This window comes from Tinamus guttatus, unplaced genomic scaffold (genome assembly GCF_059628265.1).
Source record: "Tinamus guttatus ecotype Peru unplaced genomic scaffold, ASM5962826v1 Tinamus_guttatus_pri_ptg000098l, whole genome shotgun sequence".
In the NCBI taxonomy this organism is placed as follows: Eukaryota; Metazoa; Chordata; class Aves; order Tinamiformes; family Tinamidae; genus Tinamus; species Tinamus guttatus.
The window spans coordinates 1,099,245-1,168,318 of NW_028288632.1; the positions used below are offsets into that span (position 1 = coordinate 1,099,245).

The 69,074-nt window shown below is 46.2% G+C and overlaps 4 protein-coding genes across 7 annotated transcripts; 2 read left to right on the plus strand and 2 right to left on the minus strand.

The window, feature by feature from the left end:
* Window positions 1–2,450: 2,450 nt before the first annotated feature.
* Window positions 2,451–4,149, minus strand: RBP5 (retinol binding protein 5). The gene is made up of 4 exons (XM_010212354.2): window positions 4,049–4,149; window positions 3,567–3,745; window positions 3,007–3,108; window positions 2,451–2,608 (listed from the first exon to the last, which is right to left on the minus strand). The coding sequence occupies exons 1-4, from the start codon at window positions 4,119–4,121 to the stop codon at window positions 2,555–2,557; spliced, it is 408 nt and encodes a 135-aa protein (XP_010210656.1). The 5' UTR covers window positions 4,122–4,149; the 3' UTR covers window positions 2,451–2,554.
* Window positions 4,150–4,817: 668 nt separating this feature from the next.
* CLSTN3 (calsyntenin 3) lies at window positions 4,818–19,274 on the plus strand. Its single transcript, XM_088520804.1, has 18 exons — window positions 4,818–4,948; window positions 7,600–7,722; window positions 8,744–8,939; window positions 9,437–9,645; window positions 9,953–10,102; window positions 10,755–10,940; window positions 11,392–11,661; window positions 11,958–12,070; window positions 12,150–12,312; window positions 12,958–13,014; window positions 13,708–13,865; window positions 14,035–14,183; window positions 14,637–14,863; window positions 15,979–16,149; window positions 16,727–16,872; window positions 17,004–17,139; window positions 18,265–18,482; window positions 18,558–19,274. The coding sequence occupies exons 1-18, from the start codon at window positions 4,864–4,866 to the stop codon at window positions 18,726–18,728; spliced, it is 2,928 nt and encodes a 975-aa protein (XP_088376930.1). The 5' UTR covers window positions 4,818–4,863; the 3' UTR covers window positions 18,729–19,274.
* A 944-nt stretch (window positions 19,275–20,218) lies between these two features.
* On the minus strand, window positions 20,219–27,661 carry LOC104565673 (solute carrier family 25 member 33). Its single transcript, XM_088520819.1, has 7 exons — window positions 27,621–27,661; window positions 23,018–23,194; window positions 22,453–22,530; window positions 22,048–22,148; window positions 21,334–21,400; window positions 20,853–21,136; window positions 20,219–20,752 (listed from the first exon to the last, which is right to left on the minus strand). Exons 1-7 carry the CDS (start codon window positions 27,659–27,661, stop codon window positions 20,553–20,555), a joined length of 948 nt encoding a protein of 315 aa, XP_088376945.1. The 3' UTR covers window positions 20,219–20,552.
* A 4,576-nt stretch (window positions 27,662–32,237) lies between these two features.
* On the plus strand, window positions 32,238–40,226 carry PEX5 (peroxisomal biogenesis factor 5). 4 transcript variants are annotated; one of them, XM_088520805.1, is made up of 16 exons: window positions 32,238–32,327; window positions 32,752–32,929; window positions 33,115–33,150; window positions 33,325–33,457; window positions 34,067–34,201; window positions 34,755–34,860; window positions 35,902–35,992; window positions 36,343–36,459; window positions 36,839–36,931; window positions 37,104–37,223; window positions 37,675–37,818; window positions 38,082–38,152; window positions 38,315–38,530; window positions 38,669–38,834; window positions 39,026–39,183; window positions 39,571–40,226. In XM_088520805.1, exons 2-16 carry the CDS (start codon window positions 32,786–32,788, stop codon window positions 39,770–39,772), a joined length of 1,932 nt encoding a protein of 643 aa, XP_088376931.1. In that variant the 5' UTR covers window positions 32,238–32,327; window positions 32,752–32,785; the 3' UTR covers window positions 39,773–40,226. The 4 variants fall into 4 exon arrangements, with proteins under 4 accessions (XP_088376931.1, XP_088376932.1, XP_088376933.1 ...); XM_088520806.1 differs by lacking the exon at window positions 36,839–36,931; XM_088520807.1 differs by lacking the exon at window positions 36,343–36,459.
* Window positions 40,227–69,074: the final 28,848 nt, after the last annotated feature.

Below are 69,074 nucleotides of genomic sequence, written 5' to 3' on the forward strand. Positions count from 1 at the left end.
TTCACTGACTTTCTGGGACACTCCACCACTACTCTCAAGGCCTGAGCTTCACACAGACAGGCTTGTGCCATCCAGTCGCTTATCACTTTTCCCGATGAAACATGCCACTCCTGCAGCTTATGCTGCTGTGGAGAAAGACAGGGACTTCCTTGGAAACCTGCTCCAAAAGAAGGCTCAGGACTATAATAGGACGACTTTCCCCTAGCAGCAAAAACACCTTGGCAGTCTGTTTCTGTGACTTGTAAATCCCAGGGCAGAGAAGAGGGAATACCCTTGAAGGAATATAGTTTCACAGCACTAGCCATTCTGTGAGGGGAAAGAGCAAAGAGCATACTCTGAATATCAGACCTCATCCCCAGTCTTCCCCTATCATCCTCATCTCCCATAGGTCACTATATCATTTTATCTAAATGATACAGTGTAGATGTACAGTCACCATTTGGCTTTGGCATGGACCAAGCATTATATCTAAAGCACTGCTAGAGAAGAAAAAAAAAAGTTACTAGCAATGGTAGTTACTACTGAAACTCTGGAAAGCATTGGAATACTGTCCTTTACGATTACTATGACTATGGGCCACTTCAAGTGGATATGTTTTCTATCTGTTTTCCTGTTTATGGTTCTAGCATACCTGGATTGCTTCCTGAATGCAAGATGCTGTCATGGATATAATGGTTGTCAACCTCTCAGAAACAAATCACTCTATATCATCTCACAGGCTTCCATGACAATTATGTGGATGATTAAACTCTGGCATGGTTAAAGGCAATGTCCATCGATAATCAAACCAAAAAAAAAAAAAAAAAGTTTTTACAAGATCCTGGTACGATATGTTTCACACTTTGAAATTAGTTGATTAAGTTGTTGTTTGCACAGTTCGGAGGATACCAGTTTGGACATGGTGAAGGGAGCTTGATGTTGGTGATTAGAAGCAGCTCAGAAGGCCTCTCATTGTACAGATGACTGACAGGAGGATAGCAGCTTAACTAGGTTTTGACTAATATCTGTCAAAGCTCTGGCTCTTAGTATTATAAGGGTAAGGTAGAGGGTCCTGATGATGGACAGGGTCATGGAGATATCTATGGAGCAGATAAATGAGGTGTGAGACAGATGCTAGCTGACCTGCCTATGATTCTTCATGGACCTTGATTGTGTTGCACACAGCGGCACCTGTCAATATGAACAGGGTGTTGCAACCTGTGCTGTCTTCAGAGACAGCCTTCAGGAGCATGAAATCAATACTTGCAGGTACAGCTGCAGTTCTCCTATCCTTTGCTTTTCATGTCTTCTGAAGCGCTTTTCATGACTCTCATTTTCTCCTCTGCCTGAAAAGAAGCTCTTTGGAGAATATCATTTTCTAGATAGCTTCTGGAGGAAGAATATATTTTCTCAGCTCTAACAGGGGCTCATATTTTCAATATCTGTCTAGCTTTTGACTTTTTGTGATGTTGGTAGCTGCATATTTCTGAGTAGCCAACTCTTCAAAATTCGTTGGGGAGACAAGCCCAAGTTTCCTTCAGAAACAACTCTCCACAGGCTTGTCAACATCCCTTTGGATGTCATCGTGGAAGAATACTCTGTCTTTGGCACTGGTGCCTCTTTTCAGGAGAAAACAAAACAAAACCCCCAAAATAACTCCTTTAGGTCTGTTCCTTGGTCTCTGATTGTAGAGAGCAACTGCGAGCCAGGGGAGCTCTGACAGTCATGGGGAGATAGCACAAGAAAAGCTAGATGTGCTGGGAACAAAGGCACCAGTCTTGGTTTCTTGTACTAGTGGTAAGATGACCGCCTGAGCCTTCCTCACCTTCAGGACATGCTCATGAGTTCAATGAACATGTAGCCTCAATCCTCAGGTTTCACACAATTACATGAAAATCCTTAACTTTGGGGAGCATTTCTTGTTTCTAACCACCCTGCACAAGGCCAGGATCTTCAGAAAAACATGAAACAAGAGTTGGTGGTTTGTATACATGGCTGAAGGGCAATCTCAGCCATTCTTGCTGACTTGGGCTGGCAAGTTCTGCTTTTCAGGGGGAGCTCAAGAGCTGCGCTTCAGGGAAGACGTTTCATTAGGGGACCCTGGAGGCCACTCCACAGAGCAGCCAGAGGTGAGGGCAGGAGCTCAGGGAGCAACGCCAGGCTCGCTCAGCTCCTGACCAGCTCTTATTGTGAAAGGAGCCCCAGCGCAACCCAAGCCGCATCTTCCTCCCGCCTAGGCCCACCCTTGCTGCCTGTCTCCCCGCCCTGCTCAGAGCCTGGCCCCACCAAGACCTCCTCGCTTCCCCTCCCCTGCCCGGGGGAGGTCCCAAGGCCCTCGGCCAGCACTGCCTGCTGCCGCCCAGCAACGGCGGCCTCCCCTGGCTGCCTTCCCGCGGCAGGCCGGGCTGCTGCCAGCCGAGCGAAACGCGAGGCGGAAAGAAAAAACACAGTGCTACAGGGGTCTCAGCCCATTCGCATCTTGCTTGTTTTTTAATCCACAGGGAGTTTGTTCTTGAAAGCGAAGATCCAGCTTGGGTTGTTCCTGCTGATGGTGGGGCCGGGCCTGGGGAAGCCATCACTTCACTTTCTGAAAGACCTGCACACAAACCTCGTCCTCAGCTGTCATGCGCTGGGGTACAGGCAGGGATGAAAGCAGAGTTTAGGCTGGATCCTGCCTGTCTCTTGTCCCTGCCTTTGTCCCCTCTTGGCCCCAGGCTGCTGTGCTCCAAGGCGAAGCTGTGTTTGCTCACTGCAGTTGCCTGCCCTTGCGGCTCCTGCTGAGCCTCCCCTCACAGAGCCCCAGCTGACCGTACTGCACAGTGGGAAAAGGACATCAGATCCACTGAGCTGAGTTAACTTTTAAGTTGGAGAGGCGGATGTTTGTGTAAAGTGGCCATTGCCCCTGAGCAGCTGGGGCAGGCACCTCAGAGAAGCTGAAGGGAAGCTGCACAGGCTCATTCCCAGCTCCCACAGGGTGTCTCCCCCCATTCTCTGGGATTTAGCATGCTGCACCAGACCCCTCCTCACCAGATGCAGCTGGTCCCCCTCCAGCCAGTGCCTCCAGCCTCTGTTCCTCTTCTCTCCTAGCTGCTCACACACCAGCTGATCACCTTCCCAGGAGACAGTTGTCTGAAAAAGAAGAGGGGGGAGACATAGGCCCAGGAAAAGAAAATCCTAGCAATACTGATTTTCAGAGCTGACATTCACTGTTCCTTTCAGACACATATTAAAATGCAGCCCTTGATCAGGCATTTCTTTTGTGGCTCCTAGGGACTCTTTGTGGTGGGTGAATGACCCCATGGCTCTGCAACTGAACACTGGTAAGCACTCTTGAGCTTCTAGATTTACAGAGCTTTGCTACAGAGGACAGTATCCCCTGTGTTCCCAAAGTGCTGTTTTTCTAGCACTCTGGTTTGTATCCCTCTGCTGTGGGGTATTTGCTCATTGAATCACTTCCTCCTGGACCTCCTGAATAAGGCCAGCTCTGAGCTGGGCTTTCTGGTGGCTCATGCATCAGAATCTGGGCAAGTCCCTAAATTTCTAATCCAGTCAATCCACTGACACACCACCCTGCTTGAGCTTCTCACCTGGCACTTGCGTCCATCTACAGGTCCCAGATCTTCTTCAAACTGGACTCCCACGTCAAAATCCATCACATAGTCCCGCAGGGACGTGATTGTACGGATGATCATGTGATCTCCTGTGTGGATGATCTCTTTATCGGGCTTCAGGAGGCAAACCAGTTTCCGCAGGACCACATTGATATCTGCAGAATGAGAGTGTAGGGGCAAGGCCTGTGGGCTACCTGTGTGCTTCTTGCAGAGCTCCTGCACCCCTTATCAGCTGGGGAGCTGACATCCCTGACAACACATGATACGAGGCCATGCTATCCCCCTTTCCCTTGCCACCTCGTGGGGCTATGACAGGAATAAAAGTTGAGAGTCACAGACAGAAGGATCAGAGAGCACCCAAATCTTTTCCTCCTCTTGCCTTATTCTTCAGGCTGGCATGTTTGGAGATGGAGAGAGGAAAAGGGGAGGAAGGCGCGAGAGGAGAAGAGTGGAGTTACCTAAAGCCCGCAGGTAATTGTCCATGTTCTCCTGGGAGACGAAGCGGTAATAGCCGGTGAGGTTGGGCGGCATCCCCGGGGAGAGGGCCCGGCCAGGCGCGGCGCAGCGGATGGGGCGGGCGGCGCTGCTCGGGCAGGGCGCGGGGAGCGGAGCGCTTCGCGGCGCGGCGGGGCGCGGGCAGCCCCGCGCGGGCTCCTCGCCGCGGTAAGAGTCCCCGCGCCGGCACGGCCGCTGTCCCCGCGCCGGCTCGCGAGGGCGGGAGGGCAGCGGGGGCTTCCTCGTCCTCCTCGGCGGCTGCCTTTGTTAAGCTGCCGGCTGCCGAGCAGCGAAGCCCCGCGGGCGCCCCGCGCCGGAACGCCGGTGGCTGCGAGCTTCCTCGGAGCAGTGCCCCGAGCCTCGCTGCGCGCGGCCAAGCCCGTCTAAGGCGTCGAGGAGGCGCTGGGGCGGGTCGGCAGCTCCGCCCTGCCCCCGCCGCGCGCGGGCGGCGGCTCTGCAGGGGCCGCGCAGACCCCGCGCGGCGCGGCCGGGCGCTCCGCATCCGGGAGCGGCGGAGAGCGACCCCGGCCCGTGGGGCACCCCGCGGCGGGCGGCGGCGGGGACACACCGCGGCGCCCCCGCGGCCCGCCCCCTGCAGCACCTGCCCGGCGGGCGCCGCGCATTGGCTGCCGGCCCCCGTCCATCACCGCCGCGCCGTGACGTCATGCTGCAGTGGCGGGGCGGCGCCGGGGCGTGGGGCTGCCGGCCGAGGCGCCGTTCCGTGCCCGCGCGCGACGCCGCAGCCGCCGCCGGGGCGTGGGCCGGGGCCGGTGCCGCCATGGGCAGCCGCGGGCCCCGCGCCGCCCTCCTGCTGCCGCTCCTCTGCCTCTGCGCGCTGCCGCCCGGCGGCTCCTGCAACAAAGGTGAGCGGCGGCCCCGGGCGCGGTGCCCGTCGGGCAGGGGCTGCGGCGCCGGGCCGGGAGCGCCCTCCGCGGCGGTGCCTCCGTGGGCAGCAGCAGCGCAGCGCCGCGCCGCCCCTCGCCCGCCCGCCTGCGGCTCTCACGTTTCTGTCCCCGCCGGCTCCCGCACCTCGGGCGTGCGCTGCCGTCTCGGGCGCTCTCATCCCAGCATCTCATCGCTTCTCTCTCTTCAGCTATTCGCTCCATCTCTTTCCACTCTTTTTCTAAAGTCTTTGCTGCCGGTGTTCCCTTCTCCTTTTCCTTTCTTCTTCTTTTTCTTCTTCTTCTTTTTTTCCAACCACTTGTTTTGCTTTTGTTTCAGTTCTTGCTCCTTGGGTTTAGCTCTTCCTCCCGTCCCCTCGTTATTATGCTCATAGAGAGTGTATTGCCTCTCCACAGAGCCCTCCAGTTCTCTGAAACCCGTTCCCTACATCCATCTTTCCAGCTCAGTTCAATGCAGCTGGAATCTGCCTATAGGAATTATCATACAGTTGTGTGCTAACTATGCAAGGTGCTTACATAAAACTGTATTTTATTTGCTAAATAATAATAAAAAATCACCCTAATGCTGCTGCTCTAACATTCTCAATGCAGATGTTCCGCGATGTTTCTCCATCAAGTGATGGAGAAAGATGCAGGTTTCTAGTGGAGTGGCTGCGGGCACGGACACAAGAAGCCCATGCCAGGGGAGTCAGTGAAGCAACCAGACAGAGTGGGGGACCCTCAGTACGTGCAAGGCACTCAAGGGTCATCAGGGGATGTGATGTTTTAAGGTGCTTTCTGTGCTTCAGCAGAGGCAGGGCTAGGTCTGGCCACAGACAGCGGGTGCAACACAGAGCCTTGTGTGTTGGCAGGGGTATTTATTTGTATCACTCCAGTGCTGCGTGGGCCAGTTGCAAGGCGATGCCCTTAATGCCCCGCTTTTTTTTCTCTATTCTTTGTGAATTTACACTCTATGAAACATCTGACTGCCTTTGGCAAATGGTTTTAGTCAGGTGCTAGGAGCCTGTTTTTCTAATCCCCAGAAACTTGCTTCCTAAAAAAACAGGCTGGTGATTCCCAAGTTGCAGGTGGATGCAGCAAAGGCTTTATCCTTCTACTACCCGCTTGTTGCCCCAGCAACAGGGCATTTTTGGCATTTGTAGCTATGCATCCACCTCAGTGGTGCGGTGCACGAACTGGAGCCGTCACGGCTAGGAAGCCAGCGGGGGCAGCGGAGGAGTGCGGGGAAACGTGGGCATTTGCACACAGGAAGAATTCAGCCTGCATGCTGAGCAGGATGGATGTTTCTCTGGGTTTCCTACGCAGTGCTTTATAATCTTGATCACTATGACGAGAGAGAAACCCAAACGTGCAGCCTTCACTGATGTGCCAAGCTGTGGTTGCTAGCTCTGCCCTGCTGGTGCATCCCCACTCTGACCCATGGTCCTGCCTGCTGACCCACCGCCCTGCTGCAGCCGTGTCCCTTGGTCGTGGTGTGCAAAGTGACCGTGGCTGAGTTCGTAATGGATGTCGTCCCCTTTGAGTCAATACTTAACTCCATCAGTGTGGTGCTCTAGGGTACTTGGCTGCAGAGAATGGATTCACATATTGGAAGTAGTGCCCTTGAGGGGAAAGGCTGTGTATTTTACTCTCCACCTACTCTGAGCCATGCTGTGCTCAAAGAATTGACTGGTTGTAATAAATCTTGGTCTCCACGGGGTGGGAGAGGGGGGGATTATCTGGGAATGAGGGTTGTAACTAGGCCATGTACTATAATCTCTGAGGCCCATTTGGCAGGGAGTGGGCATGGGGGAGGGGTTAATTTGTAATGTTTTTTCTTCTCTCTTTCCTCCCTTCCCCCCACCCATCTATTTCTCCCTTTCCTGGAGCCTATGTGATAAAGATTAATTTGCTATTTCTGGCCTGTGACATTTTTTTGGAGCCTCCTGCTGGTTGCTGCCTCAGTGCCAAACCTGGCTGGGCTCCAGTCAACGGAATAAGCAAGGAGGGGCCAAGGGAATATGGTGCTCTCCATGGAGTGAAGAAGGAAGGAGCAAGGAACTAAGGAGCAAGGGATGCTGAAACTGGATTGTTATATGCATAGGAAGCCTGGCTGAGAGTGGGCCAGGGTTTGCATTTGCAGATCCTGCACTTTAGCCTAGAGGATGGGAGACAGGAGGCTGCATACAAGATTGTGCCCTGAGGACAACCCAAGGGAAGACGTGTCGTGGATCCTTTAATTATGATCCAAAGGGTTTAGCATTTGGAGTCTGGCCTCAGAACCAAGCTACTTTTGCCTTTTTGCCTCTTTTTTTTTTTTTCTTCCCTCTAATCTCTTCAGTCTTCCTGGCCCCCTAAATGCTTTTCCACAGATGTCTAACTAGATAGTAGTGAGGAGGCCAGAAGGAACACAGTATTTCTGATGAGGTCTCCCAAGTGCGAGGTAAGGTAGAACGGAAGAAAGATAACTCCTTCTCCCAACGTATTTTTAGCCCTCTTTATTGTCAGAGAAGAAGGTGGGGAGGGGTGATTGTCACCTGCCAGCGGATGACGTCCTGCTCCTTCTCTGCTAAGCCTGTCATTTGTGGTTAACGCATCCCTGTGCTCTATCCCTTCCCCCAAATCTATCTCAGCAAATAAGCACAAGCCCTGGATTGAAGCCGAGTATCAGGGCATCGTCATGGAGAATGATAACACGGTCCTGCTCAATCCACCACTGTTTGCACTGGACAAGGATGCACCACTGCGCTATGCAGGTAGGAGGGTAACAGCTCTGGGAAGGGTGGGAGACAGGTGGAGACCTCCAAACAGACAGAAACAAGGTCAAATACATCCTTGTGCCAGATTCTAAATCTGTTCAGGAAATGACCACCTCCAGACCTTATTCTGGAGGAGGTCCCCAGAGAAGTCTAAAAACAATTTTGAATACACGTTGATTCAGGATCCTGTGAGTTGTTTCCGTCTGGGAGAGAAACGAGGGTAGAGCCAGCTACTTTTTGACGCAGTTCTGCTATTTACAAAGATCATGTGCACAGTCCTGTTTCTGTGAGCAGTGAAGAAACCTGGTAGGGCACAATTTGGTTGCAAGTCCGCAACCCTCACAGCAGGCACAAATCTCTGAAAATCCAGACAATGCTTTTTTTTTGAGATTTCTTTTAACCCCGGTGCTTGCTTAGGCTGTACCTGGAACTGCTTCTTGCTTTCTCAGCCTCTGGAGAGGAAAGGTTGTGCCTGAGAACTGCACTTTAGGATTTGGATGACCCTATTTGTGATTCCCTGAAGGACTGGGCACATTCTGTATAAGGGTGGGTGAGACATCATGGATTTATATGCTTTAGCTTCCAGTCTGCGAAAAATGGCCTATCTGGCCTCACTAGTGAGGTAAGGGGGGAGAAATAGTGATTGCAATGTGGTCCCCCAGTGCTGTGCCTATATAACCTTAATACAGCCTTGTAATCTCTAGTCTTTGCTGATGCTGGTTGTCTTCTTGCCGTGGGAATAGCCTCCAGTAGAGGGCAATCTATACCGTAAATGCCTGCAATAGGTGGTAGAAGGAACTCCTAGGGAACAAGCAATTGTACCAGAAAGACAGGTGATAGTGAGGGGGAAAGGAGACTGTCAATTATGAAGAAACTATAGGAGAGGGAAGCGAGGCACCATACTGCAAGGATACACATGCTCAGTGAAAGGAGAACAGGGAAAATGTCACAAGGAGTGGAAAATCACTGCTCTCCTCAAGCCTTTCCTTTCTCCCCTTCCTCTTTCTCTGGGTACCAGGTGAAATCTGTGGCTTCCGGATTCATGGAGCAGGGGTGCCCTTTGAAGCTGTGATCTTGGACAAAGCTACTGGTGAGGGGCTGATCCGGGCTAAGGAACCAGTGGATTGTGAAGCACACAAGGAACACACATTCACCATCCAGGCTTATGACTGTGGAGAGGGACCTGATGGGGCCAATACCAAAAAATCACACAAGTAAGTCCGTGTGGTGCTTCCTGCATATTACAAATTACAGTCTGTTGCAGAAGTAGAGTTGAAAAATGCTGTGGGAGCTGCTCCTGTAGCCAAAAAGATTTTTCTCCAGCTTTGATAATGGTTAATAGTACTCAGAGAGAAATATGATGGTCCCCTCGCTGACTCTGTGAGCCATATGAGTGTATACACTAGAAATGAGGAGTGTTTCACAGTTGTGCCTGAGGATATTGTCATATGTTGCTGCATGTGCAGGAGGTCCAGATTTTATTTTCAGTCTTTTTTTTCTCTTTCTTTGGGATTGGAAACCTTTCCCCAAACTCCTGTGGGCTGACACTGCTGTGCTGAAACCCAGGTCCTTTTCCTTTCCTTGCCTCTGATGGTTGGAACTGGAACTACTGCACTTCTCCCTTTCCTCTTGCACTGATCTGCAAGGAATTTTAGGTGGTGTTTCATTCCTCATCAGCCGATTAATTCTTGCTTGTGTTTCTCTGCACCAGGGCCACTGTGCATGTTCGAGTAAATGATGTGAATGAGTTTGCTCCTGTCTTTGTGGAAAAGTTGTATCGTGTGGCGGTGACTGAGGGAAAGCTGTATGATCGCATCTTGCGTGTGGAGGCCATTGATGGAGACTGCTCACCACAGTATAGCCAGATCTGCTACTATGAGATCTTGACCCCTAACATTCCCTTTCTGATTGATAACGATGGTAAGAATCTGGGCTGACCATGACCATGTCACACTCCCTTTCTGCCTCATTCTCTCTCTGCCAGTCCCTCTTGTTGGCAGATGTGTGCTGCATGAACTGTGATTCCTCTAGCATTCTTATCCTTCTATTCCTATTCTATCCTTTTGCAGAGGGGCAGCAGCCATTTCATGAGATGCTGTAGCATGTTACAGAGACAGTCCTTTTGGCTGTTTTTGTAGTTGACCAAATGTAAGAGTGGTTTCTAGAAGGAACATCTTTGAGGAGGCTGTCTTTCTTCTCTTTGACCTCTCTTTTTTTTGTTAACCAGGGAACATTGAGAACACTGAGAAGCTGCAGTACAGTGGAGAACGTCTCTACAAATTCACAGTAACGGCCTATGACTGTGGAAAGAAGCGGGCTTCTGATGATGCTGAAGTGGAAATACAAGTGAAACCCACCTGCAAGCCCAGCTGGCAGGGTATGAAACCTTCACATAAGTCATGTCTTCTCTTCAAATCTACTGAACTACTTAGTCCTACTGAATGGGGATTTTTATATAAACATATATAACCTCATGTGCACGGCTAAATTCTGGCACCCACCCACCCACCCATCCATCCCATCTAAGGTCACTGTACTGCAAAACTACCAGAAGGCAATTCTGGTAGGCAATTCTAACATGGGGAAATGTTTCCTTGTATTACACGGAACTACTGTGCACTTGGTAAGGCCCATAGACTGTATTCAGTACAGATTGATTTCTTTGCTCTGCTCGTCTTGAGAATCTAGGCTATTCCAGTTGTTTTATGTGTCTGTAGATTCAGCCAAGTCAATAGAAATAAGGGTTAATCAGCAGATAAATCAACTTTGCCTGATAAGAGAAGAGGGGTTAAAGTTGAAGGGGCTAGCTGTAGAAGATGAGAATTTGGACTCTGCTTCAGGGGTCCCTTTGCCATATAAGTGATTCTAGCCATATAAGGTTGAATGGGTTGATTTTTCAATGCAGAAAGGGACAAAAATCTCTGGTTTTGGCTCAATTCTAGATGTCATTTGTGTGAACCAAAATGCTCTGACCTTGAATCCTTGTCAGGACCTAACTCCTTTTTTTTCCTCTCACTCTCCTTTGCTAGGCTGGAACAAGAGGATTGAGTACACACCGGGTGCAGGCAGCCTTGCCCTCTTTCCAAGCATTCACCTGGAGACCTGCGATGAGCCCCTGTGGAATATCCAGGCCACGGTGGAGCTGCAGACAAACCATGTGGCTAAGGGCTGTGACCGGGATAACTACTCTGAGAAATCACTACGCAAGCTCTGTGGTGAATGATTCTTTCCTGAGCCAAGAGCAGTTCTGACTAAACACCCTGCCCTTTTCCCTAGAGGGAGGCATAGTAATACTGCCACAGCTCACACAGGAGAGCTGCTGAGGTGCAATCCTTGTATCTGTTGTGGTCAGCAATGCCATGAAGACACCTAGCTCACCTAATGCACTGAGAGCAATGAGGACCCTGCCTGTATTACTAAGGGATTCCCAATGCTCTGCATTTAGAAAGTTGGAGATTTGTGTTCACTGCCCTGATAGGCAGACCCTGTGGGACTTTCGTCAGCACACATGGAAAGTCACCGTTTCGCTCCACATGTGGCCCACAGGCAGCTCCTCCCCTTGCGCTCTAGGAAGTTATATTGGGCCCTCCAGCACCCTTCTGTGCCCCAGTTCCCAGGCTCCTCAGTCTGCTCTTGTGATATTCCTGACTATTTCCTTCCTGATAGGTGCTGCCCCAGGAGAAATTGACCTGTTGCCTGTGCCTAGCCCAACAGCAAACTGGACTGCGCGGCTCTCAGTGCACTACAGCCAGGACAGCAGCCTCATCTACTGGTTCAATGGCAGCCAGGCTGCCCAGGTGCCTGTGGTGAATGGGCCGAATGCCCGTGAGGGGCTAAGTGACCACTTCACCCTGTCTGTATGGATGAAACATGCTGTGGTGCCTAGCAAAGGCAGGAGGGAAGAGGAGACGGTCATCTGCAGTACAGTGCAGAATGGTGAGACACTTTTCCTGAGAGCTGACACTTCTGCCCACTTCTAACTCATTAGAAGGGATTGTCCTTGTAGGTGGAAAACTCTTTATTCCAGAATGGGACCTGGGAACGGGTCTATCCTTAGGAATGTATCTTGTCCAGCCTGTCAGCTCCTGTCACAATTCTGGGGAACAGTCAAGCCTGCTTTGAGCGCATGGTAATGAGTGCCAATCGTGCAGGCTAGCATATGTTTCTGGGCTTTGGCTAGTGGCACTGCCTTAAGCAGTGATATATGACCCCCTGTGCTTGCCTTCTTGCAGAGGATGGCTACTCACATTACTCTCTGGCTGTGCATGGCTGCCGAATTTCTTTCCAATATTGGCCATTGCTGGAGAGTGCAAGACCTGTGAAGTTCCTTTGGAAGCTGGAGCAGGTGAAAAAGTGTTTGACTTCTCTTCTTGTTCTTTTTCCTTCTTGCTCTTGCTAATCCCTCCTTATGCTGTCTGCTATAGGTCTGTGATGATGAGTGGCACCATTATGCTCTCAACCTTGAGTTCCCCACTGTCACACTGTATGTGGATGGGGTCTCTTACGACCCTGCTCTCATCCATGACAATGGCCTCATTCATCCTCCACGGCAGGAACCCTCCCTCATGATTGGAGCCTGCTGGACCGGTGAGTGCCCACTTTCTGGCTTACGCTCTTCCCGTAGAGGGAGAGCCGGAGGAGGTGGAAGAAACACTAACACTGAGACCAGGTTGGGGGCCTAGTCAGGGCACTATCAGATTAAAAACAGTGCTGTGGAGATGAAAGGCTTTCTTTCAAAAGTCTTTCAGTTCTCCTAAAAGAATGGAGCAGGACAAAGCCAAAGGATTTTGGTTAATTCGTGCTATCACTCCAGCAGGTCAGACCGTTCTTGTAGTCCTGCTTCTGCATGGTCAGGGATATTAATCAGATTGGTACACTCTCCTGGGACCATCTGAGTTTTAAAGAGTGACAAAAGTGGCTTTGTTGGGAATATGGCTAGGATCAGTGATAAATGAGAAACACTTTATTCCTAGAATAGGTGTCATTATTAAAGGAGGGAAAAAAAAAAGCTTTCTTTTATTAGCAAGTCATTTATAGTCTCACCATCACCTTCATGAGAGGGACCATGCCATCTCTCTTTCAGGATGTACTGTCTGTAGGATTGAAGGGTGCACTGTGTGGCACATGATTCCAGAGCTGTTCTTTTGCAATATGTGATACCAAAGCTTGCTTGGTCCTGAGTCCACCCTCTTCCAAGGCCTAATTGCTTGTCTCAATGCTCTCATTTTGCAGAGGAGAAAAACAAAGAGAAAATCAGAGGAAATGAGAGCCCCACAGATACTGTACAAGGTAGGGCAAAAAATAAGGTATCTCTCTTCTTCTCTTCACCATGCATGACTATCATTTCTTGCATTGTCTTTCTTGTACAACTTCCCTGCCCTGTCCCAGTCCTGCCACCTCCCGTCGTCTCAGGAGGAAACCCCCTAATATCTGACAAACTGATCCTTGACATCTTGATCTCTGTGAAGCATGAAAAGGCCAATGGGAGGACTACAGCCTGTTCTGAGAGACCGAGTTTGTTTTTCATGTGGAGAATTAAACAGTCCTCATGCCTGGTCATTGAAGTTGGTTTGTGAAAAACACAACAGATCTTTAAGACATCAGGAGATGTCACCTCATCCCTAACTGTCTATAGAGCATATCATTTTTTTAAAAAAGGCCTCACAGAAACCAGAGTGAGAAGGGGAGAAGAAATTGTTTCCATATGGTATTCAGTGGTTTGGCAGAAACTTCTCTACACTACCCACTGTTCACTGCCCTAGTCTTTCTGTCAGTCTGTTTTTCTTGCTCTTCCCTCTGTCTCCTAACTTTAACAAACCTGTCTTTGTTGTCCTTGTTCTTCCCTCTTCTATCCACTCCAATGTTTCTCTCTCTTCCCCCCCCCCCCCGCCCTGACGTTTATATGACCCTCATTGTTGCTTTTGTCTTCTCTCTCTTCCTCTCCTTGTCTCTCACACCCCTCACCTCCCATGGTTCCCTCAGGAGATCCTCTGCCGATACACCACTACTTTCATGGTTACTTGGCTGGCTTCACTGTGCGGCCTGGCAGCTTGGAAAGCCGGGAGGTTATTGAATGCCTCTATGCCTGCCGTGAGGGCCTTGATTACAGTGACTTCGACAGTCTGGGCAAAGGGATGAAGGTATGCTCATCTCCGCAGCCTGCATGGCTCTCCTCCACTCTCCTTCCTGCTTTACTTCCTAGGACTTTGCCTGCTCCCTCACCACAGACAGATCCCTAACTTTCTCCTTTGCATCTCTCTCAACCTAGATTTTGCCATTCAGTATTACACGCTTTTCTTCAACCTGTAGGTTCATGTGAACCCCTCTCAGTCCCTGCTCACGTTGGAGGGTGACGATGTGGAAACCTTCAACCATGCAATCCAGCACGTGGCTTACCTGAACTCGCTGCGCTTTGCTACTCCTGGAGTCCGGCCGCTCAGGCTCACCACTACTGTCAAGTGAGTGGACAAAGCAGCACCTCTGACTAAGCTCAGTAGGAAGATAACCTCTCTTTTGGCTAAAATTTGCTCCCACACCTTGTACTGTACTTATGATTGATGCCCCTGCCTAGTTAGGAATTTTTCAAGAAAATAAGCATTAAAATATCTAGATTCTTGCCTGGGGTTCATTCAGGTGTAGGAGAACTTCTGCATTTACTCATGATGTTCCAGGCATGTGGACTGGTTTTAATTTTTCTCTGCAGTATGTGCATGTCACCAAGTCACCTGAAATATAGTGATATAATTCCCAGCACCTCTCTCTCTCTTGCACAGCAGGCTATAGGGAAGCTTTTGGAAGACTACCAGGAAAAAAATAATCCCTTCGCTGGCAGTAATGGGCGGGAGATGCCCTTTGGCAATGGGGTAGGTAGAATCTAGGGCCAACTCCTGCATTGTCCTTTTCTCCTTCAGGTGTTTCAGTGAAGAGTCCTGTGTCTCCATTCCTGATGTGGAAGGCTATGTTGTGGTGCTACAGCCTGATGCTCCCCAGATCCTGCTGAGTGGCAATGCTCACTTTGCTCACCCTGTGTCAGACTTCGAGGCTCCTGATGGGGTTGCCCTGTTCCCCAACCTCCAGATCACCTGCTCTATTTCTCACCAGGTGGAGGCCAAGAAGGATGAGAGTTGGCATGATACTGGTGAGTGGAATACTGGGAGAGGTATAAGACAAATCAGAGAGATGAGCAAGTGATGCTGTTCTTAACAGAAAATACAGCCCCTCATGATGCCCAAAACAGGAGAGAGCTTACAAATACAGAAGCAATATATGTAGGGTAATCAGTTCTTATCCCTTTCTGTTCCTCCTGGTACTTTTTTTATCTTCACAGTTCCTTTCCTCACTCCCTCCTCCTCCTTTCATGGCTGCTGCTTCCTAAACCCTTTCACATTTTGTCTACATTTTCCCTTACTGAATCTAGCATTGGATTTTATTCCTCTTCTCTCCACTCACGCACTTCCTCAATCTCTTCCTACTCTCATCTCTCCTGCTACCCACATTTCTTTGCCCTCCAGACCCTTCCTGCACCACTTATTCCTAAAAAATCTCCAGTTAGTTTCCTCGCACCCTGTAATACCTTGTCTCCTATTTTCCCTCCATTGCACACCGATTCCTCCTCTGAACTTTCACCTCTTGTCTCTCTTCTACTAATCAGATTTTTTGCTCATAGTTTTCTTTTTACTAGAGATATGGCTACCTTTCCTGCAGATGCTCTGGATGTGCTTCCCTTTTTGCCTAAGTTAGTTCTTAGTAGATCTCTTCCCTGGGGCCAGCTTTGCCTTGCTTATACAATGACAAGTGTCTTGACTTAGGCCAGGTAGGCTTTAGCCCTGCTGAAAGCAAATAGTTGTTGGTTGCCATTTTGAGTAAGACAGAATCTCAGAGTTACCAGCAATTTGAGATACAGGAAAGTTTTCAAAAGCATTCAGTGTCTGGGAATGTGTGATATAGCTGTTGCTAATTTGCATTATCAGCACACTTTTTCTAGCCAAGATGTATTGTCATGAACCAATCCTATAATGGTATGTTGTTTCAAAATAGAGGGATTTTATTATTATGTGCATAAATAATACCATTAGAAGAAGGGGGACTCCTGCAACAAATAATTGGACAGTGATTTTGCTCAAGATTAGTGCAAGCAGAGAAAGAGAAGTCATTATTTATGATGTGGGCATTTCTAAGTAAGTGGGTGCCATTATAACTCCTGCCTTGATTCACGTCTGTCTGCCTTTCTGGTCGTCTCTTCTTTCCTGTCAGTGACAGACACACGAATGTCAGATGAGATTGTGCACAACCTGGATGGCTGTGAGATCTCACTGGTGGGAGATGACCTGGATCCAGAGAGGGAATATCTGCTGCTGGATGGGGCAGCTTTGCAGCAGCGGGGCCTTGAGCTTGTTAACACCTCTGCCTACCTCACCATCACAGGTTTGTCTTTTCCTTGGCCACAGTTGTCTTTTTATGCCTCTTTCACTGCCTGTAAAGCATCACTGGGAGAAGCACTTAACCCACTGTTAATGGGGCACTGGGAGAAGCACTTAACCCACTGAGATGCTCTGATGTATTTTGCAAGGCTCTGAGAAGTAGCTGTTTTCTGAATTGCTAGCTTTTGAAGTCCCAGACCATTTCCTTGGAGAAAGGCTTCTCCTGCAGCACACAGTGTCTGAGATCTTACTCAGCCTTGCATCATTCCTCATGACTTTCTCCTGTTGCCCTTGAGGTTTGACGTTCTCAGATGTCAACAGCACTGGTGCAATGCTTGTGCCCTCTCCAGAACTTGACAGGACTGTTGCTCTAGGCATTTTATTCCCTTTGACATCTTCTAGCAATGCAAGCAAGGATTTCAATAGATCCTTTGCAGCCGGTTCCAAAACTACTCCCTTCCATGAACTTCGTATTGCCTAAGATTTCTCCATAGTTCTTAGATTCTATGGGAGTGTTACGCTAGGTAACATAGAAGCAAGAGCTTCCCCATCCCGCAGCAATTCCCTCTTCTTTTTCTCAGGGGTGGAGAGCATTGCAGTATACGAGGAGATACTACGCCAGGTCTCATACCACATCATCCATGGTGCTGCTCTTTATGAAAGGAAATTTCACCTGTCCTGCACTGAGATGAATGGGCGCTACTCCAGCAATGAGTTTACTGTTGAGGTACAGGATCAATGTGTGCATTCTGTGTGCTTAAAGAGGAAGTGGTGTGCAAGAGTGCATGGCTATGTTGGTGGGATCACAGTGAACACAGGGCTATGTCTCATTGTACCTCCCTCTGGTCTTTTTTGTAGGTGAATGTCCTCCACAACATGAACCGAGCTGCTCATCCTAACCATATTCTGAGTTCCCAGCTGTTCATGCACCAAGGCCATCACTTACCCCCAGAGCTATCTGGGCACAGTTTGGCAAGCACCCATAGTGACTCTAGTATGTAACTCTTTATCTTTTGGTTCTATTCTATTGGATCATATCCTGCTAGAATCTATAGCACAGACTTCATTTCAGGAAGTTCTAGGAATTTTAAGTATAATGTCGTGTCCCACTCTTCATTAGCAAGTGGACTGAAGTCTAGATCAAATTGTGTTTTAGAGCTTGGTGTGTCAGTTATTCCCCCTTTTTTGTGTTGCTTTTCTGGTGTGTGTAGAAGTTGAGACCTTCACCTGAGAAGGACTAAAAAGGTAACCATGAGCTGATACTATTCCATTTGTGCATCTTGCAAATGTGCTATGTAGGGCTGGGTGAAAGTGAAGAGAATCAAGACTGGCACTGCTCTCAGAGTAGATAGAACTAGATGGTGATCAGTAAGGCAAAAAATACAAGAGACAGGACCTTGAAGACAGGAGGCCAAGAGGAAAATTCTTGCCTACAGAACAGAGAGAAAGGAGGATTGAAACCCAGACCAGAAATCATACTTGTTGGTTTGATCTGGTAGCTCTCTGCCACAAGCATGAAAGCAGCCTAACTGATTCCTCCTGGTTGTGAAAGCTCAATGCCTGTTATGGAAGAGCCTGTGTCATCTTTGGCCTCCTCCTTTTGGGAGTGTGGATGCTATCTACGCCTTTGATTCTTCTTGCAGCAGCCAATTCAAGGCTGATGCAGTCTGCAGCTGGAACTGAACTGCAGGGATAGCATATGTGCTGGGAGAGCCCACGAGGTCTGCCTTTGGCCCTCCCTGCCCCAGCTCTCCCTGACGACTGCAGACAGGAAAAGTTGTCCCTGGCTGTACAGAATCACCTAAAGCTAATCCCAAGAACTACTATGAGACAAATTCCGGTTACCTCAAAACTGGACTGAAGTCATGCAGCTCCTACAGTGAGACATGATGTTAGAGCAATCTGGGAAAATGTGCAGGCATTGAGTGAGAATGCAGCGGCAGAAAGCTGAAACTGCCTGTGTCCAGGTGGCAGTGGAAGAGTTTAGGACATCATCTCACCTAAACCAAGAATGCAAACCCTGCTCAACAACCCTGGTTTTCATAGGTTAGGAGTGAGTTAGGTTGAAAATCCAGGTTTATGTGACAGATTCTGACTACTTCTCCTTTTCTCTCTGCAGTGGTCCCCAGCACAGCCACCATCATCATCGTGGTGTGTGTGGGCTTCCTGGCACTCATGGTAATCCTGGGCATCCTGCGTATCCACTCGCTTCACCGCCGGGAAGCAGGGCAAGAGGCCCACAGGGCTGCTGCAGGAGGGCACACAGGCACCAGCAGCAAGGATGGTGACATGTTCTGGGATGACTCAGCCCTCACCATCATAGTTAACCCCATGGAGGTGAGAAGCAATTACAGCAGGCTGGGCTGGGGGCTTCCTACGCCTTTTGTCTCACCCACTGTCTCGTCTTCACAGTCCTACCAGAGCTGCCAGGAGAGGGCAGCAGAAAGCAGCGAGGGCAGAGCTAGCCAAGGCCTGGAGGAAGACGATGACAGCAGTGACTCGGAGACACCTGACTCTCTAGACAGCAACGATGTGGACGACCGACACATCCTGGGCAAAAGAGATGGCTCTCACCACTACTAGGAGCCTTAAAAAATCATTCCAGTGGATCCCCACACTATGTGACTGGAAGGAGAGGGTGTCTTATTTTAATCTTCTCTTTCCCCTACCTTGTAGACATGCTCTCCTCCCTCATTTCTGCCTTCCATGTTACTTCCTCTTCTGTCATTCTCATTGTGGACATTCCCCACATTACTGACCTCCCCCTTTGGCTCTCTAGAAACATATATTAGAGCACTTGCATCTGACAGTGGCACAGTTTACACTATGATGAGGAAGGAGGGGCTTGGAAAGAAAAGAAAACTGGAAGAAGAGCCGACTGTAGGGTTCAGAGTGGGGTCTCTTACAACCCCTCTCCACTCCCCAGATATTATATATATATATTGTATATTTTTTCAATGTTGTCGTTTGAGGTTTATTCTTGTTTCATGCAAAAACAAAAACAAAAAAACAAAACACTGCAGCTTGTGTCGCTTTGTAAAGTTGTTGATACTCCTAAAATAAACAAAGGAAGGAAAGAAGAATGAGGAAAATGAAATGGATTTTAAAATAAATGGATTTAAAACAAAACATTCAGGGCTTCGGTGGCTTTTCACTATGAGCAGGCAAAGAACCATCCATTGTCATCTTTGGTGTAAGACTGGAACTTGTTCAGCAATATTTACTTAAATAATTGCCATAGGCCTGTGAAAGATTGTTTGTGTGCATGTGTTAAAACAGGAAAAACACATCACCCCTGTCCTTTTAGAGAGCCAAAATCCTCTCTTTGCAAACACAATGTTGCTTCCCAAGGACATGAGGTCTAGGAAGCCCCAGAGGAACAGAAGGCATACCAGGCTGTGGCAGACAAATTTTAACACTTTTTTTTAAAAAAAGTATTCCTTGATTACAGAATAAAACAATGCTCATTCCATACAGGCAGTGTGTTATCAGTACAAACAAGTCCAATCCTCTCTTTTGTCCACTTTTTTTTTCTTTTCATTCTAGATCCACTTCCTTTACCAGGATAAAAATGTATTTCACACAGGGTATTCCAAGCTGCAGCATAACAGCCCTAGCACTTCTGAGGGAAGTGTTGTCCTCTTCTTTCCATTGCTCCGTTAAGGGGGTGCAAGAACAGTAGATTGAAGCAACACAAGGCTACGTAGCATGAACTATGAGGGTGGTGCTTCACTGCAGGTCGTGCTTCTTCCCTTCATCTACTCGGTCCAGTTCCTCAGAGCTAAAGGAAGCCAAGGGCCAAAGGCTATGTTGTGCTGAGAACCTGAAGGAAGACTCTGCAATTAGACCTCTGCTGGCAGCCAAGGTGGAAGAATCCTCTTCAGGAGGAGGGGACAATACAGTAGGCAAGAGTGTAAGAATCCCGCCGTGGGCATGAACAGTCTCTCAAGATCTTGCCTTATCTCACCACATCTCTCACAGATGTCTCCATTCTAGTCCCATTCTTGAAGTGAAACTCTGCCCCTGCGTAGGGGTTTCTGGCTCCAAACAAAGTGAAGACTCCGAGGCTCAGATACCTATACACTTTCCCCTCTGCCTCCCTTCCCCATCCTCCAGTTCCATACTTTTGCTTTGTACTAGGAGCTAACAGTTGGCACTGTCAAACCAATAAAGTGACACCTTGAAACACTGGAAGAGTTCAAACCTCTGGAAAGAAGGGCTACATTATGCATCCTGGAGCTGGAAGTTTCACACAAAATAAATTCCTGAGAATGCTATGCCTGATGAAGGCTACCCAGACCAACTGTGCACAGGAAAGCACTGCCTCTCAGAACACAGACAAGGACCAAACCTCAGGTGCATGAGGCCCCTCAAACCCACCAGCCTCAGCCTGGTGCTGCAGTGTGCTTACAAGGTGGAGGAGGCCAGGTGAACAATGAGTTCGTAAGTAGCCATCATGATAGCTGTGTTGGGAATCTGGCGGATCAAATGGGCCAGAAGCCCCCGATATAAAGCCAGGGGGCCCTCTTCATGGACCACAAGCTGCAGAGTCTGTATAAAGGCACGGTACCGGGAGCCTTCCTCTCGCAACCGTGTCCGAATGACCTCTGAAGAGACAAAGGAGGAAAGCAGTATTAGCAGACTGTTTCTACAAGCAATGGATCACATAGCAAGGGAAAAAGGAGCAAGGAGAGTGGCCCCACTCACCATGTGGATATGCAATGCATGAGGCACATGTTTTGGAGACAGCAGCAGCTCCCATTAGTCCAAAGAAATCATGGTTGTTGGGTGGAAGCCCAAGTGGTGGGGACAGGGAATGATAGCCGCTCTTCAGCTGCTGTTTCAGTGCTTCATATATGACAAAGTGTATGATGGTCTCTGACACTCCAGCATAGGAAGCAGTGATTCCTCGGTAAAAGCCCCGCAGGCCCTCAGTGCGGTACACGCGCACGGCACACTGGAGGGCATTACTGCCCAGCTCCCCCTTCACCCTGCAGGGGAAAGAGAAGGGGGGGGGGGGCAGGAGCTGCGCATCGCTTCACTGACTTCAAACGTTGCTGTGAAAACAACTACATCTGCAAGCATGCCCTGAAGACAGGTTCTGCAGGTAGGTCACAGACCCGTCCCCAACCCTATCCCCCAAAGGAGCCTTAATTTGCCACAGTGCGGCTCTAATTGCTTGCCTTACCTGGCTTCCAGTTGCATTCTCGTTTTCACCAACCAGATAGGGTTAGTGAGTGTGGAAGAGGTAACTCCTGGAGAACAGAAGAGAAAGATGTCAGTGAACACCAGAATCACACTGACATTCTGTGGACAGTTCCTGATCTATCAGCTCTATGAATGCTGCTTGGCATGCTGCAGGTGTCCGCAATTTGAGAAAGACCTTGAGTTTAGTTGAGTTTAGGCCCCCCTGAGAGAGGAGACATTTAGAGCAAATTGTTTGATCCTCTGCCCTGTCACATCCCACCCTTTGCCTGGTGGCTCCTAAAATCCTCTACCTCCCACTCATAACCCTACTATAGGCCCAGCTGTGACAGAGGCAGGAAACGACAGACCAAACTTGTGAGGACTGAAAATTCTGTACAGCACTGCGAAATATCCAGAGATATAATTCTGTGAATGGTCTAAATTATACATTGCCTTTTTCTCCCCTCACGCCTGAATGGAGCTCTTTTCCTGACAGTGGCTAAAGGGCTAAAGACTAAATCCAAGACTTCAAGTGAGGACTCTAAAGAAGAATGAATAACAAAACATCTCCTTACCAAAGAAACTGCTGCATGTGGGGAGGGAGAAAGGTTCAGAAGAGGGAGCAGGACTGAAGGAAATGGCAAAGGGGAGAGATGAAACCTCTCACACAGACAAAAGGACCTCTTGGTTCTCGTTTGGGACAGAAGAGGCTCACCTGCGCAGGCTGCCGACAGCATGTGCACTTTCTTGGACTCTGGTACAAGAACAGCATTGAGCCTCTCCTTAGCACCAGAATAGGCAGCAAAATAGATAGCCCTGGTTGAAAAGAAATGCAGTGAGGTTACAGCTCACAAAGAGCAAGAAAAACAGTGCTGTGGGGCCTCACTCCAACTTTGCTTGTTCTCCGCATGGGTTTGTCTAATGTGATCTCAGATATCGCCTGCTCTTGGCCTGCCACCATCATCTTCCACTTCAGCTGTGATCAGGTTTAAAAAGCAACTGGGTGAAAGGGTCCTGGGGCACAATGAACTCAGGACCTTGGCTGCTTTCCAAAGGTAAGGAGGTACGTTAGAAACATGCACATGTAAGGCATCGGCTATCCTTAGGGAGAGGCACTTACCGAGAAGGAGCGACCCCAACAAGATTTGGGCCCAGGCCTCGGAACAGGGATCGCACGCCTTCTTTCTCAAGGATGGCCCTGTAGAAGTAGATGAACAGAGAAATCAGGAGAAGACCTAAACTGAAAGCTTTCCTGTTCCTTCTTCCTCTTCCTTTTCTATAGGTCCCTTCCAATCTGAACCATTCTGTGATTCCTTCAGTATTTCAGGCTCTTCTCTTCATCTTCAGTGCTCTCCTTTTTTTTCCTGCCCTACTCCCATTTTCTCTCCAGTCACTCCTCCGCTCTCCTTCAGTCATTTCTTCCTATTCTTGCCGATAGCATCATGCTGGGTGTGATGAAACTACTAGCCGTGAAATTTCTCCCAGCCCCAGCAGCTGCCTTGCAGGCTCAGAATTCAGGCACAGATCAACTGTGACAAGTTGTGTCTGTGCTCATTATGAAACTTCTCACCACAGCTACAGATTGCAGAGGCTCAATTCAACCCCCGCTTCCATTTCTCTCTCCATCTGTTGGTCAAGCTTTCATATCCCTGCCACTAACATGCACATGACCCCATCCTCCTCACCTCAGCAGCTTGAGCACTCCAGGGGATGGTGGGGCTGGGTGCATCAGCCGCACACTCATGCTCGGCAGCTGTATCTCAGGGAGGCACACGGGCCGCAACGCCAGTTGGGATGACTGCAGTCGTGTCTTCACCACCTCCAGGGGGCAGGTCAGGATGGCTCCAGCCGTGCCGCCACATCTAGAGCGTAAAGAGTGAAACCGCATACGTAAGGATGACACATGCGCAGGGAAAGGCAGCAATCCTGACCCTCCTCTTTGTCTGCCTCTGCCCTGCAGTGCTTTTAGGTCCCCCAGTCTGCGTCACATCTGACCTCTTGCTCTGACATTGATTAACGTAATAACGGCCAAGCTTGGGACACCTCCTGGCAGCCTCCCTCAGAAACCAGCATTCGAGACAAACAGTCCCAAGTCCATAGGAATTCAGCAGTCCCTCAGCTCAAAGCTACTGGTCTTTGCATTTAGGATTTCCCAGAGCAAACGATTCTTCTGCCCAGTCTCGCTGTAACGCCTTCTGCTGAGATCACAGGGCACAGGACCACACACTTCCCCAGAGAAACACTGGCTCCAGAGGCAGCATAGATTCTCCCTACCCTATCCCACCTGCTTCTTTCAATCTGTAACCTATTCAGTCCCATATTTGCAAGACCAACAGCTAGGCTCACACCCCCAAACTTGCCTAATGAAAGAGGACCCTGACCTTCAGCAGACAGAAGGTATTTTTGGAACTCATGAATCATTAGTCAGCTTAGTCATACTTAAAAAATACTGAGAGGACACAATTCAAGACAATTACATGTAAAGGTACAGGACAGAGTGCTGAAAAATTAAGTTTGAAACAATCTTTACAGCTCTAAGCACATACATCAAGCAGCTCATATATGCCTTTACTTTGGGTACTTCATTTATTGCTGCTTACAGGTTAGGAGAAAAAAAAAAAGCCTTGGTTCCTCTTAGAAAAAAGTCCAAGAGGTGACGTTCTAGCAGCTAAGCAAGTCTAAAAACAGACGGCGATACCAGCAACTACTTATACTACTTCCCTGCTCTCCTGCTGCTTTCTCAGGCCTTTTGCAGATCCAACTAAGCAACCCGGCTCAGGTCCTCTGGATAAGCAAGCAGCTCAATACAGAATCCCAGGCAGCCTATTTAACCACAGAGCAGTTAGGTGAGGCAGGCCTTCCCCAAGAGACTTCTCCAGGTGGCTAACAGTTTTTACCATGGTTTCTACAGATTTGCCTGGCACAGACTCCAGACTTACATGCCTGGTGTTTTCTGGATCAGAAGTGTAGTTTCCAGCTTAGGAAAGAACTGAGTGCAGAGGTGACAGATCAAGGAGTCTCAGAAGCCTGAATAAATGCTACTATAAGAACGGTTTCAACTTCTTATCTAAAAACTCGGCAAAAGGTACAACAGGATGACACTTACAGAAACAATTGCTTAGTACCCTAAAGATTTCTCCCTGGAACTGTGCATGAGGAGACACAACTTCTTGTAACATCTGTGTTAACTTCAAGAAGCCCCTGGAAAGAGCACACTGTGGTCTGCACTGAAGCAGCCCCGAGCCCCTGCCTCCGCATGGTGAGGATATGGATTAGAACCCATCACCCAAATGTGTATGGAAGTTTCCTGAGTTCAACTCGCTTAAACTACCAAAAGGTGCAGCTAATTTGGAAGAATTTTAAAAGTGGGAGTAAGAAATTGTTGTTAAAGAAATTGTTGCTCCTTAACATGGTGGTTGTTTAATCAACACTTAGAAAGTCCAAGGAAAAGGAGGAATTTCTAAGCCAGTATGGCTAAATGGCAAGACTAAGGAGAATTTTTCAGGGAGTAGAGAACCCTGACTAAACTAAACCTATGGACACAAAGTGTCCCACTTGTTATAAATAAATAAATAAAGTACAGTAATAAAAAACAGTACTGCCCTCAGCATATGAAAGGTGTATGTCTTCAAAATTCTTTGGTTTCAGGAGAAACAAAAGACAACATATTCTCTTCACAAAGAGAGGAACTCCTTTTTGATCCAATATTAATGAAGGCAAAATGGAATGAAATCTAGTAGAAAGAAACATTTTTTAAAATCGGCAAGCATGAAAAAACTGTGGACAAGGACACTAAAAAGAGCTGATTGAGGACACTTCTTGCGTACATATTTAAATGCTTAATAAATCTTAAATCACTGGGAAAATCTACTAACCCAGAAGAGTGATAATTACTTAAAAAAAAGTGTATTTTTAATGTTTTAGGCTGCTAAGGACTATAAAAATTGCCAGATGAGAATGATAGAATCAAATCACTAAAGAATTAAGATCCTTTGTATTGGCCACTGTGGGTAGAGGTGTCATATTTTTTTTTTTATGAGAACTTAATACATTTTTTTTGTAAACAGTAGCCTTGGTATCTCATAAAACTGCACTTATAGGTTTAGCACACTATAGCATAGAGTCTAAATAGATTAAAACTGGACCACAAAGAGATCCTTTTTAAATAAATAAATAAAATAAACAAACAAACAAACAAAAATTTCTCCCTCACCAAAAAAGAATTATAAGGAATCAAATAGCAGTCTGGCTCAAGCAAGAGTCCAGGAAAACTTGTTCTAGACTGAATAACTTCCTGCCTGTTCATGGAAATACTGAAAATTATTAGGTTTTAAACTATTTTTCCTAGATTCTTAATTGAGCAGTGATTTGTGAGCAGCCACAAAGGAGCATTATGCTGGGCTTACACAGATTGCTTTAATAAAGCCAAAATTCTGAAGTTGTAAATCTAGAATTGGGCCTAAAGGCAATTCATGCAAACTAGCAGAGAGAGCAGCAGCAGTCAGGATTATAATGTGCTCCCAGGACAAAGTAATGGCAAAAAGGGTATGTAAGGAAAAAGCAGATAATTTTATCTTATAAAATACTGCCTCTACATCCTGCTTTCACATCTTAAAAAGAAAAGTTTGAGGTAGCAGAAAAGAGTGCAAGAAATCTGAGTGCTGGAGAAAAGGAAAAAAACACCATTAACATTGTTTGATGATCTGAAAAGGCTATGCACTGAGGTAACAAGTTTATTAGCAATTTAGTTTTTTTTATGCTAGTCAAAAATGCAGATGACTTGAGAATCTTGCTTTAGGAATAGCAGTACTAGGTCAGACCCATCTCCATTTAACCCAGGATTCTGTCTAAGGCACAGGCAACAGTTTTCTGCAGAGCAGCAGGAGCGGAGAGTAACACACACCTCCTCCCCACAGGTTGCTCCCACCTTCCTGAAAATTCCATCGCAGAGATTTGCTCAGTCAGACAGGCTGCGCTATTTAATATATTTTAATTTACTTTTCTTCATTAATCTGTCTAAATGCTTTTTGGACATCTGTAAAAATCCTTTACAGTCTAAATCTAAAAGACCTTTTAAAAATCTTTTGCCGTGACCAGGAGCTCCTCAGTTTAACTGCATGCTGTGTTAACAGCTACTTTTGAGCTACAAAGAGTTAGTTTTGAGCAAACCTCTCACTGCTCCTTCATCAACAAGATCTGTTTAATTAGGTGAAGCAATAATATTAACTAAGCAATGCAGCAATAATCCATACTTCTTACTTATCTTTTGGGTTTAACTCAAATGTCATTTGACAGTTATTGCTCAATGGGCAGAACTCAAAGCAAGATACAAAGCTAATGCATGGCCCGCCACTTGCCAAACTTTTGCATAGTTTTTTTTAAGAATCACAGTGGAAAATGAAGATGAGGGAAAACTTAAAGAAATCTCCTTATGGAAAAAAAAAGTCTACGGTTCAGAGGTAAAACAGGAGAAGATTTATAAATAACACAGGCAACAGAGAAAGCAAATATATATTGACTGAGCACAACAATTCTACGAACTGCAGAAAACTGTAAATTAACCAATTAAAATTAAATGATATGTTTATTATGTTACACTGTGGAACTCATTGTAATATGGACTCCAACAGGTTGGTAAAATTCAGAAAGGGATTAGGCATTTGTTTGGGATCAGACATTGAATTAGGCAGTTAACTCGGAGAAGCCTGGAGGGCCTGAGTATCTCTGCTTTAGAACTTCATAAACCTAAAGTCTCTTATTGTTTTGAGGCTTAACGATAGCTGCTTCTCCGAGAGGGGCGGAATGCAGCGCGCAGCAGCGCAGGGCTTTGCTCTAGGGCGACTGCAGAGGCACGGCTGGGGTCAGTGCTCTGAATGTCTGACTCACCACAATCGGCTGCGCCATTCAAAGCCAGAAAAGGCAGGCGGCAGTCGGAGCCGTGCAGCCCCCGAGCGCTGGCCTCCGGCCCAAAGGCCAAGATGTTCCTGCTCTGCTCTGCTCTAGTCGCCTTGCAGCGGCTCTTGCTCTCCAAACCCGCTCCCTTCCCCACCCCGCAGCGGGGCTCGGGCTCAATGAAAAATCACCCTGAGGCCGCGGCCGCCCGGAGTTCTCGGGCGGCTGCAACGGGCCGCACAGCCACCAGCCCGTAAGGCACCAGGCGGCGCGGCCCGGCTCGGCTCGGCTCGGCGGGAAGGGGACGGGCCTCGCCGCCCCGAACGGGGGATGCGCAGCCCGGGCAGCAACCGCGGGGCTCCGCGCTCTGCTTCCCCGCCGCGCGGCGCCACTCACCCTCCGGCGACTAAGTGTAGCAGGGTGCTGTGCTGCAGCATGGCCCCACACTCTGCCCGCCGCCACCCGCTCTACCGCCCCTGCGCGGCCCTCGCCCGCCCGCCTTGCCGCCCGCTCCGCCATTGGCTGCCGCGGCGCTGGCGGGAGGCGCCGCGGCGGGGCCCGGCCTGGCTGGGCCGCGAAGCCGCGTGTGGAGGCCGAGCGCCCCGCGACCCTCCGCCGCCCTGCGGCCTGGGCCCTTAGGTAGCGCGGGGCGCCCAGAGCAGGGCCGCGGGGAAGCCGAGGGGCCAAGAGGAGAGCGGAGTCACTTGCCACTCTCATCCCGGCCCAACGGGCACCGCAAATACTTCTTGGGGTGCTTTATGTGAAAGCAGCTCAAGGTGATCAAGAGAGAAAATGGAACAAATTAGACCCAGAATTTAGGTTTTTAAAGGGTCAGTATGCCAAAAAGGGGGAGTATTCAGCACCTAAAGGCCCTCAGACTGCTTCAACAAGCATCATGTAAAGGTTCATGGGATGCCATGAATACCATCTCCACTGGAAAAAAAGCAGCACATACATCAGCAGTGCAGTGCTTTGCCAAAAAGGCACTCATAATATCAGTAAGCATAGACTGAAAGATGTAAGATGAAATAAGCTTTCAGCTCTTCTTTGTACTTGTTTAATGTTGACAAGAATTGAGTGTCTAGTTTGTGTACCACACTGTACGAAGCAGGCAAATATTGGGGAGGGCTGGAAGAGCAGAACAGGTAGTCTAGTCCAAGTAGGAGGATCTAAGTAGGATGGAGTAGTAGTCCATCTAAGTAGGAGGACTGAAACCAAAGTGATGTTTAGTCTAGAAAAGAGAAGAATCAAGGGAGACATGGCAACTGACCTCAAGTACGTATCTGGATAGTTCTAAGAGAAAAGAAGCAATTATTGTAAATGTAGTGGGGAAAAAAAAAAAAAGAGGAGAAGGAATATGCTTAAATTGCAGCATGGCGGTTTGACTTAGATAACTAATATAGCTTAGGAAAACTTCTTAATGCTAAGAAATCCTGGGAAAGTCTGTAGGATCTCTGTTGTTGGGAGTTAACATCCAGACAAATACCTGTTAAGCAGGAAACAGTTAAGCTTGACCAGGGGATCAGGGCAGGGAAATGATCTAGAAGGACTTTTCAGTCTTCCATTACAATCATATTGAGGGTGGTGGACCTCGTAATTGCAAGGGTTTCATAAGAGGTTTTTATTTCTTATTTCCTTCCAATCTTGGTAATGACCGAGTTAATACCAGCACAGTTGCAGCTGCCAGGGCACAAAGCAAGCTATAATAAGTCAGAGACATAAAGTAGCAAGACCATTACAGCAATGCATAGGCACTATGGGGAAGACAGTAAAAGGATGGGCCTTCTGTTCAGGGAAAAGGAAAAAACTGTCTACCAGTGATACCAAGAAGTCACAAAATGTTTGTCACTTACTTGTGACTAGAACTAATGGGAAGTGGGTACAATGTCATTCTGAAGAATGAAAATATTAGGTCTCTAAGTCCTTAGTTGAATGCTTTCGGACCAGGTGGCCAGATGAAATTCATCCTATAATGGTTGGAAAACTAGCCAAAGCAATCTCAGAATAACTAGCACTTGTTTTTGAGAATCTGCAGAAAATGGAGAGGTTCAGAAGACTGGAAAAGGGCAAACATATTGACTTTTTTTTTTTAAAAAAAAAACAAGTATCTGAGGGATTACTGGCCAGTCAGCTCTACCAAAATAAAAAGCAAATAGACAACTGAGAATTATCAAAAAACAAAACAAAACAAGGAAAATAGGTAATAGATCTACTGGAAATACTGTTAGGAGAATCTGATGCTTAATAGAAAACCTTAATATAAGATTGGTTTTCAATGATACATTGTCTAACAGGAGCAATGTATCAATAAGAAGTTCTGCACAGATCTGTCCTCGGTGGTACTACTTAGTAGAGCTTTTTTTTTTTTCAGTGATTTTTACAGTGGAGTAGAAAGTGTTTCTATTAAATTTTCAGTTAAGACGAGCCTGTGAAGGGCTGCATTGAATTTTGAAAGCAAAATTGTTATTCAGCGGACTTCATAAGTGGGATACATGGCCTGAAAGAGTAGAACACAGTTTAATGAGGCAAATGTAAAGGTCTACAATTGGAAAAGGAAAATGAGTTTGCAGAATGGGGAAATGGCTGGGCAGAGGCCTTCATCCTACATGAGTAACAGGGAAATGGCTAGCCAGCGACCTCCATTCTATCAGTAGGCTCTAGCAGGCCTAGGGATTTCATGAGGGTACCAGCTACCTTCAGACTGACAATGGTGGAGGGATTAAGGACCCAGAATAGCCTTTGAAGTTTGAAGCCTGTTTTTCTCTCCTCTCCAAGAGTTACTGAGGTTGTTTGATATTTGAGTTTTCCCTGCCAAAATAATTTCACTTTGCATGCAAGTACTCTGCTACTCTGCTGACTTTATAGAATCACAGAATAGTTCGAGTTTGAAAGAACTTCTGTAAATCATCTGGTCCAATCCCTGTGCTTGTGGAGGGTCAGCTAGAGTAGGTTTCTTAGCACAGAAAGGGATAAATTAATATCTGACTTTTGCTCCTCGTTCTTTTGCTCTGGTATTAAGACCCATAAAGCCTCACCCTGCAAAGTCTCTCCCCTATTCTTTCTGGTGGGGGGACAGCCGCACCTTGCACTGTCATTAGGACTATGGCTAAGTGTGGTGGAGACTCAAGCTGTGGAAGATGCTTCTTCAGGGCCTCCTGTAGACTATCTTCAGATTATTGCAAATGGTACCATCACATTTTCAGCAGATCAAAGATTGCTTAATGCTGGAACTGTTTAGTGTTGTGCAGAGTCATAGTGTTGCTCTGCAAGAGCCTTGGATTACCTGATAGGAGCCAAGATGCAGGTGGAAGGAAATGAGGCTGGGTGCATTCCCTGTGGTGCCTGTTCTTGCTCTCCAGACTGAGGAAGGGATGCTGCTGTGGGGCCATTCTCACATGGTATGTCTTTGAGTCTCCCTGTCCTAAACCAGTAAGACAAGCTGAACTGGTGCCATAAAAGGGAGCAAGATTACGGCACAAATATTAATGAGACAAAGTTGCTTCACCTGCAGTTATTAACTGCTTCCTATCTCGGTCCAGCCTCTGTCTGCTTTTGGACTTTGCCCATGCCTTATGATCTCACTGCCTACACTCTCCTTATCCATGTCTTTGTGCAGTCTACTGTTTTTCCTAGGGCCAGCACCATCTTCATCTGTTCTTCTCAAATAGAAGAACAGAATAGAATTAGCATTTTTTCATAGTTGGTGAGTCTTGTTTTTCATTCCTGGGGCTTCCTGGTGCAAGAGGTAGGTTGGACCTAGGTTGACTACAACTTGCAGGCAAGTAGTGAGCACTATCCGAAGGCAGAAATCTAGAAGAATGAAATGTATTTCACATGCAGGCTAGGGGTATATGTGTAAGAGTGGTCATGTCAATGGCTTTTCAAATGTCGACATGTAAGGCACTTCCACATTAGTGTCTGAATCAATATCAGAAATGCGCTTAAAGTGAATCTTCCAGTCATCCTCACTTGCTGTGTTTTGCTCCACACTGCAGGACGGTCTCAGGGTGTGCAAACTAGACTCCTCTCAGAGGAAACTAAGCTGACAGATGTGCCCAAAGAACATACCTAATGCACTGCAAGCACTAAGTGGTGCTTAGTCTACGGGGTCAAAGAAGAGAGAATCTCAATAAACCCCTCAAACATGTTCAGTGTAGATCTTGAATCTCCAATCCCACCTGTTGTTGTTTGGTTTTTTGTTCCTTTTGAGCCATGTTACTTGCTAACATGGATCTGGCCATAGATGCCATGTGAATTTCAAAGTTGTGAGGGGAGCAGTCACTGCTAAGGAGGACAGTGTGTAAACCAGCACCAGACATCAGCTTTTGGTCAGATGAACTGCATCTGTGAAGCATGGCAGGGAAGCTGCAGAGGAACATACTCCTTTCGAGAAGGAGGAGACAGGAGCTGATTATTTAAATTATTTTTTAAGCACCCTCATGTTACATGAGTCAGGGTACATCATGCAAACCCCTCTTTCTGCTTCTCCCTTTCTTTTTGAAGCTATGATTTTATCAGCTCTGATTTCCCAGGTGGTTTGTGCTTCCTTTGGAATTACTCATGTAGCAAGAGGACTGAAAACTTAAGGAGTTTACATCTATCATCTATTTAAAGCCATTGCATACTTTTCAGCTAAATGCTGACAGTTTTTACCCACTACCAGAAGCTGTAATATTTTAGTGGTCCAAGAGCAATACAGCCCATGGAACACATAAACATGTGCTGCACTACAGGAAACTCATGTCCTTCACATGCAGTTACAACAGCTCTGCACTCACACTAACAAGGTCACCTCCTGTAGAGCAAACTGTTGTCACAAAAAAAAAACGCTTACCCACACCTGCAGCTCAACCAAGATCTGCGGATAGAGCACACAGCCATGTGTGGCTGCAACATATGCAAAGACTCGAAGGAGCCCGCACTACGCGGGGCCTGGCGGTGCCCAGCGGGATGCAGCACCCGCACCCCGCATCGCTACCACCCACGGCGCTGCCGGGCGCCGGGGCGCGGCCCCTTTAAGGCGCTCCGCCGCTGCCTGCCCCTTTAAGGCGCGGCCCCGCCCCGCGGTGCCCCGCGCGCGTCGCGAGCCCCGGCGGAGCCGCGGTGAGAGCGGCGCGGGGTGGGGGGGAAGCAGCTCTCGGGCCGCACCAGCCTGGGCCGGGGCGGGGAGGTCCCGCCGCCCGCGCCGGGGCTGCGGGGCGGCGCACGGGCGCTGCGGCCCTGCGCCCTGGCGGGGGTGGGGGGCCCTCTGCCGCGGCGGGGCCGGCGGTGGGGCAACCCCCAGCGCGCGGGGCGCTCCTCCCCGCGGGGCGACAGGGCGAGGGGCTCCGCTGCGCGCCGCGCCGGGCCGGGTAGCGGAGCGGGCGCCGCAGCCGCGCGCCTCGCGCCAGGGCCCGACCCCGGGACCTCCCCGCGCCGGGGCGGAGGCGGCGCCGCTGGGGCCGAGGTGTGGGGGGTGCCCGGGGCGTGGGCGCCCCCGGCGGCGGCCGCGGCGCTCACGGCGGCTGTCGCTGTCGTCCCGCGGCAGGTGAGGCCTGGCGGCGCCCTCGCCGCGTCGCGCCATGGCCATGAGGGAGCTCGTGGAGCCGGAGTGCGGGGGCTCCAACCCCCTCATGAAGCTGGCCGGCCACTTCACCCAGGACAAGGCCCTGCGGCAGGAAGGACTCCAGGGAGCCCTGAGCTGGCCCCCGGGGGCAGCTGGAGCCGTGAGTGCCGGGGGAGCGGGTGGCTGCATGGGTGCATGTCGTGGGCAGGGGTGCGCGGGGGCGAGCAGGCAGGTAGTGCCGGGGAAGCGCTGTCAGCCGAACTTCCTGTGTGGGTTTAGCAGGTCTTGGTGTACGGGGTAGCGGGGGTTGAATCTGCTGGGGTAATTGCCTACTATCTCCCGCAGGTATCAAAACCTCTGGCAGTGGCCTCTGAAGATGAGGTAAGAACCTTATCTGCACCTCCTCACTGCTTTTCTTCTCAGCATCTTACTTGCTATTTTTTTTCCCCCGGTGCACTCTTTCCTTCTGCTCTGCCTGCTTCTTTCTCTCGTGCTCTGTTACTCTGACTGTGTGTGCTCTCTGCTGTGTTCAATCACTATCTGTATCTTTGGCAGCTGGTTGGAGAGTTCCTGCAAGAGCAGAATGCGCCTCTACTGTCCCGAGCACCGCAGACCTTTAAGATGGATGACCTGTTGGCTGAGATGCAGGAGATTGAACAGTCAAACTTCCGTCAAGCCCCTCAGCGAGGTGAGGAGAGCCGAAGGAGGTGGAAAACCGGGAGAGATCTTGGGGTTTGGTTAGACTCCTAGCAGAGCAGTTCCCGTCTGTTCAGTATTTGCAAAATTGTATCTGGAGGCTGAAATACATGATACAAGAGGAAAGGCTGAGGGTGCTGTGTTTGTTCGGCTTGGAGGAGTATAGGAGGGATCTAACTGCTGTCTTCAGCTGCCTAATGTGGAGACAGAGATGGAATCTTTTCAGTCATGCACAGCAAGAGGACAAGGAGTAATGGGGACAAGTTGCAAATAGGGCAACAATCTCTAGAAATAAGGAAGAGTTACTTCATTTGGAGGATGGTTCAGCACTGGAACAGCTGCCCAAAGAGACTAGGGAATCCTTTGGGATTCTAGAAGCAACCTGGTCAGGTCCCTGAGCAACCTGTTCCAGCTTTGGAGTTACCATGCTCTGAGAAGAGAGGTGTCTTAGAGATCCCTTTCAAGTTAAATCTTTCTGTGAATCTGCTGTAAGAGAGAAAGGAACCTGATCAGAGAAGATAAGGGCTGTCTGAAGAAGCTTGGGACACTTAAATCCCATCTCTGAGTTCTCCCATCCTCATTTGTGCTTTTCTTCCTGTAGCTCCAGGAGTGGCAGACTTGGCTCTGTCTGAAAACTGGACCCAGGAGTTTTTGGCTCAAGCAGATAGCGCTGGTGATGTTTCTTCAGACTATAACGAAGCTGACTGGTCACAGGAGTTCATTGCTGAAGTGACAGGTGAAAACCATTTCAGAAGTATGGCTGAAATGTTGCTTGATCACACGTTTTTGTACGGATTACTTGCAAAACAAAACAAAAAAATAGATGGTATTGTTTCCCCCTGCAGTGTTTATTGTAGAGAGCTAGATAGATCTCTTAATGTACTTTTTGTATTCCTGGGAGTAACTACATAAATCCTCACATTTGCTAAGGTCTTCAAGAGAGTCCTGGTGAAAAGCACTAGAGACTTGTGACAGACATTGCTGATTTTCCTGACTTACAGGCATTTCACATAGACCAACAGTGTGTGTTGTGAATTTGAAGCAGACAATCATAAAAGATACTGGCATATCACCACTCTGGCACCTGTCTGAGGAGACTCTCTGAACCCAAGTTTCAGCTTTTAGATTCGAGTAAACAGTTAGGAGAAATATGCATTAACAAGCTTTCTTTGAAGCAATTCCTGGATGTGTTAGCTAACTACAGGTAAATTGAAGAGAGCAAAATCTGAACTTAACGTGGGTTATCTTCTACACACATTACTTCCCATTCTTTCCCATGTCCTGTGCAGATCCACTGTCCGTGTCTCCTGCCAAGTGGGCAGAAGAATACCTAGAACAGTCAGAGGAGAAACTGTGGCTTGGGGAATCAGAAGACCAGTCATTGGCAGATAAATGGTGAGTTTTTATTTTCAAGACTAGTTATTGCTTCTAGGCAGCTGGATGAGTGGAGTATGGATATATGACAGAAATACTGCATGAACTTAATGCTATTTGAGTGGTATAACTGAAGTCACAGGCCTGAAACCAGGCCGTTGGTTTCAGAGAAAGGGAGCAACAGTGCATGGAGACTGAGGTTTTCTATGGGATCCCAGCTCTTATTTTACTAGTTCCAGGAAGGCTTTGTGATTAGGGTAGATAATCTAATGCCTAACATAAGGTGATTTAGTAGTGAGTTCAGTAACTCGAGCAGAATTTGTTTTCCACAACAGATGCCTTTTTAGACTTGCAGGTATCAAGTCTAATCATTAGAAATCAACTAATTGTGAACTTTCATTACCTTGTTCTTCCTATTTGACAGACCACATCCAGCCTTTCCTCTGCGTATTTCTAGATTCAGCCTTCCAGATGCTATTTTTCTGTGTGATAGATTAAATAACCCTCAACTGTTAGAAATCTGCTCTTTATCAGTAGTCATTGACCACAATCAAGGTTTTCAGTTAAAGAAGCAAAACCAGAGCAAATGTGTTGAGTAGTGTGCTCTCTGTGAACCTTAAATCCTCTTCAGAACTGCTGCTTTCCCGAGATACAATTCCCATAAGTGTGACCTACTTTCTTTGTTCCTAGATGTGCGACCTTGTGTTTGGCAGCATTAAAATGTGTGATTGTTTATAGCATAGTAGCTTACCAAGTCATTTAGACTGTTCTGCAAAACTCTGCTGTCATCATAATTGCTTAATTCTGCTGCTGTTTGTGTAATTTGCACAACTATCCTACAAATATTTTTGAATATATATGTATAGGATAGAGGTACTCTGGAGACTTCCTTCCCTCCATCCCCAGAGTCTTTTGTGGGGGGTGGGGGAATTAAATTCTTGAATAATGTTGTCTGCCCCTTTGTGTTAGTGAAGCTCTGGGCCCACTAGTGTTAGTGAAAGATTTCACTCAGCGTGATGCTATCAGACCACCTCTTTCCCTTTTGTGGTCTTTGTGAACCAGGTATGAGGATTATCAACCTGAGGATGATCTTAAGAAAACTGCTAGTGATTTTCTTTCTAAAGTGGATGATCCCAAGCTCAACAACTCTGAGGTGAGAAATGTCTTGAAGAGGGCTGAGCTGGAAGAACTCTGGAGTATATAAGAAATGTGGAGATTTGAGATGGTGGGGGGGTGGGAGGGAGAGGAGGGGAAAAAAAAAAAAAAAGCCTCCTGTCGTCCCATGTTTCCTATTTCTTCCCCAATTGCTAGCAGGTGAACCTTGCAATCCCTTTCAGATGTTATCCCTCTCTACAATATATGCCTGGTGAAGTAGGAAGTCTTTTTAGCTTTCTGTGCTGGCTTTGCAGAGAAAAATCCTCTTAGTGAAGAAGAGGCAGGGGCAGAGGGATTGTTGCTAAAGCATTTGCCCAGTTCCACCCTTGTTTCATTTCTCTGCCACAGTTCCTAAAGTTTGTTCGCCAGATCGGAGATGGGAGGGTATCGATCGAAGCTAATCAGGTGACCCTCAGAGACCAAGATCAGGCAGAGCAATGGGCAACTGAGTTTATGCAGCAGCAGGTAGGAGCTGAGCCCTGTGTGCACCCAAGGTGAAAAGTTCTTTGCTGCAGTGCACACTCTGGGGGCTAGGGAGAATGGCAAGTCAAACTCTCAGCAATGCTTACTAATAACTAGTCTGGGGCGGGGGAGGAAAGGGGCACAACACTGCTGATCTCTTCATTTCAGAGTCTAGTCAGAAGTTGGGAAGGTCTTGGGTAGTATGAATTTTCCCATCACACGTAGCACCTGGGGGGAAGGGAGAATCGACAAGAACTTTTCTCCTTTGTATAGGCCGTCAGCTATTGCTGATGGGGAGGAGAGGTCATCTGCTGTTTTGGGATGTGCCCTGAGGTTGCCAGATTCTAAAAAGAAAAGTGTGTTTCTGTTTCCACACTCCCAGGGGGCATCCGATGCCTGGGTGGATCAGTTTGTGCAATCTGGGAACATGTCAACTCTTGATACGGAATTTGAGCAGGCAAAGACTGCTGTGGAGGTAAAGCTGGAGGAGGAGGAGGGCTGGGGTACCAACAGAGAGCCCATCATGGGGGTACCTCTCTCCTTTGCATGTTGTGAGGAGGGCTAGAATGCTAAGAAGATGTTCTCTGGGATATCTCTAGAGCTCACTTAGTCTGACATGGTCTAGTGTTCTTCTGTTCTCCCTTCAGTCAGATGTGGACTTCTGGGACAAACTCCAGGCAGAATGGGAGGAGATGGCCAAGAGAGATGCAGAGGCTCACCCCTGGCTCTCTGATTACGAAGACCTAAGCTCCTCTTCATATGACAAGGTAATGGAGAACAAGATCTCCTAGCCCTGTGGTAGGTTACGCTGAAGAAACTGGCATGATCTTTGCCTCCCTGGTAAACTCCTCAGATCCCAAATGCTCCTAGGATTCTTCCTCACACTGATCTCCTGCAATTGTTTGCACCTTCAAACCTGGGTCACTAGGGCTTCAGTTAGGTACCACACATGTGCTCCTGTACAGAAGCAATCTAGTTCTTGTCCTGCACCAAGCACCAATTAATGCTGAGATTCCTTGGAATGAACAGACTAATTCTCTGTTCAGTCCAGGCCAACCCAGAGCCAGTAGGGACCCCACCAGATATTCAATTACTACTGGAACTCTGCAGCTTATGTGTTTCTGGCAGGGCCAGGCCAGACTGAGATGTGCTCTAGAGGGAGCTTCACTTTCTAAGCCTGTCCCCTCCTATTATCTCCCTGCTTGTCCTTCCTCTCAGGGTTACCAGTTTGAAGAAGATAATCCCATGAGGGATCATCCTGAGGCATTTGAAGAAGGACGGAAACGCTTGGAGGAAGGAGACCTCCCCAATGCTGTCCTGCTGTTTGAGGCTGCAGTGCAGCAGAAACCAGATCATATGGAGGTGAGTGGGATCCAAGCTGTCAAGCCTGTGCCAGTTAGTTATCTTGCTGCTTGGTTCCTTTTTAGAAAAACCTGGGAACCTCTACAGCTGGTGTGTGTCTTTGACTCATATATAATATATATTTGGTCTCCCTCTGTGAGGGAGTGGTCTCACCAATGTGTGGGATACTGTAGCAGAATTAATCTCTGTTCCTGTCATTGGTTGGCTGATATTTCTCTCTGCATCTGAAGAAGACTGACTTCGTGCATCTTTCTCTTCTCCAGGCCTGGCAATATCTGGGAACCACCCAAGCAGAGAATGAACAGGAGCTTTTGGCAATCAGCGCCCTCAGGCAGTGAGTATCACAGAAGGTCCTCTGACCAACACTTGCTGTTTTGTGCATAATGCCCCAAGGACCAGCTGGCTAATGAGATGCGCTGTCTCGATTGCATTACCTCCTGTACCTGAATATCTCCCAATTTAATGCTGTAGTCGTTTTTCTGTCTTTGATCTGCAGGTGCCTGGAACTGCAGCCTGGGAACCTCACGGCGCTCATGGCGTTAGCGGTCAGCTTCACCAACGAATCCCTGCAGAAGCAGGCGTGCGAGACCCTGCGAGACTGGCTGCGCAACAAACCAGCCTACGCTCACCTGCTGGAGAAGGAACCCGAGGGGAGTGTGTCAGGGACAAACCTTGGGCCTCCCAAGCGTGTGTTGAGCTCCCTGGTGTCCGAGTGAGTTTAGGGGTATACATTTCAGCCTTTGGCTGAAAGTTTTCTTCAAGGGTCAGGACTTCGCTGGGCAGGAGCAGAGCAAGCCACTCAGTTGCCTTACTTCACAGTGCCCAAATGCTCTTGTTTCTGTTTCCGTAGCTCACTCTTTACAGAGGTGAAGGAGCTGTTCTTGGCAGCTGTGCGCAGCAACCCCTCAGCTGTGGATCCTGATGTTCAGTGTGGCCTGGGTGTCCTTTTCAACCTGAGTGGCGAGTATGAGAAGGCTGTGGATTGCTTCAGTGCTGCACTCAGCGTGCGCCCCAATGTGAGAAAGGGTAGAACAGTGTGCCCTGGGGGGGATGCTTGGAGTGGGCGGGAGTGCCTTTATGAGTGAGTGGAGGTGGTGCTTATCTGAAGGGTGTATCTCTTGGATCCAAGTCAGATAGGCAGGGAAGGAAGGTTGGTTTGGAGCGTAGAGATCTGTTTGTCTCAGTCCCTCTCTGCTGCTTTCTCCAGGACCATCTTTTGTGGAACAAGCTTGGTGCCACCCTGGCCAATGGGAATAGGAGTGAGGAAGCTGTGGCTGCCTATCGTCGAGCGCTGGAGCTCCAGCCTGGTTACATCCGGTCTCGCTACAACTTGGGCATCAGCTGCATCAACTTGGGTGCCCATCGGTGAGTCAGGGTGGGCAGATGTGCTGCGGGCTGTAAGCCTGTGTGTTTGTGGGAGAGAGACTGTACAACATTATGGGGTAGCGCTGTGCCACATGCAGCCTTCTTTTGGCACTGGAGAGCAGAGTGTCTGTTTGTGAACACAGTCATGAGAGGGGGGGAAAAAGTGTCAAGCAATAGCAGCTAGATCAGGGAGTATCTGGATTTTGGTTTCCATTAAGAGAAAAAAGGGGGGGATCTCTGGCACTTCTGGAGGAGAACAGGGTTTGGTGAAAAGGGGGAAGGTATTTGGGAAGAGGGGAGGAGTACGTAGGTTCAGAAGAAATGGGGAAGGAAGCATGGAATATATCATCCTCTGTAGTAAGAAGGTATGTGTTCTCATGTTGACAGCGAGGCTGTGGAGCACTTCTTAGAGGCTTTACATATGCAGCAGAAGAGCCGAGGCCCACGTGGGCAGCAAGGTGCCATGTCTGACAACATCTGGAGCACCCTGCGCATGGCCCTCTCCATGCTGGGGCAGAGTGATCTGTATGCAGCAGCCGATGCCCATGATCTGCCCACACTGCTTCAGGCATTTGGCCTTCAGCAGTGACTTTGGGATGGGCTCCCCTGCGAGTGCAGGAGTGGCCTGGCCCAGCCCAGCCCAGCTGTGACCTTCCCTGGGGAGAAAATATCAGTAGGGTTCACACATCTTCACTTTGGTAGGACAGATCATTGGCAACCATTTTTTTTGAAGGACCTCCTGTTGAAGAGTGCAATTTCCGCTACACATCTGTTGTGGCCTGAGGATCTACAAGCTGTTCATGTTCTCGCCTCTATGGCTGACCACCCTCTGCTGATTGGCAGATGATCAAAGTGAGGAAAGGACAACCTCCATCTCTCTTGCCAGACTGTGTTTGCAGTCATGCCCAACATAATTTTGAAACCTTACACTGACCTTCAGAGACTGCCTTCTGGGCGCATGAGTAACACAAGTTGCTTTGGTGGGGTGGGATTGCCATATTGCGAAAGGGTGATGAGTTCTGGCTTTTGAGTATGCTTCCCCTGTGTGCGTGAGTGCATCTGAGTATATGGGAGTTGCTAAAGAAAGCTGGCAGCAGCAGCTCCCTCTTCTGGGTACTGGTGCCTTTATGGTACAGCCACACATTGAGTCTTCAGAGCAGAGCACTGTACTCACACTAGGAACATGTATAGAACCCCTAGTCTATAGGGGTAAGAGGAGATCCTAGAGCTCACATGTGAGGGACTCTGATATAAATAAGAGTCTTAAAACGTAAAATCTCTCTCAAAACACCGAGGGGAGAGAGGGTCAAGTCTTAATTTTCACATGATCACCTGCCATTCTTTCTCTTTTGTGCAAAAGTTTTCCCATTCTGCTTGTAATTGATTCTTGTTAATTATAAATATCTGTATATGATTCTCTTGACAGAAATGTTTTTTAATTATAAAGTATTTTGTATAATATAAAGGGGGGAAATGAAAATTGCCAAAATGATATGTCTCTGTGTGATCTTTTGGAGCTGCAGTGCACTGGGTAATTAGAGCTGTGGAGGTATAATCCTACTCCAATTCAAGAAGTAGGTCGTCATCCCCCTCTGTTACTGTCTCCTCTTTCCCCACATGTTTTGTTTTATTGACAATTCCCATGTAAATGAAGTTTGCAATGAGGGATATGATGATTAAAACATTGTCTCTTTGAAGAACCTGGACTTTGAAAAGCAGGGACAGGCATGAAGCACTTACCCTACCACTGTCTCCCAGGCTTGTTTCTCTCTCACTGTATCCTCTCTCCACCCTGACAAGCAGGAGCAGAAAGCGTGGGCAGGGAACTGTGCTTGCTCTATGCTCCACCTGTGCCTGTCAGCCTCTGCCAGCAGCGTGGCACCAAAACCTACGTGCACTGTTTTGGAATTGTTATAATGCAGGCAGGATGGTGCTTTTTGCGACCGAAAACGCAGGGAAATGGTGCCTCTGCCTCAAATGCTGTGCTCTTGGTCAAGTGTGTTTTCCTTGCTTTTGCTTTCTCCTGGTCTTCACTGTTCTGCCAGACTCTTCTCTCAGTGCTTTTGCAGATCCTTGCTTCCTGTCCAGGTCTTTTTCTCCCTTTCCCAACTTCCTCCTGGTTCCTTTGAACGTTATTCCGTATCCAGTTCTCTGCTCTATTTGTTCACCAAGAACTTCCTCCACTCTGCTCATTGGTGACCTACATTCTTTTCTTCTTTCACACTCCTACAATCACAGCTTTGCCTACACTTCTCTGCCCGCCAGGCACCATTTAATGCTCCGTCCCTGTGGCACCCTAGTTGTCCCAGTTTTCCTGGCTGGTTGGCTATATCTCTTGACCTTGTGTTTTGTGTCCTTCCCTATCACATATCCTCTCTTGGCCCTGGAGCTAGAGTAGTCGTCAGCACTTGTTCTCTTTTCCTGTAAATCATTCTCTTTCCTTTGGCTCCCTCCTTCCTTAAATCATCTTAACTTGCAAGTCACTGCTTCTAGCTGCCTGTCTAGCATGACAGACCCTGACCTACAGACAGGGCTCCTATAATGATACTTACGCTACTAAAGAGGAAGAGAAACCTTAGAAATGGCCCTTGAGCCGCCTTGCCTCCTCTGTGATTACTCCCTCTTTAGTGTTTGTGCTATTGCTGAGGTCTGCCTTTGACCTAGACATCACTCCCTTTTTCTCCTTCTAGAGCTAAGGGAGGGATAAGAGGTTGAATTGCCTCAATCTGGACTGTATCTCGACATATCTTGTTAAGACTTGATTTTTTTTTTTTGGACAGCATGTCAGTTAGCAGCTGACTGATCTCATCTGTGCTCAGATTCAGCACCTTCTGCCTGCCTGCAGTAACTGTCTCTCTCTGGCCACTTCCAGACCAGACTTAGGTTAGGCCTCTGTAGGTATCTTGATCTTCTGCTTGAAATGGGGGAGAAAGCAGGCCTAGTTTGTATTTCCAACCATATCCACCCTCTCTGTCCCTAAGTTCTTTCATTCAGTGGAGATAGGTAGAAGGTGCTGAATATTTCAGACTGACAGAAAAATCAACATAGGGAGCAGCTTTTGGAGGTCTGTTGTCCATCCCCCTGCCCACAGTGTTCGCAATTGAAATGCTAGATCAGACTGCTCAGGGGCTTTGTGCTCTGCAGTTTCTATCTCCTTGCCTTTTTGCACCTCTTGTGGCATATTAAATACAGCGGCAGGACCTAGCACTGCTGAAAGCATGTGAACTGCGGAAGACCTCTCTTCGTTCTTTCCCAGTTGCAGGAGCATCACTGGGCACAAACTAGATTTTTCCTGGAGCGCTGGGCATGTGGTTAAAGTATGGACCGGTATGTATTCTTTCACTGACACGTCATGTTCAATTTCTAGTATGTTTTTGCCTTCAACATTTTATTTATTTGCTTGCTAAGGCCTCAAAAAGTCCTATATTGTCTCATGGTATTGTCCATATTCAACACTCACCTGGAGAGGTACCACAAAATTAGGTTTTCTGTTCTGTGAGATATTTATACCTCTAGCTTCAGTGTTCTTTGTTAACTTCTGTACTAGCAGGAAGAAGGATGCACTGCCAGTGTATTCTCTGCATTTCCGTTGCTGTTCCCTAATCTTGAGTTTCTGAGTTTCTTCATGATCCTGGGTTTTCTTAACCCTTAACCCTGGGTTAAACCACTCTGATCTCTTGTTCTGGGTCTGTAGGCTGCTCCCTATTTTGCCTGTGGGTGTAGAAGTCCTTTCAATTCAGAATGGGTAGTGAGCAGGTATATGTACTCTCACATTCCCTAGAAATCTACTGCTTAAGGACTGCCTGACCCAGAAATTGTATTTATACTTTTATTTAATGACCTTTGAATTTATCTTCTATGACTGTAATGTTGATTTTTGAACCAGTTGGTGCTTTTGGCCTCCACGATGTTCTGCGACTGCACAAATGAACAGTATTAGGTATCCGGAGTGTTTAGTTTGTTTTGAGCCTGCTGACTCTTCTTTTTCAGCCTCCTACTTTCGGTACTGTAATTGTGCGGAAAATCTCGCTGTCAAGAACTGAATGTCCAAAAAGGAGACAGAGGAGTCCTAAAATTTTATTCGAATAAAGGGAGAGTCCACCGGGCATATCCCTGTGGGGTCTCTCAAATTGCTGGAGGACGTAGCCCCCCTTTTATCCTAATTTCCCGACCGAGGTACGCCCTTTCCTTGTCCCCATTGGCCAAGGTACTTGGAAGTTACTGCCTTCCCGGCCCACCTACACCGAACTCCTGCCTCCTGCCATCTGTTCTCACCTGAGGTCACCTGACTCCTTTGTCCCCCTTGCTGAAGAATCTGGGGGAATTCCCCTATTTCTCTCCTTTGTAAAGGCTCCCATCTCCTTGCAGATGGCTATTTTGTCCCACTCACTCATGGCTCTGCTCAGTCTCCTCCCTCCCTTTGTCCTGCCTCTGTGGAGAAATCCCCTTATTGATGAATACATAAACTTGAGCATCCTGCTCAATCCTCCTCTTTTTTTTTTTTTTTTTTTTTCCTTCCTCCTTTGGACAATATTTGTTTTTACAAACCCCTATGCCCATCTCTAGAAGCATAACGGACTCTGCATAGGTTATTAACTAACAACCTGTGTTCAGTAGGTCTAGTATCCATGGGTAGTCTTCATATCCTCCTGGACTCCCACAGACCCAGCAACCCAGCATTTATTTTCCAGACCCACTCTAGCCAGTGGTACAGATTTACGGAGAGTTAGCCGGGGCTTTCCATCCTCTTCCTTCAACTGAGAAGTCCAGATTTCTGGAGTCTTGAAAATCTCAACTCTGGTATGATGAGTCGATCCATGCTCAGCTGTCTTGATTGATGTTTCTGTGGTTACTAATACCTGATAAGGTCCTCGCCACTTTGCTAGCAGTGGTGCTTCTTTCCATTCTTTGACCAAGACCCAATCCCCTGGTTGGATATCATGGACTGCAAAATCCAAGGGGAGGGTCTGTGCAAGCTGGGCTTCCTGTCGGAGAGACTTCACAAGAGAATGTATTCTGGCCACATATTGCTTTAAATATATATCACTTATCTCCACCTCCTTGCCAGGTTGGGTGTTAGCAGGATAGGGAATCCCAAACATTATTTCAAAGGGCGACAGCTGAATGTCTCCCTTTGGTTTTGCTCTTATTCTTGCTAAAGCTAATGGTAGAAGTCGTGTTCACGGCATCTTAGTTTCTAACACCAATTTCAAAAGATGCTTTTTAATGTTCCCATTCATCCTTTCCACTCTACCAGAACTCTGAGGATGCCAAGGGGTATGCAAGTCCCATTGAATCCCTAGGGCAGTCATGGCACTTTGAAGGACCTTTCCTGTAAAATGAGTCTCTGTCTGAATCCATTGCCTCTACCAACCCATATCTTGGAATTATTTGTTCTAAGAACACCTTAATTACAGATCCAGTTGTTGCTGAGGCAGTTGGAAATGCCTCGGGCCATCCTGTCAACTGACATACTATTACCAGAAGATACTTAAGTCTCCCTACACAGGGCATCTCAGTAAAGTCTGCTTGGCATCGTTGGAATGGGCGTGCAGCCTAGGGTCGTCCTCCCCTTGCAACTTCTCTTGCGGCTCGGCCGTTGGCCTTAGCACAAATCAGACAGCCCTCAATAGCCCGTTTTGCCAGAACAAAAGGAGCAAGGGCAGCATAGATTTTAAGGAAGGCTTCCGCCAGCCCTCTAGAGCCCCAGTGGCTTCCTTCGTGAAACTCTTTCAGTATTTGTAGGGCTAGGGCTTTGGGCACCCACTGTTTGCCCTCCTTTGTAAACCAGTCATGTCCTTTTTCTTTTGCTCCACTATTTTTAATTATTTCTGATTCTTCTGGTGGAAAAGACATCTTTTCTGGTAATGGCTGGACTACCAGTAGGAGAGGGAGGATCTTAGATACTTCTGGTAGGAGTGCTGCTTTTTGAGCTTCCTCATCAGCCAATCGATTACCTACCTCCTGCTCTGAGTGTCCTGTCTGATGTCCCCTGATATGAATTATTGAGACCTTTTTGGGGAGGTTCACCACCTCCAGCAGGTGAGCAATCAGATCCTTATGCACCAATGCCTTTACTCGGCAAGTTAATAAACCTCTTTCTTCCCACAGTTTTCCAAACATATGTGCCACCCCATATGTATATTTAGAATTTGTAAAGATATTCACTAGCTTGCCTTGATATAATTCACAGGCTCTTATCAGAGAATACAATTCTGTGGTTTGGGCTGACCAGGTAGACGGCAGCTTTCCTCCCTCCAGCAGCTCCCTTCCCTTAATAATAGCATATCCTGCGGCCCATTTCCCTTCTATTACTCTTGAAGATCCATCAATAAACACATTGTCCCCATTTGGCCAAGGAATATCTCTCAAATCTTCCCTAGGTTGAGTCTGGAAATCTAGTACTTGAATACAGTCATGGATTTCCTTTGATTCTTCTCCCTCAGGGCCAATTAGACAAGAAGCTGGGTTAAACCCTCCCTTGCTTCTTAATTTTAAGTCTTCCTGCTCCATTAAACAGGTTTTCATCTATTTGGAAGCCCTTTCAGCTGGTAATGCCTTGACCTGGTGTGGGACCTTGACAACAAGGGATCCTCCTGTGGTCAGCTTTCGGGCCTCAGTTACCATTAGGGCCATAGCTGCACAACTGTGCAGACAATAAGGCCCAGCTACTGGGTCTAATATTTTAGAAAAATAAGCTACTGGTCTTCGCATGCCTCTGTATTCTTGCACTAAAATTCCCTTGGCGTGGCCCTGTTTGACATCCACATATAATGCAAATTGTTTCTCTGCGTCCGGAAGAGCTAAGGCTGGAGCCTTGGTCAATTTATCTTTTAATTTTCTAAAGCTCTGTTCTCCTTCTTGTGTCCATACCACAACATTGGGGCTGTTTTGGGTTAAACCTCCAGCCAAAATATGCCCCAAATATATATATAATATACATATGTATATATATATATATACATATAACTTCACAGCAGTTTCCTTCACCACCCTCTCTTGTTCACCTGACAGGGGCAAATCATACCACAATAACCTGGCTCCTGGGGATGGGATAAATTCCTTCAGTATTTTCTGCAAGGCTTGTCCAAGTAGGACCGGTGCCTTGGTGTATCCTTGCAGGAGGACTGTCCATGTCAATTGCTGTTTTATCATATTTCCTGGAACTGCCCACACTTCTGAGTTCACTTCAGCCTAGCTTTATCAGACACTTTGCACAAAGTTACAGTAGTGCTAACTTCTTTATCATCCCCCACAATATCAATTGACATTCCCAATCCAGCCATCAACTCCAACCCCTCAGCAGATTGCAATCACAGTTTGGGCAAAAGGGACAAAACGTCCCATTCCTCCTTCTCTTCACTGTCGCTAGAAGCAGGAGGTAGAGAGGGGACAGTAGAGAGGGGACAGGAGCTGTGGTTCCTAATAGATTTTGGTGATAAGATGGGGGAAGGTACTGGAGGACATCCCACACCTCCCTATCTGTTTTTTTTTTTTCTCTCTCTTCAGATTCCTGCTTCCCTTTTTCTCCTCTCTCTTTTGTTACATAGATTCCTCTAGATGTTGCCCTTAACCATATTGACGTACATTCTTTCTCGATGAGACCCTTCTCAGTATCACTGAGATACTGGCACAAAACCTGACAAAGACCAGGATCATCGTCCGACCCTACAGGGGGCCACCTAAATCCCCCTGGTAACTTATATTCTGGACAAACAAAACAACAATATTTTATCATTAGTTCCTTGGTTATTTCTGGGGGAATGCACAAGTTATCCCAAACCCTCAAAAGTCTCCCCAAGGGACTATATGGGTATAAGTCGAGATCGTCATTCCTTTTCCCAGCACCCTCTTCTGGCTTCCCTTTTCTGCTCTCCCTGGATGTCCATGTCGGGGTCGTAACCCCTTTTGTTCCCCACTGTCCCATAGTACTCACCAGTGAGATTTCAATGGTCCTTTCCGTCAGACCTGGTCCTTTCTGTCAGACTTAGCACTACCCGGAGGTCCTTTCCTTCAGACGTGCTCCTTTCCGTTGGACTTAGCACTACCCGGAGGTCCCTTCTGTCAGACTTAGCGCTACTCGGACGTCCCTTCCTTCAGACCTAGTCCTTTCCATCAGACCACTTGAGGACCCCCTCCCGGTCCTACCTGCAGATCCTCCTGATCTGCTTCTCGTCTGTCTCTGGACAGTCTCGGAAACCTAATCAATTGTCCGGTGCAGGCTGCCGTCGCAGGGAGTCGATTACCAAAAGCTATGGTGAGGCGCGCCGTCGACTCCAATCTCTGTCTGCCATTCCCAGAAGGTGGAAGGATCCCAGATGAGCCCCAGTTGTGCGGAAAATCTCACTGTCAAGAACTGAATGTCCAAAAAGGAGACAGAGGAGTTCTAAAACTTTATTCAAATAAAGGGAGAGTCCACTGGGCATATCCCTGTGGGATCTCTCAAATTGCTGGAGGACGCAGCCCCCCTTTTATCCTAATTTCCCGACCGAGGGATGCCCTCTCCTTTTCCCCATTGGCCAAGGTACTCAGAAGTTACAGCCTTCCCGGCCCGCCTACACCGAACTCCTGCCTCCTGCCATCTGTTCTCACCTGAGGTCACCTGACTCCTTTGTCCCCCTTGCTGAAGAATCTGGGGGAATTCCCCTATTTCCCTCCTTTGTAAAGGCTCCCATCTCCTTGCAGATGGCTATTTTGTCCCACTCACTCATGGCTCCGCTCAGTCTCCTCCCTCCCTTTGTCCTGCTCTTCAGCCAGACTGTGGAGAAATCCCCTTATCGATGAATACATAAACTTGAGCATTCCGCTCATAATAAATGGTAAATAATTTGTCTTGGGGTCAACCTTTGGTAGTTTTATTAAAACTCTTTCATATCCTTCTTTAGTGTCTCCTTTTTAAGTGGGAGAGTTCCAGCATAGTCCGTTTCTCTCCAGAAAGAGGCCTTTCCTTACCTCCCTGTCCCGTGCTTCTGGATCCTTCCTGATTTTATTGCATTCCAGTGTTTCTTCCCTGTTCTAGCCTGCCTTGAGGCCCTGAATCAAAACACCATGTCTCTTCCTCCTCCTTCTCTGAGTCAAGCCTTGATGCTTGCCCACCACAAGATTTCTTGTGGTGGGCAAGTCAGATCCTGCAAAAAAAATGTAGAGTTGCAAAACAGACTCTCCCACCTGGAGCTGTTGCAAAGCAGCAATGGAGACAGGCTGCTTTGTCAGCGACTTTTGGGGAGCTTCTGTGTATGATGGTTTATCTATAGCTATAGCTACTTCCAGACTCCGTTTCCCTGGCTGGGCAAGAAAGTAAGGGGAGAAACCTTCTGTTTGCCACCACTATGCTTTGTCAGATATTTTCTGCTGCTTTTGGATGCCTGCTTTGGGACATTTGTACCTTTATATTCAGTAAATGGCCATGGTTTTAGGCAGAGTTACAGATACAGAGAACCACTGAAAACCAGATCCTGGACAGATAGTTTGTTGAAACTTTTCAACTTCCTTGTTGCAATTCTTAAGTGAAAGAGACACCTAGCGTTGAGTCGGACAGGGCCGTGTCTGTCTCATTTGCTCTGCTTACTCCAGGCCGCCAAAGGTTAGAGGAGAACTATATACTAAAATATCATGTGTGAGTTACAAGATGCTAGCTACTTTTTTCTGAACTTGAAAATCATGAACTTAGAGAGAGATGCTTTCCCAGCCAAATGTGCTGTGAAGCTAGGATCTTGTGAGGGTCTATTTATTTGCCTTATTTATTTATAAGCTTCTAATCAGTCTGGACTTTTGTGTTTGAAGTTTCCAGCTTAGCAGCCATGCCTTGGAAACCCATTTGAATATTTACCAAACACAGGTACAGAAAACAACCCAGTTAGATTTCTGGCATTTTAGACTAAAACAACTATTTCCTGAGGGCTCATTGTCCTTCATCTGGGAATGGGAGATTTTGGGAAACAAATGGGAAAGGGAAAAGGTTTTTTTGGTTGTTGTTGTTTTTTTCCCTCTGCTTTTGTTGTGCCTCTCTTTGCAGCATATCTTTTGTGGGACTCATTCCCAGTGCAGTGAGTGGACATGCAGCACCCGTCCAAAAAGGATGCAGCACTATACAATAATAGAGGCAGACACCAGATCCAAATACCCTGTTGTCCTTTTGTCCTTCCTTTATTCTTTGCTGCAAAAACTGTATTGTTCAGCCCCCTTTGCTCATCACTGGCAAACAGCAAATGTAGCAACAACAGCGGCAAAAAGAGAGAGACAAGAAAAAAGAAAAAAAGAAGTTTTTGTAGGACATACGTTAAGCAAAAAAGACATTTTTTTTCCTCAAAGATTTGGCAGAGAATATATTTGACTTTTGGTGGCTGGGCTATTCATAGCTTGGGGTTCTGTAGTCCAGCTGTATGTTCATGTGTATGTTCATGTTTTGGGGATGTTTTGTTTGAGACACAGAAGTCTTGGGAGACAAGAGTGTGTGTTCTTCACTGTATTTCTGGAGAAGAATTGCTTGGCCACTCCTACCAAGAGCCAGAAGATTCAAAATAAAACAAACAAACACACAAACAAGCAAGGAAACAAACAAACAAACAAACATGTCTCCCTGTGTCTCTCATACTGGGGAGCCCGGAACAGGAGACAGCATTCGAGATGTGGCCTCACACCAGAACTGAGCAGAAGGAGAAGATCACCTCCTTTGACCTGCTGGCAGCAAACTTCCTAACGCACCCCAGGATACCATTTGCCCCCTTGCTCCAACCTGGACTTTTGTAAAGAAGGATGAAAAAAAATGAAGGCATTTGAAGGCATTTTTAGATAAAAGAAGGGCTTGTGGGTCTACACAAAACTTTCTAAGGAAGGAGGAATAAAGAGGAGGATAGAAAAAAGGACATATAGAAAGGAGCAGTCTCATACAAACCGTTGCTGGTCACAACAATGTTGTCTGACTGCACCCTGCACATGGTCACTGCAGTCTACCCTATTAAACCCATTTTAAACTATGTTCTTATGTAGTTTCACTCTCTATCCCATGTGAAAGGTCTAGATGCCAGCAACTGGAGAGACACCAGTGAACTAATATCAGCAATGGGGGTCAGGCCTTGGGTGATAGCCCTTGTGTTTGTGATCACAGAATGATTAAGGTTGGAAGGGGCCTCTGGAGATCATCTAGTGAAACTCCAGTGCCCAAGTACCATCACCAAGAGCATGTTGCACAGGATCATGTCCAAGTGGGTTTTGAATATCTCCAGAGAAGGAGACTCTATAACTTCTCTGGGCAACCTGTTCCAGTCACCCTCCCAGTTTTGTATTATCAGCAAACTTGCTGAGGGTGCATCGATCCCTTCATCCATTGATGAATAAGTTGAACAAGACTGGATCCAGTCCTGACCTCTGGGAGACATCACTCATTGTCCCTCAGGCCTCCAACTGGACTGTGCACCATAGATCACAGCTCTATGAGGTCTGCCATTCGGCCAGTTTTCAATCCATGTTGCTGCCTTCTCATCTAAACCCCGTTTCTGGAGCTTGCCTATGAGGATATTTTGGGAGACATTATCAAAAACTTGCTGAAGTCAACACAGACAACATCCACTGCTCTCACCTTGTCTAGCCAGCCATTTGTTTCATCACAGAAAGCCATCAGGTTGATTAAGCACAATTTCCCCTTGGTAAATCCATGCTGACTACTCCTGAGCACCTTCTGTTCCTCCACATGCTTAGAGATGACATCTAGGATAAGCTGTTCCATGACCTTTCCAGGAATAGAGTTAGACTGTTTGGCTTGTAGTTTCCTATGTCCTCCTTCTTGCCCTTTTTTGCCTAATGTTACTAGAGTAACATTATCTTTCTTCCAGTTCTCAGGCACCTCTTCTGTTCCCTATTACCTGCCAAAGATGATGGAGAGAGGCCTAACAATAACATTTGATGACTCTGCCTACTCACTTTTGCCACCAGGGCTACCACCCCATTCAGCAGAGGGCCCACAATTTCACTAATCTTCCTTTTTGCTAGTGATGTGTTTGAAGAAGCTCTTCTTGTTGTCCTTGACATCCCTTGCCAGATTTAATTCCAAATGGGCCTTAGCCTTTCTTGTCATATCCCTGCATACACTGATGACATTTCTATATTCCTCCCAGGTGGCCTGTACATTTTTCCGCATTCTGTATTCTTCCTTTTTCTGTTTGGCTAGGCTCTCCTTGCTTATCCGTGAAGGTTACTGCCTCCTTTACCTGACTTCTTATTCATAGCAACGCATTCGTCTGGAGCTTGGAGGAAGTGATGCTCGAATATTAACAAGTTCTCTTGGATGAACCCTTCCACTCAGGGCCCTAGCCCATGGGGTTCCTCCAGGTAGGTCCCTGAAGAGAGTAAAGTTTGCTCTCCTGAAGTCCAGGGTTCTGATCCTACTTATTGTCCTGCTTCCTCCTTGCAGGATCCTCAACTCCATCATCTCATGGTCACTGCAGCCACGGCTGCCCTCAAACTTCACATCTCAAACCTCTTCACATCCCTTCTTTGTTAACACAAGGTCTGGCAGCCCACCATTTCTCATTAACTCCTCCTTGTTTGACCTGTGTCAAAAAGTTATTCTCAGAGCTCTGCAGGAATCTCCTGGACTGTTCGCGTCTAGCTGTCTTTTCCTTCCAGCAGATATCAGGGTAGTTGAAGTCCCCCATGAGAACCAGGGCTTGTGATTGTGAGGCTACTTCCAGCTGTAGGTAGAAAGCCTCTTTGACTTCCTCTTCCTGATCAGACGGCCTGTACTAAACATCTACCAGAGCATTACCCATGTTAGCCTACCCTTTAAAGCTCTTAACTTGCTCTTCATCCATCCCTAGGCAGAGCTTGATATGTCCCAGTTAGTATCACACAAAGAGCAACTCCATCACCTCGCTTTCCTGGCCTGTCTTTCCTAAAAAGTACGTAACCATCCATGACATCATTCATTTGAGCTATCCCATTATGTCTCTGTAATTGCAATGAGATCACGGCCCTGTGACCACACACAGAGCTCTAATTCTTTCTGTTTATTCCCCATGCTGCATGCACTGATGTACAGGCATTTCAGGGAAGTAATGATGCCAGGAGTTTCTGGATAATGTTACTGCAGTGATCTTAGCAGTTAGTGGGACCAGAGGGTTATGGGGCTGTGTGTCACGCATGCTAGCTACTGGAGTGCAGTACTAGCTCGTTAAAGGAGACAGTAAAATAATACAGAGGGGCAACAGCCGCTGGGCTTTAATTAGATGATTTTATTCACCAGCACAAGATCTTTGTGATAACAACATCCACCATTAGCTGGCACAATTGTTATAGGGATAGGATTACCAATTAGTAAATAGCAACTAGCAATTGGCACAAGTAAACGGAATACACGACTTGTCCCAGTAAAATGTTATAGCATTCCTTCACCTTGAGTGTACAAAGACTCTCAACCTTGCAAGGAGTTGACAGATGCTAGCATATTTCTTCTCCCTGAATATACAAGGGATTCTCAACTTTATAAGGAGTTACCTTAGCCCAACATTCCAGGTTAAGGGACAGGGAGAATCACAGTCCCGATGGAGGGGCTGGTCAAGTGTCCTGATCCCTGCTCCACTCATCAGTGCTAGACTGTCTTTGATCCCTTTAGGGAAGGAGTACGTGACTGTACTATGGTCATCCTTATAACGTGATACTTCAAGAATCTTCAGGGAACCTTCAAAAGATTATCTTCTCTTTGTACCGTCAGTGAGATAGGTTTCCGTCCCTTATCAGGTGTTTTGCAAATGTGTCAGATCTTTACTGAGTTTGGTATTCTTTGCAAATTTTAGTGAAGCAAGACCTCCCTGCCTCCACAAGACTTCCCACTTCCTTATCTTGTTGCTGGGTAAAGAACCCAAAGTTCCCCCACTGCTTTTCTGCCACATTGGCAGAGTTAATGCAATTTGGTAATTTTAGTTTACTCTTTACTTGCCTGCCCATCATGGAGGGTGGTATGAGTGACTAGTCGCTGGTGTCAGAAAATGGTGGTCCATCTGTCTGTAGTGCCTAGAGATGGAGAGGGTCCTTGTGTCAGCTATGAGACTGGGACCAGGGACTCATGTGTCCTCTGGGCCAGCTACGTGGTTGTGCCAGAGTAAAAGTGGAGTTTAGAGTTTTGGCATCTGTGGCTGGAGCAGGGATCAAGGGTTCCAGTGCCCACATACCTGGGCTTCAGCTGCAGTGTTTTTGTTTTCCCCAACCTTGTGTGTGTGGGCACAAGTGTGTGTAATTCATTAGCAAACTTCCAGCTAGACTAGCAGACAAGCAGTAGGCATTTCGGCAGCAGCAAGAAGAGAAAGGTGAGGGGATCTGATCAGTGTCTATAAATATGTTAAGGGAGGGAGTGAGGAGGATGGGACCACCCTCTTTTCAGTCGTGGCCAGCAACAGGGTAAGAGGAAACGGCCACAAACTGAAACACCAAAAGTTTCACAGGATCTTAAGAAAAATTTCCTGACAGTGAGGGTGACAGAGCACTGGAACAGGTTTCTAAGAGAGATTGTGGAGTCTCCTTCTCTGGAGATCTTCAAAACCTGGTTGGACACAGTCCTGTGCCACATGCTCTAGGTGACCCTGCATGTGCATGGGGGTTAGACTAGATGACCTCTAAAGGTTCCTTCCAGCCTTAAGGGTTGTATGATTCTTTGATTCGTGTTTTGGGCAAAGGGGCCCAAGACCTGGACAGGGATATTAGATGGCCAGAGGGGCCATGCTGCTATTTGATGGTTATGAATGTGCATGTGCTTGTGCACCAATGAGTGAGGCTGCCTGTGCTTTCACCAGCAAACTTCAATCATTAATTTCTGGACAAGAGAAAGGAGACTTGGTTCTCCATACTTACATGTTACATAACTTCTGGTAGTGTCATATGCAGGTGTTGTTGAAGGAAATGCCTTGTCTGTGGCAATCTCTGTAGCCAGTTGTGTCAGTGTCCTCTGTGTAAGAGTGCATGTCTCTGGAACAGATGCTCAGGTTTGTTATGGTTAAACTTGCAAATGGGAGAGCAGCAGCCATGTCTGTTTTACTGGAATAGAGAGACCAGATCCCCACGTATACTGGGGTGGGCCCCATCAGTCAGATAGATAGAGGAATTCTTGGGACCCAGATCCTGCAATAGCCTCTATAATCAACTTTAACAGGAAAAAAAAAGTATTTTCTGGCAGCATAAATCTATGCTAGTCTGAATTCTTTCAGTCCATCTCCCTCTGAACTCTCTGCTCATTGATGTGCTCCTTCTCCTGTCTCTTGTTATATCATGAGCACCATTGTTCAGGCTGTACAGCTACCCACTGTTTAGGTTTTGTTAGTTTCCAACCAACTTCAAAATGCTTTTCAAACCTTTTGCTGGGTTTCAATTAGCTCACTGCATAAACAAATGAGTACTATTTCCTGCACAGAAAAATATGCCTAGAGCAGGATTACAATAGCCTATATTTATGCTAACTTTATCGAAAATGCCCCTTAAATATTGCTACCTGCAGTGATGCATGAAACACAGCTGCTGATTTTGTTGCTAGTAGCAAGGATGGAGGTTGTCTGCTAAAGGATGGGTGATTTTTTTTAATAGTTTAATCAAAGCAAGCAATAATTTTTAACTGGCATAAGTCCAAGTCATTAAAAATGTCTTGCATTATAACTTTTCTTTTGCATTGAGCTGATTCAAGGCTCAGGAATAACAATGGCAATGTCTGATAATCTTCAAGTCAGACCAGAATTAGTCCTGAAACAGAAATAGAGATGGTCCAGGTAAGCAGAGTCCCTAGACAGGTGAGGTCACAAATCCACTGGTCTGTGTTTGGGTTGTGCTGCTGGTTAGCACATCAGGAACTACAGACAAGGACCTTAGGCTATAACTTGCAGTAGCAGAGCACAGGTGAGGACTGTAGCTGCAGTAGGAGGAGAGAGAATAAGGAAGCAGAATGCAGGGTCCTTGTAAGGCTTTCTGGCTGGTTTCAGGACACCAGCACCTTCTGAGACTTTGTGCATTCCCTTAGCATCTGTCAGTAGGCATGAGGGTTTGTAATGGGTCCGTTTCATTGCTAAGAAGAATTACTCACAAGTCTGCAAAGAAGCAACTAGCAACCATTTCCCAAAGGGCCTATCCTGAGTCTCTAGTGTAGTTGTCCTAGGGCCAAGAGCAATGGGAGGGTGAGACAATCTTCTCAAGGGCAGGGTAGTCAGCCGTGATGTTTGCAGGTAAAGAGAGTGTGATTTCATGGAGAGTCTGGCCAACACATACCAGTGCACTTCATACACCAGGTAGGAGCCCAGGTGGGCAGCTTTCATGTCTCGGGGTTAATCAAAGAGCTAATTAAATTTGACCCTTGGCAAAACATCTGAGAGAATTCAACAGCTCTTACAACGCAGTTCGCCTTGGCTTAGGGAATGCTAACCCAGAGAACTCCCAAACTGACAAAACTGGTTTTGAAGGGAAAAGAAACGCAGTGTTTACTGCAGAAGGGAGAACAAGTGGCTACATGGGAAAGTATACTGAGATGCAGTGAAGAATGAGAACAGTTCCGAAATTCTGAACACTGAATTGGCACTTTCTTGAAGAAACAGATTTCAGGAGAAATGGGAAGGCAAGCAGAAAATGGTGAAGGCTTTTCTTTACCTACTTAGAGAAATGGAATGGCACATGGAGTGCATAGTTGGTTTGTTCCTTTGTTAGTTGTCATGTTTTATAATGAGGCTTAGTGAAGGGTAGATGATAATAAGCCAGTGTTGTGTATAAGCCTCAGAAGGATATAAACAATGCTTTCCTTGATATTGATGTTAGAAGAGCAAACTACCATAATTGACTGAGCTGGCATTTTGTGTACACAGGTCACAAAATTCATCTCTCTTTTTTTTTTTTTTTTTACATTAAACCAATTGCTTCAAGAGCTGGAGAATACAGCTGTCCCTGATAAGCTGTTTCCAACATAAATTACCTTACAGAATAGATGGAGAATTATATCAGTGTGAAGTTTAATATTTGTGGCAGTTTTTACAGTCTTCCTCCTTAGCAGCTGTGTTCTTGTAAGAGACATGAAAGCTGGGCTGTTGACCAAAGCTGAGTAGGAAGAAGATCAGTTGTTAAGAAGAATGGTAATAGGAATTGTTAACAGAACAGGTAAGAAGAAGAGTGGCGCTGGATGGAGATTGCTGCCCTGGAACGATAGCTCCTCCTGCCTCATCAGAAGGATGAAAGACAGAAAGAGGAAGGATTCAGAAAAAAAGAACAGGTATAGGAAAGATCACAGGTTCACAACGATATTTGGGGAAGGCTTTCCCTTTGTGAGGAAAAAAAAAACGTTCATGGTGTTGATCCTAGGCTTGTAGAGTACCAGAGTTAAGTCTTATATCTACAGTTTCTAAATAAAACTGATCTGCTGTGGAAGGAGTTGACCTGCTGTTCCTTCTACTGTGTTGCATTCGTGGTGGCCAAAAACACAAACAACTAGGGTAGATGCAATGCAAACTACACTTTATTGTTTTTTAGGTACATTATTTATACCGAGCTCTCCTCGTCGTGGCTGCTGCTTATTGGTGAGGACTACAAAGGACAGTAGCTAGTAACAGATTTATGATTAGATGATTCTTAACTTGGCCAGTTTCTGCTCCGTGGCCAAATCTCCTTAAACTTGTTAATAACTTTCTGCTGTCTCCATGTGAACTCCCTATCTCATAGATACACTCTAATCTTTTCAAGGTTAACATTCTCTGCTAAGGGAGCCAGGGATTTCACAGACCAGCTGCAATCCCTGACACTACTGCTGAAGTTTGATACCCGTGCAGAGAAGTCCTCATCACATAGTGTAGTCTAGTGAATTTATATCATCTTGTTGGAATACTCAACATTCCAATGTCAGACTCACTCAGCAAATACAAAGTATCTGATACAACCCAAGCTCTAAAGGTAGACCGGTTCCCTGTTAGCTGAGAGAGGAATAATTAGTATTTGCGAGGTGGCAGCAACAGTAAAATAAAGCTTAAAGCAAGAAGATATAGAAGGGAAAGGCTTGTTTAGTTTTAAGTAAATCTGTTTTTACCCACTCCTGCTCCTACACCCAGATATATTTGTCTCTGTGGTCCGGTCAGCATTACTTGTGATGACACAGAGTACAAAGGACACTGGGTATTGAATCCCCATCATGTTTCTGGGATTCTTCTTAGGTTGATGACCATTGGTTTTGGGCGTGTCTTTTGTGCAACTTAGGAACTGACAATGATTGTGACCTTTCATCCCTTCATCCTTTCACCTCTGTCAGTCACTAGGATTTGTCTGCTGCACTTTGTCTCCTTCTCTGTCTCTGGTTTTGTGGCTCTAGACTGCTTTGTATCTTCCCACAACAGTGTGATTATCTAGGCTGTCTTTTGTTTTAGTCTTAGTGGAGGCTGTGCATTGTTTTAGGTTGTTCGTTGTTTTAGGTGAGCCTTTTGCCTTCTGGTCTGAGTATCTTGAGAAGCTGGATATTGATGCACTGAGGTTTTGATAATGTGTCATCAATACCTGCCATTCTTAAAATCATACTCCTGATGTTTGTTCCCTCTGGCACTTCTGCTTGCAGATATACCTTTTATCATTCTACTCAGAACTATCTTAGTGCTTCTGTCAGAAATATTGGCAAAAGGAAGAATTAAAGAAATGTAGCTTCCTTCAATATGCAGTTCCTGGAATTTTGACTTCCCCTTCCAGAGTGCACACATTATCTTCCCTGGATTGTAAAGTCAGGCTTCCTTCCTGGCTTCACAAATAATTGTGTCTTAGTAGCTTTAGGTGCTTCCTTTAGAATCCCCCACACGCTTTAGGTATTCTGGATGAGGTCTCTTGAGGGGCAGTGTTTTATAGCATTATAGTGTCTTATCGTTTACTGCAGCTCTGCCAGTTCTTCTTTCCTAGTTCTCTGTCCCTGTTGCAGCTCCAAAAATGGCTAAATCAGGGATAGGGCAAAAGTGAATTTCAAAATAATAACTTAAATGCCACCTCTGTCACCTGGATATGCTACATGAAAATCCTATTCAAAACTGACATGGTGCATTAGATGTGTTCCTTCCTAAAATGAAAGTAAGCAAAAGCATGCACACTGCAGCAAGTGAAAAATTTCTACAGCCCATGCACCACAAAATAATTCTACTATGCTTCTGTTACTGTGATTCTACTGACTTCTGGAGAAGGAAACAGGAATCAACATTCCAATAGAATGAGTATCCTGCTTTGACGTCTGCCTATGTGTCAATCCAGCAGCCTCCTATCAGTGACCACTCTATGAGTGTCCTGAGGCTCCCTGTGCAAGTTGGAGGGTAAGTCCTCTATTAAATCTATTCTATTTAATCCCTCATGAACCTTGAGGGATTTCTCTTCATTGCTATCTCATCCTCTCACTGTCTAAATACGTATGCCCCATATATTATGGGATACAAAGAGATATCTCTGCATTCAGAGATTTAGTTCATGGAGTCACTTCTAAATATTTTTGATGGATCTTTCATGAAGGGTTTTATTTCCTTTCATTTTCAATTGTCAGTGATGTTATTTTCAGGCTTGACTCAACTAGATTTGACATCTTGGTTAGAATGCTGGGATATTGCAGTGATACTGCCCAGGCTCTCACCTGGAAACTTTAGTTACTTATCACAAGATTGATTGTACAGGATTTGATGTGGTTGTTGAAAGTTATGTTTGGTGAGAGTAGCAAGTGAAGAGAAGATTTGCATATAGGCAAGAGAAATCTGATATTCACACTAAATGGTGCTTATTAGGAAATAATGAGAGCATATTAATAGAGTTCAAAGTCTTTGGGGAGGAAAAGTTAGTAGAATATGTGATTAAATAGTTTCATATTTTATTACAGACACAGATCTATACATACATGCTTTCTTATAGCTTCCCAACCTTCCCATTGATTGTACTCACAATATGTTATGTCTTCCACTGCCCAGAATTATATAATAAAAACAAATAATTTTGATAAATTTGAACTAGTTTATTACAATAGAAAAAATGTACCTCTGATATCTTTTAATCGTTTTCATCTTGATATGAATGGGATGAAGTACTATTTTGAGATTGCAATGTTTCAATCGAAATGGAGTTTCCCTTTCTTCTAACATTACCTTCCTTTTAACTTTGTGTTGTTACAATATTTTACAATTGTAATAACCTTGAGAGTCAGTGTGTTGCATGTACTGCTTCTATCATGGATTCCTAAGCCTTAAAAAAATAATCTGACAGATGAATTCTGGGGTTTAGGAGTATTATGAATGTATTGCCCAATAAGAGAAACTAAATTAATTTAGTTCACGTCTCAGAAATCTGGTAAACAGGCAAATGGGAAAGTCAGATGCAAGCTTGCAAAGTAAATTTCAGATGTTGAGATACCGAAGGATCTGAAGACCTCCATTTTGCAAGCCGCAGAGCAGCCTGAAGAATCATCTACTGTTAAAGTTCCTTCAGGACTGTGATATTGTATTTTTACTCTTACAGCCAAAGCTGCACATTAAAATATACATGATAGAGTCACTTTCCAAACAACTGCATCTGGAATTTGAGATCTACAAGGCTTTGCTGATGTGTCATCACCAACTACCTCAAGACCTGTTTTGTTTTGTACAAGTTCACCTGGCAAGGCAGAACTGCTGTTCTGAACCACCTAATGGCATCTACAGTCTCTGAGTTACATATCCTGACAGATGTCATGCAGGTCCCCATGCAGCTCTGACTGGGCTCCTATTAATAGAAAAACCATGCTGTTTTTTATTAACAGCTGCAGAGATAGCCTGATCATCTGCTGGGCTTTTCCCATTTTGTAACAAGACTACAGATTCTGCTGAATTATCAGTTTATCTCTTGTAGTTCTTCCAGGTCCATGGGTAGATACAATGATGATAGCTGAGGCTCCATGTGTGGGATTTGGATGATGCGTTTGGTTGTTGGGACAGCAATGTTATTTGGTTAGCTGTCCTCCACCATTTCTGAGTTAAAAACAGTAGGTCATATGATGAAATCCATCTGTTGGTCCCCTGTGTGGACTGTGTACTTCAGATTACATCATAAATATTTATCTGCAGTACCAGTTCTCTAATCTGTTCAAAGAAGATGTTCCCATTTCTTGAGAATGATGCTGCACCTCCCCCTCTCTAATCCTTTAGAACTTCCTCCCACAGGTTTCTTCAGCTATCTGTGGTAAAGGAATAGCTCTAATATGGTTCTGTTGTGTTATCTTATCTTAGATTGCTGAGCTCGTTGCTAAATCATGAAAGAAAGCCTTAACAAAATTGTAGAGGCAGGTTGGGATAAAAATAAATTGACAGGCAGAGGTAGGATCAGTGAGACAAGGATCAGTTCAAGAATTCAAGAAGAAATTCTTGTCTTGTTCAATTTATTCATCAATGATCTGGATGAAGGCACAGAGTGCTCCCTCAGCAAGTTTGCTGATGATATGAAACTTGGAGGAGGAAACTTCCCAGAGGAACCTGGACAGACTGGACAATTGGGCAGTGAAAAACCTCATGCAATTCAACAAGGCCAAGTGCAAGGTCCTGCACCTGGGGAGGAATAACCCCAGACACCAGTACAGGCTGGGGACCAACCTTCTGGAGAGCAGCTCTGCAGAGAGGGACCTGGGCGTCATGGTGGACGACAAGTTGACCATGAGGCAGCAGTGTGCCCTCGTGGCCAAGAAGGCCAATGGGATCCTGGGGTGTGTTACGAAGAGTGTCTCCAGCAGGTCGAGGGAGGTGATCCTGCCCCTCTACTCAGCCCTGGTGAGACCGCATCTGGAGTACTGTGTCCAGTTCTGGGCTCCCCAGTACAAGACGGATGTGGAGCTGCTGGAGAGAGTCCAACGCCAGGCTACAAGGATGATCAGGGGCCTGGGACATCTGCCCTATGAGGAGAGGCTGAGGGAGCTGGGCCTGTTCAGCCTGGAGAAGGCTGGGAGGGGACCTGAGCAGTGTCTATAAGTACCTCAAGGGAGGCAGTGAGGAGGACGGTGCTAGCCTCTTTTCACTAGTGGCCACCGACGGAACTAGAAGAAACAGCCAGAAACTGAAGCACCAAAAGTTCCACAGGAAATTAAGGAAAATTCTTTTAGCAGTGAGGGTGACAGAGCACTAGAACAGGTTTCTAAGAGAGGTTGTGGAGTCTCCTTCTCTGGAGATCTTCAAAACCTGCTTGGACGCAGTCCTGTGCCACGTGCTCTAGGTGACCCTGCATGTGCATGGGTTGGACTAGATGATCTCTAGAGGTCCCTTCCAACCTTAAGTATTCTGTGATTCTATGATACATGATTCTATGATTCTATAATACAGCATGGAAAGCCAAATATCCTAAAGAAAATAAAATTCATTTCATTAATATTTTTTGTGCTGATAGATTTGGTGGAACACAGCAACACTGAGAATCCATTCCAGGGGGCAAGCACAGGCCAACCTCTCCCCAGTTCTTTGATAAATTCTGACCAGCAAAGAGGCTTAGGGTATTGTATCCAAGTGATCAGTATGCCCATGCGTATTCTGCTAGTTTGTTAATCCTACCTGTCTTTTGTGTATATTAGCCAACAAGTAATAACTTTATAGTTTTAAGTGGCATATATCCTAATTGCAGAATCTCTTTGTGTGTAGGTAAAGGTGTTGAGCAAAATAATCCCCAAATGGGTGGCAGAAATATCCAGTTCTCTCTTTTGATGATTTCATAGGCTTTGACTAATCCACAAAAATCTTTGAGAGGTTTGTAGGATTTGCATATATCCATTTCTTTTTGAAAAAGTCCCCGGATTTTGCCATTTACAGGAATAATTAACTTCTCTGCAGGCACAGAATTGTCTATATCCATATTTTTAAATTTTCTTAGCCAACAAAGCTAAACAGCCACTTGAAAACTTATTTTGTAATGTTTCCAGCTCTCTGCTGTCTTCCAGGCTATGATCAAAAGATGTTTGAGTAAGTTTTATATGATCTAGACCAAAGCAATGACAAAGTCAACTTGACTATAGAGGCAATAAAGTACCATAAATGTCTCCTAGTGCCAATTAATTAACTAGTGTATATAGTGTATGTGAGAACTAAAGTTTTGGGACTCTTCTTAATATTTTGCAGCCAATATTTTGCTCATGCAATGTCATCTTTTAAAAGGATTTCAAAACACATTTCAAAGAAAATTGAGCAGTCTCCCTACTCTGGGCCAAAATACCTCAGAAATTTTTAGATGAAGGGGACACTGTCAAAAGAAAGTGTCACAAGTTTGGTTGATCCTCAAGGATTGCCTCCTGCAGGTTCAAGAATGGCTCTTCCCAGTGAGAAGGACACTCAAGCAAAGGGGCAGTAGATGACCCCTGCATGTGAAAAGGAGCTCTTGGCAGAACTTACACAGAAGTGTACGGAAGGGGATGACATGGCTGGGCCACTGTGTAGGAATATAGATACATCATCTGACTAGGAAGGGCAAAGCCAGAATATACTTGGGCAGGGGTGTCAAGGACAACAAGGATGTCTTCAAATACATCAGCAACAAAAGAAAGACAAGGGAAAAATGAATGAGGCAGGGTCCCTGGTGACAAAGAGAAGGCAGAGATGGTAAATAATTTATTTGTTTCAGTCTTTATGAGTAAGACTGGCTTTCAGCAATCACAGATCCTGGAGATCAGGGCAAAGTCTGGAAAAAAGGAAGATTTCTTTTGCTAGAGTAGGATCAGGTTAGGGATTGCTTAAACAAAATGGACATACACAAATCCATGGGCACTGATGGGATGCACATGTAATTACTGAGGCACTGGCTAGTGATATGGTAAGGCTACTCTCAATCATCCTCAAAGTCCATGGCAATCAGGAGAGATGTCGGATGGCTGGAGGAAAGCCAGTGTCATTTTAGTTTTCAAAAAATGAAAGAAGGGGGACCAAGGGAGCTATAGGTATAGCCTCACCTTGATTCCTGGGAATGTGATGGAGCAACTAATGCTGGATACCATTTCCAAGCATGTTAAGGACAAGAAAGTGATCAGGAGTGGTCACTAAGAAGAAACAGACTTAAATAATCTGATAACCTTCTCTGACAGAACAAGGGTCTGAGTTACTGAGGGGAAAGCAATGGATGTTGTCTGCCTTGACTTCAGGAAGCCTTTTGACACTGTCCCCCATAGCATCCTCATAGGTAAATTCAGGAAACGTGGGTTGCAGCAGACAGTCATGTGGCTTGAGAACTGTCCGAATGGCAGAGGTCCAAGGGTTATGATCAGTGGCACAAAATCCACTTGGAGGCTAGGAACTAGCAGTGTACTTCAGAGTTCAATACTGGGTCCAGTCTTCTTCAGCTTCTTCATCAGTGACCTGGATGATGGACAGAGTGCACCCTCACCACATTTGCTGATGATACAAAACTGGAAGGAGTGGCTGATGCACCAGAAGGCAGTGTTGCCATTCAAAAAGACCAGAACTCGGTGGAGAGGTGGGTGGAGAGGAACGTCATGAAGTTCAACAAAGGCAATATAGCATCCTGCACCTAGGGATGAATAACCAGTACAGGTCGGGAGCTGACCTGCTGGAAAGTAGCTCCACAGAAAAGGACCTGGGCGCCCTGGTGGACAAGTTGACCATGAATCAGTAATGTGCCCTTGTAGCCCAAAAGGTCAATGGTGTTCCGGGCTGCATTATGAAGTATTGCCAGCAATGAAGTATTGCCAGCAGATCGAGGGAGATGATCCTCCTCTTTGGTTCAGGTCTGATGAGTCCTCACCTGGAGCACTGTGTCCATTTCTGGGCTCCCCAGCTTAAGAGTGGCATGGAGCTACTGGAGAGAGACGCTGACAGAGGGCTACAAAGATGATTAGGGGACTTTAGCACTAGCCTTATGAGGAAAGGCTGAGAGAACTCTGCCTGTTTAGCCTGGAGAAGAAAAGACTGAGAGAGGATCTTACCATTGTATACAAATACTTGAGAGAGGGTGTCAAGAGGATGGGATAAGACTTTTCAGCGTGCCCAGTGACAGAATGAGAGGCAATGATCACAAACTGAAGCACAGAAATTTCTGTCATGCTCTGAGGAAAAAGCTTACTGTGAGGGTGACTGAGCACTGGAACAAGTTGTCCAGAGAGTTTGTGGAGGTTGTCCCTGAAGACATACAAAAACTAAATGGACACGATCATGGACAGCCTACTCTATCTGTCATTGTTTGAGCAGGAGGATTGGACTAGGTGATCTCCAGAAGTCTCCTCAGATCCAATTATTCTATGATTATGTGAAATTGCTCTGTGAAGACTCTGCAGGTGTAATTAGCTCAAAGCAGTGTGTAGGCACAGCACCAAGGCAACACAAACTTTAATCTGCACCACAAACTCTAAATCACTCTAAGGAGAAAGTCCACAGAGCTTCATCAACTATATACACAGCAATAGCATTTTATCCATACTATTTTCTAGAGGAAAAAGGAGAAAGACTCTGATTTTGAAAGTTCCTGTCTGTCCTCAAATAAATTATTTTCTTTGTGAATGTTAAATGGTAACTATAGGAAATAAATAAGTATAAATATTTATGACCTCCTGATGTATCTTCTTTGTTGTAGGAGTTTCAAAACTGTATCATGAACAAATGAGACCATTCTTAAACCCATCAGTTTTACTGTGGATGCTATTCTTTAACCTTAGAAGTAAAGTCTTTCTTTAGTTTAGTTAAAAGTTTTAGAGTCACAGAAACACTAAGACTGGTTAGGATTCAGTAACTGATAGCCAGTTTCTCACAGTGGAGAGATCTTTTGGTGGCAGCTCCATTTTCTTAGACAACCTTATTGAGGAAGAACTTTACTGTGAGGGTGACAGAGCCCTGGAACAGGCTTCCCTGAGAGGCTTGGAGTCTCCTTCTCTGGAGATCTTCAAAACCCATCTGGATGTCACCCTGTGCCACGTGCTCTAGGTGTCCCTGCTGGAGCAGGAGGGTTGGACTAGATGATCTCTATGGGTGTCTTCCAACCTCAACCATTCTGTGATTCTGTGAACCCCGAATTGTAGGATCATGGGGAAATAATATGACAGTTATTCTGCTGCATGTATCTTAATCTCTCTGGTTGTTGTTGTTGTTGGATGATTTAACATTTACTTGGGGAATTCAATCTGTTTTTCAAGTATTCCATTCTCAAACTTGCAGTTTGCAAACTTGCACTTGAATGCAAGTGTATGCCCCTCAGGCAGATGCACTCAGACAGCTAAACCTGCTAAGAAGTGCCGCTCTGAAATATCCATCCCAGAGGAATATGACCAATGTGAAGGGAAGAATAAAAGCAGTTTAGTGATCTAGAGCTGCAGCCTACTTGATGTATATCAGTTCCCATTGAAGCGATCCCAGTCAGCAATTGTTGTCCTCACCAGTAGCATCGCAAGAAATGACCTGTTGTTTATGTGCATTGACAGTCCTCATGAATCAGAATGAGTAATAAACAAGGCAGCAAAAATAGGTCATGTCTTCAACATGATAAGGAACAGATTTCCTTCTGATATCAGAATGAAACCATAGCCTGTCAGCCAGCCCCTTCTCCATGGGAAACCAGAACAAACAAATGCAGCAGAAGAAAAATACCAACCACTGAGAGCAAGGCAGGTGCTTACTTGTCATTTTGTGCCACCTTTCTTCATGTGGTCACTCAGGAACTGATAGCAGGAGATGCTGACAGTGTTAGCAAGGAACAAACAGAAATACAGAACCAGGCAAGAAAGTGATGAACATATGTATAGATGGCATTTGCTTAGAAAGCTTCCTGTGATGCATAAAATCTATGCATAATGCACAGTCTCTATTATGCAGCTCTATAATGAAGCTGTACATTTGAAATGAGCTGGAGTTTCACCCTCAAACTCTGCATGCAAGCCTGCATTTGCAACCAACAGTGGTATCTTGATACAGGATATACAAACATGTTCAGTATAACCAATGAGAGCAACTCATGCATTCTTAGGTTTTCCGTAATTTATCCTCTACTTCAAGATGAGACAAATTCTTTTACTCTCTACAGGGCCAGTATTTTCAGTTCTGTCACTACTAAGAGTATGCTAATCATGAACCTCTAAAAATAGGTTTCTGACACAACTGTGAGGTTCCCCTTAGGTCTTAATATAGTGACTCTGTGTTCACTAGACCCTTGGATTAGAATCATAGAATCATAGAATCCTTAAGGTTAGAAGGGACCTTTAGAGATCATCTAGTCCAACCCCCCTGCACATGCAGGGTCACCTAGAGCGTGTGGCACAGGATTGCGTCCAACCAGGTTTTGAAGATCTCCAGAGAAGGAGATTACACAACCTCTCTTAGAAACCTGTTCTAGTGCTCTGTCACCCTCACTGTTAAGAAATTTTTCCTTAATTTCCTGTGGAACTTTTGGTGTTTCAGTTTGTGGCCATTTCCTCTAGTCCTATGAGTGGCCACAACTGAAAAGAGACTGGCCCCATCCTCCTCACTCCCTCCCTTAACATATTTATAGACACTGATCAGATCCCCTCTTAGTCTTCTCTTCTTCAGGCTGAACAGTCCCAGCTCTCTCAGCCTTTCCTCATAGGGCAGGTATTTCAGGCCCCTAATCATACTTGTAGTCCTGCGCTGGACTCAAAAAAATGGGCTGAGAGAACAGGAAAATGAATGAGAAAAGGCTTTCTGGGAGCCTCAGCATTATAAGAGTGTAGATTATGCATTGCTTCAATTAGAGAAGGACTGGAGGGAGACAGTGAAAAGCCTTTTGTAGGTTTTTGATCCTAGATTTGGTGACAGCTAAGTAAACAGCGCATGGGTGTGAATAAGGTCTGATCAGATAAGCCTGGGAATTCATTAACAACATGGGTGGATGAGAGGAGATAAATGTGCATTTAAGCCACATATTTAAGACACACAGCAATGCATGCTACCGTTACCTTTTCGGTGAGCTGGCATACTAAGAGAAGTAGTCTTTGTTAGGTAGTGAAAGCTAGTTCAAGTTGCTGTAATGTGGCATGCTCCTTTTATCACCTCCCCACAACTTCCTGTAGCTGTTGTTGCTCTTTCTCTTGCTGATCATAGTAGTCATGGTAGTTTTGCTAACACTTCCTCAGCCCCTTCCAGTAAATGCTTTCATAGTTCTCCAAGGACATGTATCTGTCTTCCACACTCTATTCTTTTCTCTGAAGTTTACAACCAACACTTGTAAAATCTCCCTTCTCTATCTTTCTGAAAAATGCTTCTCTTTTCCTTTGTAGGTACTAACTTTATAAAACCTATTGCATTAAGGTGAGTAGTGACTTCTATGATCTCGTTTGGACACAATTATTGGCCCTAGTCTTCTATCTTGTAAAAAAAATGGCTCTTAGACATAACGGGATTCCCTTTTCAACACAAATGCCTTTCCAATTGCTCATGCAAAAATCCTGTGGCCATTGCTCCTTTTAATGTCTCTTCCTTCTGGTCCTCTTAATCCAAATCTAGGGAGACTCCTCTTCCCTTGGGAATTCTTGTGTTTGCATTATTTTCCTTGCTAAATATGATAGATAGATCTGGAGAAGAGCGTAGCAGAAATATTGAGAGATTCTTAAAAACATGATGCATGAGAAATAGTTGATCAAACTTGACTACTTAGCTTGAAAGTACAGAACAGTCTGCAAATACACCAAAAGAGGAAGGCAGAGTTAATAACCAAAACTGCTGAACTGCATAAATTTTACCAATGTGGCATAAAAGCGATGGGGGAACTTTGGGTTCTCCATCCAAGAAAAAGATAAGGAAGTGGGAAGTCTTGTGGAGGCAGGGAGATCTCAATCTTCTAAAATCTGCAAACAATATCAAACTCACTAAAGATCTGATACACTTGCAGAACAACCAATAAGGGACCAAAACTCATCTCACTGATGGTGCAAAGAACAAATAATCTTTTGGAACTCACATGAAGGTTCTGGAAGGATAACCTTATAAGGATGACCATAGCACAGACATGTACTCCTTCTCTAAGGGTATAAAAGATAGAGTTAGCATTAGAGCATAGCAGAAATATTGAGAGATTCTTAAAAACATGATGCATGAGAAATAGGTGATCAAACTTGACTACTTAGCTTGAAAGTACAGAACAGTCTGCAAATACACCAAAAGAGGAAGGCAATAGCCAGTTCTTTGTGCCTCTGCTAAAGAAACGTGATAATTATTGTTGTCTCGAAGTGTAGAGTTGTTAGAGATCTTAAATGGATTTCACGTACTTTCTATCCTGTCACAAACTTAAATTAAGACTTAAACAGGTATTAAAATGGAAGTATCCAGAGGCGGCTTCCATCCCAGAGAGAGGGTTTCAGAGCTACCATGACTGCTGTAAGCACGCTTGTCTATAACATCTGAGACTGACAGCTGAGACACTGGTTTGTGTGACACAGGCCCAATTACACACACTTGCAATTTCTCTCATTGAGGTCTACACAACTTTATGCTTGCTTCCAAGTATGTGTCTCTCCCAAGTTTTTTACTCTGGAGGACATGGCATAAAATCAGTTCATTTCCTAAATGCCAGGAACATAGTCATATTAAAGAGCATCAAGATAAAGTCCTCCTGTTGCAGGATTCGGATGATTCACCTTGTTTAAAATTAAGTAGAATAGATGTTCCCTGTATCTTGGTAGGTTGGGAGCAAACTTATCAGTAGATCAGATACAACAAACAGTTAACATTCTGTAACCAAGGACAACCTGGAGCTCCATTTCATTAAAATCATTATTTTTTTTTTTACACATTGCAATCTTATCAGGAAAACCCCAGGTCCATGTATCTTTAAGGAACTGTCTTCATTATAACACTACAAATTATGTCCATACATCAAAAAGACCCTCATCCAGGTGAAGACCCTTTCCCTGAGCACACGCAATAGTGGACATGATGAGTAAGCTATATTGTAATTTTATGAAAATTACAAACTAATCAGTG

Bases quoted from the DNA above. Each gene is read 5' to 3' on its own strand.
- CLSTN3 (XM_088520804.1), top strand. From the start codon at position 4,864: ATGGGCAGCCGCGGGCCCCGCGCCGCCCTCCTGCTGCCGCTCCTCTGC. The intron at 13,015-13,707 runs GTAGGGCAAAAA...TGGTTCCCTCAG, and splicing joins CCCCACAGATACTGTACAAG to GAGATCCTCTGCCGATACAC. The intron at 14,864-15,978 runs GTGAGTGGAATA...CTTTCCTGTCAG, and splicing joins TGAGAGTTGGCATGATACTG to TGACAGACACACGAATGTCA.
- RBP5 (XM_010212354.2), bottom strand. From the start codon at position 4,121: ATGCCGCCCAACCTCACCGGCTATTACCGCTTCGTCTCCCAGGAGAAC. The intron at 3,746-4,048 runs GTAACTCCACTC...CTCATTCTGCAG, and splicing joins CAATTACCTGCGGGCTTTAG to ATATCAATGTGGTCCTGCGG. The intron at 3,109-3,566 runs GTGAGAAGCTCA...CTTCTTTTTCAG, and splicing joins TAGATGGACGCAAGTGCCAG to ACAACTGTCTCCTGGGAAGG.
- PEX5 (XM_088520805.1), top strand. From the start codon at position 32,786: ATGGCCATGAGGGAGCTCGTGGAGCCGGAGTGCGGGGGCTCCAACCCC. The intron at 33,151-33,324 runs GTAAGAACCTTA...TATCTTTGGCAG, and splicing joins CAGTGGCCTCTGAAGATGAG to CTGGTTGGAGAGTTCCTGCA. The intron at 35,993-36,342 runs GTGAGAAATGTC...TCTCTGCCACAG, and splicing joins CCAAGCTCAACAACTCTGAG to TTCCTAAAGTTTGTTCGCCA.
- LOC104565673 (XM_088520819.1), bottom strand. From the start codon at position 27,661: ATGCTGCAGCACAGCACCCTGCTACACTTAGTCGCCGGAGG. The intron at 23,195-27,620 runs GTGAGTGGCGCC...TTTACGCTCTAG, and splicing joins CTACACTTAGTCGCCGGAGG to ATGTGGCGGCACGGCTGGAG. The intron at 22,531-23,017 runs GTGAGGAGGATG...CTACTTCTACAG, and splicing joins GGAGTGCTCAAGCTGCTGAG to GGCCATCCTTGAGAAAGAAG.